The sequence below is a fragment of the Nelumbo nucifera genome, chromosome 5 (genome assembly GCF_055504915.1).
Source record: "Nelumbo nucifera cultivar China Antique chromosome 5, China Antique-T2T, whole genome shotgun sequence".
Taxonomy (NCBI): domain Eukaryota; kingdom Viridiplantae; phylum Streptophyta; class Magnoliopsida; order Proteales; family Nelumbonaceae; genus Nelumbo; species Nelumbo nucifera.
This window is the reverse complement of record NC_142653.1, coordinates 34,668,490-34,724,965: the sequence shown is the minus strand read 5'-3', so window position 1 is coordinate 34,724,965 and position 56,476 is coordinate 34,668,490. Positions and strand designations below refer to the sequence as shown.

The 56,476-nt window shown below is 34.3% G+C and overlaps 2 protein-coding genes and 2 pseudogenes across 2 annotated transcripts; 3 read left to right on the top strand and 1 right to left on the bottom strand.

Moving 5' to 3' along the window:
• Positions 1 to 21,695: 21,695 nt before the first annotated feature.
• Positions 21,696 to 24,001, bottom strand: LOC148791401 (G-type lectin S-receptor-like serine/threonine-protein kinase LECRK3; annotated as a pseudogene).
• A 249-nt stretch (positions 24,002 to 24,250) lies between these two features.
• Positions 24,251 to 34,008, top strand: LOC148791400 (G-type lectin S-receptor-like serine/threonine-protein kinase LECRK3; annotated as a pseudogene).
• A 1,656-nt stretch (positions 34,009 to 35,664) lies between these two features.
• Positions 35,665 to 38,390, top strand: LOC148791399 (G-type lectin S-receptor-like serine/threonine-protein kinase LECRK1). The gene has a single exon (XM_088887201.1). The coding sequence runs from the start codon at positions 35,943 to 35,945 to the stop codon at positions 38,319 to 38,321; it is 2,379 nt and encodes a 792-aa protein (XP_088743327.1). The 5' UTR covers positions 35,665 to 35,942; the 3' UTR covers positions 38,322 to 38,390.
• Positions 38,391 to 41,770: 3,380 nt separating this feature from the next.
• LOC148791398 (G-type lectin S-receptor-like serine/threonine-protein kinase LECRK4) lies at positions 41,771 to 44,588 on the top strand. Its single transcript, XM_088887314.1, has one exon. The coding sequence runs from the start codon at positions 41,944 to 41,946 to the stop codon at positions 44,344 to 44,346; it is 2,403 nt and encodes an 800-aa protein (XP_088743440.1). The 5' UTR covers positions 41,771 to 41,943; the 3' UTR covers positions 44,347 to 44,588.
• The last annotated feature ends 11,888 nt before the right edge of the window (positions 44,589 to 56,476 follow it).

The following is a 56,476-nucleotide window of genomic DNA, read 5'->3' as shown; positions in this document are numbered from 1 at the left end:
TGATGATCTTCATTAGCCTCCATTCTCCAAATCCAAGATCTTCATCTAGGCACATCATATAAGACCCCCAAAACCTACAAAAACCTCCATTAATCATCTGTCCAACTTTAAGCCTCAAAATGTCCATTTTTACCTTTATCCAAAAAGATTCAAACCGACAATCCTCATTGGTTACGGCTCTCTAAATCAAAGATCTTCATGAGACATACCATCCAAGACCACAAAAACCATCCAAAACCTCCATTGAACCCCTGATCGACCATCCACCAAATTTCATACCTTAAAACGACTATTTTGCCCTTCATTTAAAAAGATTCCAAATCAATGATCCTTATTCATCGTCACTCCTCGAATCCAGGATTTACATCACGACACAATAACAGAGACCTTCAAACTATACCGAAACCCTCAGTAACCTTCTGATCGACCATCTGTCAAATTTCAGATTTCAAAATGACTATTTTACCCTTCGCTTAAAAATATTCAACATAGACCATCTAAATTGCCCAATATGCTCCATATTCAAGTTGATTGTCACCTTGCATCATCCAACACCTCCAAACCCCATCAAAACCTCCCGATCGATGATCCATCACATTTCAAACCTTAAAATGACCATTTCGCCCTTCATCCAAAAAGATTCCAAATCGACGATCTTCGTTGACCGCCACTCTCCAAATCAAAGATATCCATCATTACACATCATCCAAACATCTCCAAATCCCATCAAAACGTCTCGATCGACGATCCATCAAATTTCAAACCTTAAAATGACCATTTCGCCCTTGATCTAAAAAGATTCTAAATCGACGATCTTTATTGACTGCCACTCTCCAAATCAAAGATATCCATCATTACACATCATCCAAACATCTCCAAATCCCATCAAAACCTTCCGATCAACGATCCATCACATTTCACACCTTGAATTTACCATTTTACCCTTTGCTTAAAAAGATTCCAAATGGATTATCTTCATTACCCTATATGCCCCAAATTTAAGATATCCACAGTTATGCATCATCCACCACCTCCAAACCCCATCAAAACCTCCCGATTGACGATCCATCACATTTCAAACCTTAAAATGACCATTTTACCCTTTATAAAAAAGATTCCAAATCGTTGGTCCTCGTTGACCGCCACTCTCCAAATCAAAGATATCCATCATTACACATCATCCAAACATCTCCAAATCCCATCAAAATCTCCGGATCGACAATCCATCACATTTCATACCCTAAAATTATCATTTTACCCTTCGCTTAAAAAGATTTGGAATGAACCATCCTCATTGGCCAATATGCCCCAAATTCAAGATCCATCATCACACATCATCTGATACCTCCAACCCCCATCAAAACCTCTTGATTATTGATCCATTAAACCTCGAGCCTTAAAATTACAATTTCACCCCTCATCTATAAAGATTCCAAATCGAGGGCTTTCATTAGTCGCTACTCTCCTATTTCAATATTTGCATTGTGGTACACCCTCTGATACACCTAGACCACGCCATCACCTTCCTAGACACCCGGATAAACCCTCCTCAATTTTTAGACCCAAAATTACCATTTTACCCTTCTATCAAGAAAAATCCTGATTCGATAACCCACATTGCTCAACACACTCTGAATCATGATTTCTCACTCTAGCACACCCCTCGAGGCCATCATTCCTCTTTTTAGACACCTTAAAACCTCCTTGGAAAATTTTATTACAAAATTCCCCATTTTACCCCTCCATCAATGAAGATTCCAATTTATGTGACATCATTGGTTGAGAAAAACCCTAATATCTGGAATTTTAATCTCAGCCCTTGAATCTTGCACATTACACCCCTTGACATGCCGAACTTTCCAAGCCACCTTAAAGGGGGCAGTGCACCACTGGTTCTCCAACCTCCCCTCGAGGTCAATCAGTTCGTGGGAGTAGTTCGCCAATATGTTCCTCACCTGCTTCATCAGCAGTAAGTGGTGTCAGAAGAGCGTCGTCTCGCTCATGTCCATTAAACAGAAGCCAGTCGAGAGCTTGCGGTCTTACATTGACCGCTTTAAAAAAGAAGAGCTCGAGGTTAGGGACCTCGACCCCATGGTCTCAATGCATGCCGCCATCAACGGACTCTGAGCTGGCTCTGCCCTCAAGTGTTTGGTCGCCAAGACCCTGCCGAAGACGAAGCTATAATTCCTCAAAAAGGCCCAAAAGTACATTACGACCAAGGAGGCTTCGACCAGGGACCACCAGGAGGAGACTGAACGCAACGACGAGCCCTTCAGAAAGAAAAGAAAGAATGAAGATTGCCACAGTGATGGCGACAAAGATAACAGGAAGTCGTCGGCCTTGACCATGACTTACAGCCAGTATACGCCCCTCAACTCCTCCTAGACCCAAATCCCAATGCATATAGGCGAGAAGTTCATGAAGTGGCCAGAAAAGATGAAGAGGAACCCTAAGAGGGGGAACCCCAAAAAGTAGAAGAGCTCGAGGTTAGGGACCTCGACCCCATGGTCTCAATGCATGCTGCCATCAGCGGACTCTGAGCTGGCTCCGCCCTCAAGTGTTTGGTCGCCAAAACCCAGTCGAAGACGAAGCTATAATTCCTCAAAAAGGCACAAAACTACATTGCGGCCAAGGAGGCTTTGGCCGGGGACCACCAGGAGGAGACCGAACGCAACAACGAGCCCTTCGGAAAGAAAAGAAAGAAAGAAGATTGCCGCAGTGATGGCGGCAAAGATAACAGGAAGCCGTCGGCCTTGACCATGACTTACAGCCAATATACGCCATTCAACTCCTCCCGGACCCAGATCTTGATGCATATAGGCGAGGAGAAGTTCGTGAAGTGGCCAAAAAAGATGAAGAGGAATCCCAAGAGAGAAATGTGAAGGACTTTGTGGTAGAGGGGATTACCGTTGCTGTTGTTTCGCTGCTGTTCGTGTATCGTGGGGTCGAGGAAGATGAACAGTGTTTTTCTCGTTCGAATAGTTATTATAAGGGTAGTATAGGGATTAAAAAATATTGTAATGGCCTTTTTGGATGCAAGGCTAATGGAAGGGGGTCTTTGTTTCACGGTCATAGTACAGGGGGTCTTTGTCACAGACCCCATAATACAGGGGTCTTTGTAATTTACCCTTAAATTTATTACATAATTTCGTTATTTTAACAATTTAAAATTTAGTCATGTTAAATAATCCGTTATTGAAGTATTTAAAAAGTATGTAAAATATTTAAAAATTTTCATTATTTGAATTTTATTTATTTTAATGTTATTATGTAATATGAAGTATTTTTTATATTATTATTTAGATTTTCTTAATGTTTTGTTATTTAAGATTTTTAGCTATTGACATATTTAAATAATGTTTTATTTTTTAATGTTAAACTTTTATTATTTGAATAACATTTAAATTGAATAATTTGTAAAATTATAATTTATATTGTTACTACATAATTTTATGATGAGTTTTTTAAAAATATAGAACTATTAATAATGTGAATTTTATTAAATCTTTTATAATTAATTTTTGTCTTTTGAATAAATATTTTAAAGTTATTATATAATTTTGTTATAATATTTAAATAATTCTTCAATTTCTTTTTAATTGAAAATTTCTTTAGATAGATTTAGATAAAAAGTGGGGGAGAGGATAAATAGGGATTAGAGATAGTTTAGGAGGGAATGTCTCTACTAAATTAGAGATAATTTAAGAGATAAATAAGAGTTAGAGCTAATTTAAGAGACAAATATGAATTAGAGACAATTTTGGAGAAAGTGGGGGAAGTGGTGCCACTTAGCTAAACTTTAGAAAAGCAAATTCCTCCTTCTTTATGGTTGTTAGAAACAGTTAAGCCTATGTTATTTCCTTATTGGTTTAATGGGTAATTATGTGGAATTAAAAAAATAAAAAATAAAAAAAGGAAATTAGGAAGGGGGTTTGGAGAGAGAGAGAGAGATTAATAATCATTTATATTTTATATACTACTTTTAATAATTTTTGTAATACAAAAATAACAATAATTAATTTTAGATAGGGTTGTTTATCACACTTTGGGATGGCAATTTTCCCCTTTTCCCTGATCCCCATGGGGATCCACCTCGAATTAGGCGGGGATGGGGATGATTTTCTCCCTACAGGGATGGAGATGGGGAAATTTTCATCCCCATTGGCAGGGACGAGGAGAGCACTTCCTGCCTCGTGGGGACCCCGACCTCTGCTAATATATATGTATATATACGCATATGCTTATATATGTATATATGTACACATACGTCTATATGTTAATATTTTTAAAAATATGGTTGAATATGTTTGAATCTTTTCTAATAGGATTATAAATTTCAATTACTTTATTTTTATGTTTTTAAATAAAATAAAAAACAAAAAAAAATAATTGTTGACATTATAAAGAATCACGGGGAGTGGGGATCCTTGTGGAGATGGAGATGGGGATAACTTTGTCCCTTTAGTGGGGATGGGGACAGGTACGAGGATGGGGAGAGAATTCTTATCCTTGCCCCGCCCTCTTACCATTCCTAATCAAATTAATGAAACTGACTAACCTGATTTCTAGTATTTTCAATCAGCTTTGGTTCAACAATTTCCTAACCCAACTGGGTTGGATCAATTTTACTTTAGCCATTTGTAAACTGACCAAAATTAAAAGACCCGACCATAGATATATATTAATATTTTATATTTTAAATATATTTTAATATGAGAAAGTGGGAAATTTTGAATATTTCTTAGGCTAAAATATTTTATATCATAAATTTAATTTTCTGATAATGCCATTGTAATTTTTTTAAATTTAAACTTAATTTTTAAATTTAATTTTTTAAGTTCAAATGTTTTGATTTGATCAACCAAACCAAAAATTTTCCTAAACTAGTATAACCCGAGTGACCAACTCCCCAACCTGACCAGGTCAATTTGGTTGGCCAAACAACCTACAACAAAACCGAACCAATCTGTGAACAATAGTTTAATCTCCAATAATCATTAAAAATTTATAGCGAAAATACACAATAAATTAAATTTAAAAAGCTAAATAATAGTACTTTAAAGTCCAATAATTATTGAAAATTTTCTATTAAATAACAAAACAAAAGTAAATTTGTACATAATTATTGAAAATATATTTATCACAAGAAATAATAAATAATTACTGAAATAGAATAAATATTAATTTTAGTATATATAAATATACAATAAATATAAATTATGTTTTTAAAATTATTAATAATAAACATTAATTTTTTTGAAAGTTATTTTTTAGAACCAGTAATTGGTATAAATGCAATTGGTTATTTACAATATTAATTACTTGTTGAATTTAATAATCCATAAAATTATAGTACTATTAATACATAATTGTGTTATTTTAACCATTTAAAATCTAGTTATGTTAAATATTTCATTAATTAAAATATTTAGTTATTTAACTTAATTTTTAAAATCATAATATATTTATTATAATTGAAAGTTATTTAGTAACTATTTAAAATATATTATTAATTGATTTAAAATATTAATTTGAATGGTTTGTTATTTAAGATATTTAGTTATTGAAATATTTAAATAATCTTTCATTTTTAATGTTAGATTTTTATTATTTGTATATCATTTCAATTCAATAATCCAGAAAATCATAACTTGTATTGTTTTTACATTATTTTGTAATGAACTTTGAAAATATAAAATTATTGATAATATGAAAATTATTGAATCAATTATAATTATTTTTTGTCTTTTTGATAAATATTTTAAAGTTCTTATATAATTTTGTTAGAATATTTAAATAATTCTTAAATTTTTTTATTTAAACTTTCCTTAGATAGATGTAGATAAAAAGTGGGGAAGAAGAATATAAGAATTAAAGATAATTTAAGAGAGAAACTCTCAGCGAAGGAGAGAATTTTGGAAGATTATTTTGGGGAAAGTAGAGTTTCTAATTAGTAGTTTCAAAAATGACATTAATTAAAAAAATAAAAATTCAAAAAAAGGAAAAAATTTCTAGACTTCCTTTTTTTAATATATACTAGCGGGGACCCGTGCAATGCATGTTAAGCGAAAGCTAAATAATAGAAAAGGTCATTTAATAAAACACCCCTATAGTTTTATCGATTTACTAAAATATATCCTATAGTTTGTATTTTACTAAAGCACCACTTATGATTTGCGATGCATGTCAGTCGGTTTCAGTTGACCAACTCCCCAACCTGACCAGGTCAATTTGATTGGCCAAACAACTTATGACCGAACTGAACCAACTCATGAACACTCATAATTTCAACTAAATTAATAGTATCATCTTTGATAATTAAAAATACAATAATTACAAATAATATTTTAATAGTTTAATCTTCAATAATAGTTTAAAAATACAATAATTACAAACACTCATAATAGTTTAATCTTCAATAATTATTGAAAATATATTGATAATTAAAAATACAATAATTACAAAAATACAATAAGTACTAAAAATATATTAAATTAGTCAATAAATATTATAATCTCAAATAATATTTTAATCTCTAATAAATATTAATCAATAGGCTATAACAAAAATACAATAAATACAATAACTATAATAAACAAAATTTAAAAATTTCAATAATAGTAGTTTAATCGCCAATAATTATCAGAAGTTTTCTATTAAATAACAAAACAAAAATAAATTTATACATAATTATTGAAAATACATCTATCACATAAAACAATAAATAGTTACTGAAATACAATAAATATTAATATTAGTATATACAATTATATAATAAATATATACTAAGAGTTTAAAATGATTATTAATAAATATTAACTTTTACGAAAGTTATTTTCTCGAATTATTAATTTATATAAGTCAAATTAGTTATTTACAATATTATGTAAAAAATATTAAATTATTATGAAAGTTATCTCATTATTATTTTTGTAAAATATTATATTATTATTAATTTCTATACTATATTATAATTATTTTTCTACTTTTCATTTTTTAAATTTATTACATAACTTCTTTATTTTAACTAATTTAAAATCTAGTCATGTTAAATATTTTGTTATTTAAAATATTTAGATATTTAAATACTTAAATAATATGTTAAATATTTAAATTTAAAATATTAATTAATTGTTGAATTTAATAATCCATAAAATTATAATTTATACTGTTATTACATAATTTCATTATTAATTTTGTAAGATATTAAATTATCAAAATGATGATTATGTTTTTCAAAATTTCCTTCCCTAAAAGTTTTTCTAGTGCTAGGAATAATGATAAAACAAAATATCTGTCGTTGAATTGAAGTGTAGAAATTGGCAAGTTGCAATATAAATCAAGTTTTGTGAGGTTCTTCGTTCAAGGCTAAGTATTTCTCCAAAAATTGAAATCCATCGACAATAAATATTTGTAGCTAGGGGTGATCATTTCAGCTTGGCCTGTCCAAGCCGGGCTTGGGCGTAGGTTTTTTTGTTAAGGCCTGGCCCGGATATTTATAAATAATATATATGTATATATTATTTAAAAATACTTGATAATTGATATTTTACATATTAAATTGAGATTAATAGAGATTTGTAGGAGATTTGATAATTGATGTTTTTGTGGATATTACATGACAATGGATGGTTATTTTTTGATAGATATTATAGGTCCTAGGTTGATTTTTTGTTGATAGAACAATTAGTTTGTTAAAATTATCATTTTTAGCATACTAATTACCAATTGAAACTTATAAATTACAAGGTATAATTATTTAATTTCTTTTATGTTATAGTAGACCTGTTCATGGGATGGGTAGCCCGACAGGCCAACCTGATCTAAGTCGGGCTTGGATAAGATTTCAGGTCCACGGGCTCGGGCTCGGGCCTAAAATATCGGGCCCGACTTTTTTCGGGGCAGGCTCGGGCTTTCTCGAAAAAGATTGGCCCAAGCCCGAACTCGACTTGATAATGTATTATATTAATAAAAATATATTTTATATAATAAAAAGCATATATATATATAATATTTTTCTTCTCTTTTTTCAAGTAATAATGAGACCTTTCATTATTTTTTTTTTGGTTTTGAGGTCTTTTAGTATAAATAAAACAACTTTTAATTGAATTAAAAAGGAAAAATCTTTTGTTTTTTCCAAATTTCTAGTCAGGCTTGGGCTTGGGCCCGGGCTTCGGGCTTTATAGTCGGGCCGGGCTTGGGCTCAAGAACTAGGCCCAATGGTCGAGCTGGGCTTGGGCTCGGGCCTGAACATTTTCTGTTAATGTAAAGGCAAAGCTCGGCCCTTGAACAGGTCTAGTTAGAAGGTTTTATCTTGATATTAAGTTTAAAGTTCAGGTTACTATAGTCTACACGACAATAAGTGAAAAAAAATATAATTGTTTAATTTTGGAACTGAAATACAATAATTAGGCCCATAATCTTGGCCTGGCCTGGTCCGGGCCCGAACTTATATTTTTAGGCCCATAATGCGGGGCGGGCCGGGCCCGGGCCTAGCCAATGGCCATTGTTAGGCAAAGCCCAGCCTGGCCTATGATCACCCCTATTTGTAGCCCACGAAAGGATCTCGCATCGTTTGTCCCCTCCAACAGCAATTTGGCACGTCATTGGTACCACTTCCAATTTCAAACAAGTCTATCTTCTCTATTAGAAACATGAAATCCACTAGAGTTTGTTCGATTAATAACTTCCACCGTAAGAAATTCCTTCACCCTACTAAGGTCTCAACCACTGCCCTCATTAAGCAAATCACAAATTTGAAGAGATAGATCAATAGTAGAGGGGTCTTCAACCTCATCAATCAACCAACCATTGGGGAGCCACTGGTCAAGGCAAAACTTGATATTCCCTAGACCAATATACTACATCGTCTGGTTAAGGCAAAAAAATTTGCCACCTCTTCCAACCGCATTATATGGAGGCCACCCTCCAAAAAAGGACGATAGATCTCGCTCCATCTGACCTAATGATGTTTATCTTCCAAAATGGAGTCTGACCACAGAAATTTTTCCATAATGGCTTCAAGCCATTTGATCACACCCTTGGAACATTGATAGCAACAAGAAGATGAATAGGTAAGCTGGATAGGACATGTCGTAGAAGCACCAACTTCCCCCACTTGATAACAATTTACCTTTCCATCCAACTAATTTGATTGATAGGATTTAGCAGAAACTAATGCATTTCATTGCTTCAACAATCAGCCAAACGTTCTTAGAGCTTTGTATGTTGTATGTAAAAGGATGGGACATAAATACTTTAATCACTTGGTGGGAGAATGAATTACATTTTTGAGTCTTTATTTTCTTGATATTTTGTCTAATTAACTTCGAAAATAGACCACAACTTGTAGTTAAGAAATATATGAATGTTGTAAGATGCAAATTAAGTTTATCAACCTATATTCAAATGATTTATGTAAAAGATGAGAAGGAATACACATTCATAATTTGCCTATCTGGCCCTATGACATTACTAATTTGTTAATTAACAAAAATAAGTAGCTTAAATTTTAATTTATAATTAAATTAAGTTTAAATTATAAATTTCTTATAATTTTTTTTTTGGATAAAAAAGGAATAAACTAAGACAAGATGAATTAGCAATTCTAAAAGATTTCCCTCATTCTTGGTTCTCTTATTTTCTTTAGAAAAACACTAATTCTTTATCCTAAGAGTGATCATTTCCATCCCAATCTAAAAAAAAGCATGGCCCTATAAAATTTCAAGCTAGGCTTGGGTCTAATACTTCGAGCCAAACCCATACATATTTATGTTTATATTGTTTATAAATATGTATGTGCTCTTTTATATTTATATATAAACTAGTATTTTTGTACATGTTTTGTACGTGAAAAATTTTGTGATGATAATAGTATATAATATATTTTCAATTTTTTTGCAATTTTTTATATTTCTACTTCTATAAAAATTAATCTTATTTATCACATTTACTATGGTTCAATAATATAAAGATATGTCCAAATAAAATTCTTGCAAAGGTAACGAGAATTAATAAAATATTTATTATAGTTCATTAATAAAATTAATAATTTTTATCAGTTACCTTCATCAGAATTTTATTTGAATTCTTGTTAGCTTTGTAAGAATTAACTTCTATATGATAAATCCAACTTCAACTCTTTCAATAGCTAAAAGCCTTTTAATGAATTGCTATAATAATATCACTTACTCTTGCAAGTTGGAAATTTAGAACATAAGATGTAATTTAAGTTGGAAATTTCTTAAAAATATTTAGAAATTTTTAATGAATAGCTAAAAGCCTTTGTAAGATGTACTTTAATGAATTGCTTAAAAATATTTAGAAAACAAGAAAATAGTTTAAAGACTAAATTGTTCATCCATTTGCCAATTGGAAATTTCTTCATGGTGGTTAATGTGACCCAACATTGGCTATTGAGAACATAAGATGTACTTTAAGTTTTTTTTTTTTTTTAATTTAGATAAATGTAAGAGTAAATTGCTTAAACCTCCTGTAAATTTTTGATCATTGCTAAATCCCATCTAAAGTTTGGTAAATGCAATAACCTCCCATAAACTTTTTGACACAATTGCAAGTAAGCCCTCTATTAGAATCTTCTAACAAAAATTACAAAAATGTCCAAAATACCCATGTAGTTACTTTTGAGCAAAATGTTTATTTTCCAAAATTTTCTTCGTATCAATCTCTACCCCAATCCATATCTAATCTATTTTTTGAAATTGATGTATTTTCCAAATTTACCCTTCATATCAATTGCTCAAAGGTAAAATTGCAACTTCAAACTCTATTTTTCTCTTGTTCATAACATTTATATTGTTTTTATGTATAAGCCAACCTCAATAACATTTATATGGGTGCTTTGGACATTTTCATGCATCTTGTTAGAGGATTTTGCAAAGGGGGTCTATTTGCAACTATGTCAAAAAGTTTAGGGGAGTTGGTTGTAATTACCAAACTTTAGGGGAGGTTTGGGCAATAGTAAAAAACTTCAAGGGAAGTTTGAGCAATTACCATAACATTTTTTTGCCATTGACTTGTTTTAGAAATATGAACAAAAGGAATGGAGTTTGTATCTTTTTTGTAATATGAATTAAATGAGAAAACAAAATTACATATTTAGCATTGCTCGTTCTCTGATTCAAGCTTTATAGATGGGGTATTTTAGTCTAATAAAAATTCTAGAAGCCAACCACATCTATTTGTACTTTTATAAATAGTATAAATATTGTAATATGTCACCTACAATACATATTGTATATAATATTTTATGTTATAATATGTACAAAATAAGTTTTATATACATACTAGTCTTTTAAAATGCATATATAAAACTTTTTTCAAAAACATGAATACTCTGTTTTTGTTTGAAGGACAACCAAGCTTAGTGAATTCAAAAATAATACAAGGCTATTTTTTAAATGGGTTTAAGGCATCTTCTATGTATAGGATTACAAACTACACTGAAACATTGGCAAGACTACGACTAAGCTAATGTAGTGAATACGAGAAATAAATAATTGATTGACGACTTAAAAAACAGGTAAGCATACTATTGTTCACACTATAATTGTTTTTCTTTTCTCACCTCTCATGTTCTATATATGAGAAAATCTCATAGTCCAAACTATAAGACTGGCACATCCCTCTCTCTTCATCTTAACTTGACATCCCTTCTCTATAATGGTTGAACTCAATCTTCCCCTTGAGTAATTTGACATCTTAGGCAAGCGTTTCCATTATGAATTCTTCAGAATGGGTTAAAGTTTTTCGAGTACAATGATACATCTTCTATTTTTGTTTAAAGGACAATCAAATTGAATATCATGCACTTTTCATTTTTGTTTTGAGGGCGATCAAGATATCTAAGATGAATACAACACTAATCTTTTAAAAGGTATAGATAAAAGTCTTTTGAATACAATTACACTTCTTTTTTTTAAGGCAATTAAGCTTGATAAATCCAAAAAGAATACAATAATGTTTTGTTCAAAGGGTTCATAGGGGAGTTCACAGGTCGGGTTGGGTCAGTTTGAGTCATTTTCTTCAATCGACCCCGACCTAGTCGGTTTACCCATTGACTAAACCGAAACCAGGTGACCCTAAAGCAAAACCAACCCAAACATGAAGGGTTGGTTTATCGGTTTAATCGGTTTTTATATATATATATGTATATATATTGAACTAAAATATATATTTCTAAATATCTATTTATATTTAAGTTTATTTTTTTAGTTTTTATGCAAAATCAAAATTTATATTTAATTTGATTAGTTTTTTATGCAAAACTGATTTTTTTGTCAATATATATTTAAATTTATACAAAACTGAATTGAATGTTGTACCATTGTGTTATATTTGTATTGGTTTTATGTTTTAGTTTTTATCATAAATAACCAATTTTTTTCAAAGTTCAAACAAAACACAATTAAATATATCAACATTTAACATATAGGGTAGGGACTAATTAATAATTACTTAAACATATAGGTTTGGTTTTGATTTTCATGTATGAAAACCAAAACTGAACCGAGTTATCGGTTTATTTCCTTATACAAATCAAAACAGACCAATGGTTTTGAAAAATTGACCAACTTAGGTTGGATTAGGTGGGTTTAGTTAGTTTGACATTTAATGTGTGTAAGTAGGAGGTGGTCAGGCTAGGTGGGTATGGTCTCCTTGAAGGACAGAGGAAATCCGGAAGTGGGGAATCAATTGAGAAGCCTAGGGCGAGAGAGGAGAGTGACGAGACGGTTGAACAGGGAATCCAATGATAGAGTGAATCAATGGTCGAATGAATGATCTTCGTTATGAGGAGGATCTTTATTTATAGGGAAGGATCCCGAGGTCCTGAAAGAAAGGAGCCAAAAGTGTGTTTTTTTCTCAGGAATGAGAATATTAGATTTGTTATCGGTTATTAAGAAACATTGCTAGGATTTTGCCTCATGTGTTTATGAGATCTCTCAAGGGTTGACTTTTCTTTCACCCGATGATTTTTATAATCCACATGTGCTACCACCTTTCGCACCTTATTTAACCAACTTGACGCTAGTGACGTCATTGCGTGGCGGGCAGCCCTACATGGCACCTTATCACACATGCAACTTAAAATTACATGTGTGGTCAATACTTAAGTCCGGTTCTCAACGAATCGCAGATTTGTAATGGTCTAGGGTTTATTGTGATACCGCATGTGTCTAAGATTTATCGTAGAGTCACGTGCATCCAAAGTTCATCACAAAACCACATGCATATAAAGTTCATCGTGGGTTTAATTAAAACTTGTTTTGGACTCCTGTCAAGCATAAGTTCATGAAAGTGCGATGAGCCTTGTGTTTATTGTAAACATGTGATACATTACAAGTTCATCGTAGGTGGATGATGATCTAAAGGCTGATTGCAAGCATCCATATGGTATTGATTTAGTGTCTTCTAGACTCTAAAAGATTGAGCGAGCACTATGTATTTACAATGTGAACACCCCTAGGGGTTCATGACATCTTTTATGAATAAGATCATAAGTTGTAATGGATCATTAGCAAAAATATTTGAAAATACGACCAAGCTGCTACAACGAATCTTAAGAACAAGAACTAAATGTTAATTTAAAATATAAGTAAATGTACTATCATTTATATTAAAATTGTTTTTCTTCTCTTGCTTTTCACATTCTATATGTAGATTTATTAATGGATTAGGCTTTGGCTTAAATTTGGCTTTTGCTAAAATTTGAATAGGCTCAACTTAAAGCTCGAATTTGACATAGTGTAATGTTAGGCTCGAAGCCCGATCCATGAATAAGTTTATTTGTATATGAGAAACTCTCACATTTCAAAGTATAAAACTAGCATAATGCTTTTTTCTTTGTTCATCATTCAGCCCCAACCTTATTTCCAATGTTCGAACTCTTATATTCTTTATTGTAACTTGACATCTCTAACATTTTTATTTAACGTTCGAATTTTATTTATTCCTTAGGATCCGTTTGCTTTTTAGTTACTTACCTAGGTAAAGTAAGTAATTCCCAAGAAAAACTTACTTAGAGAAGTGCACATATGGATGTTGTTTTATTTCCCATGTAAATAAGGCAGTGGCCATTTTAGCCATGAAAATCTATTATTAAAAGGGTATTTTTGTCCCATTTAAGTGGTTGAAACTTTCCATTCAGGTGGAAAAGTTATTTATCCACGTAGGAAATGGGTACCACTTATTCGAGTAAGTGATACCTAAGAAAATAAACTTTCCCTAGTTCCCACATAAATCTGATAAAAGAACTTGGGTTTCTTGGTCAATCCCATTGACCGACTTCCCCCCCTTTAGTTACTTGACACTATGGGCAAATATTTCGACTATTAATGCTCGTAAATCAAGATAAGACTTGTAAGTAAATGGAGTTAAATGTTAAAGAACTCACAATAGAGGATATGCTCATTTCCAAAACATAGGTGCAATCTCGTGTTTAAAATCTATAATCATAAATCTACATACCTCTTGAAGCTTAGAGTACAAAAACCTTAAAAACTATGATGTGCATAGAAATACTAAAGTCTATAGAGTACAAAATAAATATTTCTATAAAGAGAGATCACATTATACAATAATAAGCAAATTTTTAAAAAGGAATTATAGTTATAGATGTGCTCATATGGAGACTTGAAAGATAGGGGTTTCTGATCCTAAAGGGATTCTCATGGACACAGGGAAAAACCCTAAATATCTTACTTGAATCCTAGTTTTTTCTATATTATTAGTTAATGTTCAAAGTCCTTTGAAGAGAGATATAAATCTCCTTCCATGTAAATTACCATTTTACAGTCATAACCCTAAGGTTTTTCTACAACCATTCATCTTCTTCATTTCATTCTCTTACCCTACCATTTTTTTTGAACTATCGAAAACTACTCTGTGGCGACCATGGAGTCTATCTTACTTACAAGATTTTCTAGATTGTTTAAATCATTTCTTTTAAATAAGAAATATGTATCAGTGACTCTAGTTTCATTAATCTATAAGTTAAAAAGTTTTATCAACAAATGAAACTAGTATTCTTAATATGTTTTTCTTATCTAAGAAACATATTGGTTTAAACAATCTTGACAATAAATTTATTTTAATTCACAAAATCTATGATTATAAAGAAACACTTTCAAAATGTTAAGTTATGAATTATTAAAAATTGTTATATAGTAAAAACTAAAAGTTAATTAGAAACTTCACGTAAAAAATTTAAGAAATCATGAAAATAGTCTCTAAATAAGTTTTTAAAAAGAGATTATAGAAAATAATAGTTATTTAAAAGAATGATAGTGAATCAATAGACTTATGAGATAACATATTAGCTTCTATTTATAATGAAGGACGTGGAGAAATACGCATATTTCATTTTTGTTTTAAAGATGATCAAATTCAATATCACCCATATTTTTGAAAATATTAATGTTTTAATAAATATATATTTTTTTGGATATAATCACACATCTTTTATTTTTATTTTAAGGATGATCAAATTTAATGAATAAAATAAGAATATAAAACTATTTTTTAAAAATGTTCAAGTTATTTTCTTTGATATCACACATTACAATAAATCATTGGTAAGATTAGTAGATATTATGAAAATATTAATTTATTGTAACGAATCATAGAAACAAAATATTTAAGTTATCAATAGAACATTTAGTGTCTGTTGTTTTTATAAGAAATATCAAAATTGGTGTTTCTACTATAAATGCCAACACTCAATCCAATGCTTATATTTTTTTAGTGAAAGTAATTATCTGAAGTGGTGTAACAAACCACAACATCAATCTTTTAAAAGGTATTGACAAAACATTTTCAAAATAATTTAAGACATCTTTTGTGTATAAGATTATAAATTGCAATGAATTATTGATAAGCCAGTTTAAAAATATAATTAAGTTGTGGTTAATCTTAAAAATATTAAACCAAATAGTGACCCAAAATACAATTAAATGCACTTTTTTATATTCGAATTGTTTTGTTCTAACACATTTCCTCATCTTCCTTATCACTCAGTTTCAAACTTTATATATAATGGTTGGATTCCTATTTCCATTTTTTGTAACTTAAAATCTCAATCATTACTTGCAATAGTTGTACTATATCTTTCTTTTAAAAGATTGATATCTTTGTTTTGTGTTTTTATTATAGATTCTTAAGAATGCCAAAGTTTTTTAAGTATAATAATATATCTTATATTTTTATTTTGAAGATGATCATGTTGACTATTGCACATCTTATAATTTATTTGAATGACGATTATATTTTAATGATTCAAAAAAAATATAATATTGATAATTCAAAATACACACACATCTTATATATATATATATATATATAAAGGTGTTGAAGACATCTTATATATAAATATCTTATATTCTTTTAAAGGTGTTGAAGACATGTTTCGCGATTAATACTACAAACTATAATGAATTGCTATAAAGATTAATCAGGATGTTGGACTGGCACAAAGGATAATGTAATCTGTATGTATAAAGAAAGAAACAAAACAGATAACAAGAAAGTGAAAAAAAGAAAGAAAGAAGAAAACACCAAATTTAATGTAGTTCAACCAAAATGCCTATGTCCACGGGTGTAAGCGTCGAAAAACTGGCTCACTTGCCACTTGGCTAGAAATGGAGTCGCCACTCATTAGATTAGGAAATGGAGGTGATGGGACCCCCAAGAATGGTGTCAAAATTGTTTTGGTTAAATAGTGATTCCCGTAGCATAAGGCATCAGTTAAACCAGTGCAAGTAAGTCTCAGATGGGATAGGGAAGGGGTTAGGCACCCATCTCTCGAGTCCAATAGGTGGGACCCACATGAGAACCCAAAACCCTCTAAGAGAAGTAAAACTACTTAAAACAAATATCTAATTAATTGAAAAAAGCCATTAATAACTAAAAGAAGGTTCAGCAAACCAAGTTGTTTGAAATGGTGAACACATACATATTTTCTTTTTGCATGAATTTAAAGATGTTATTATTAGCAATTCTTTCCTAAATAAGCTTTAAACAATATTGAGAAAAACTCGAAAACATAACATAGATGAGAGCAAAATAGAGCGGGGGTATACTATTGTATTGTCGTCTTATTAAACCTGAATCAAGGAAGCTATATCTCTTGGTAAACTTCTAGAGATTGCTACTCCAACTGATTCAATCAAATGGTAATAAGAGGAAACAACATGACCACACCATGTGGTAGATTAACTATGAATTTAATAGTGAAACACAAGCTTCTAGGAATCTTACTCTTGGTAAACATAAGCTTTACGGAATGAATCTTACTCTGAAAACATATGACTAAGAAAAAAACAAAAATAACATAAGAAAAATAGATGACTCAATGAGCACCTTAAAGAGATCGATCTAAATACAATTTTAACCTCAGATAATAGGATGAGGAATCTAATATTGAAACAACTATTAGCATTAAATCTGAATAATTATCAGTATTAACTTTACATTCATAATACTATTTGAGACATATACATATTAAACCTGAATAACTATCAAGATTAAATTTGAAAGAGTAAAATAAAAGAAAAAATAAATTATAATAAAAGAACAACAAAAATAAAACAAAGAACAACTAAACAATCGACACAGCATATCGCAGAACGTATAGATTTAACCACACATGATAACAAATAATAAATTAAACTCTAGGTCAGGTTCAACCAGGAACTGACTTACGCGAACGAGTCTAGTGGAATCTGCTCCATCGGTTTGATCCCCAACCTTGGACCCTCTCTACCCAAATGAAAGAGGCTGGCGTGAGTTACTTGAGGAATGTCCTGACCAGAGGTCCAATGCTGCGAACAAGAGTTTGGATAAGCTTGGTGTGTTCTACAGGAGACAATCAAAACCACGACGGTCATACGGATCCTCCTAGCCTCTGAAATTGTTATTAATATATATTTTATGATTTATTTGAGTTTAATAATTTATCCATGCATATCTTGATTTTCCGTCCATATCTATGTGTATCCAAAGCGTATCTTAATAGATTATTTAAGATACTATTACTCTTAAATAGATTATTTAATAAACTCATGGATATATATTATAAACTCTTTGGAAGTACTGCTATTAAACTCAAATAGATTATTTATGGTTATATATACGTTATTCTTATTGTTATTAATATATATTTTATGATTTATTTGAGTTTAATAATGTATCCATGCGTATCTTAATTTTCCGTCCATATCTATGTGTATCCAAAGCGTATCTTAATACGTTTCTTATAATTGTGTTGCCAATACACTTTATGTTTCTGATATTTTAAACCTTGCCATCGATTCATCAAGAAGATTAGGAGAGAGATAGCACTACTTCCAAAGAAAATACTAGCACAGTTGATTCCTCAACATCTTAGTTGTAGATGTACCTTTGTTTTGATGAACTATTCTCTCTCTCTATCTCCCCCCCTCTCTCTATCTCTCTTTCTCAACCTCTTAATTTTTTTATTCTCACTTTTTTAGGTATTTGTTTAAGATTAGGTTCATCTTCGTTTTCTAAGGTTTTATTTAATATTGTTTGTATTTGCAAAAACAATAGCAAGGGGCATCATTTCCCATCATGCCGTTACCACTATTCTTTTTTGTGTTATTTGTAGAGAATATGATCTGTACGTGTCAGGTTTTATAGTTTAGAATTTATATAATAGTTGAGATTGATTTTTGTTTTTTGAGTTTTTGTAAAGAAAGAAAGAAAAACAATCCTTTAGAGGCCCTAGATGCCTTTCAAATGGGATACTTTTGTGAAGGTCCTGGTTATTGATCTGTGGTCTTGATTGCGCCTTTTTCCTTTACCTAATTTGTTTCATAGGTTATTTAGGATTTAGGTTCTTCATCTCTATTTTTTTTTTATTTTTTTAATGTCTATCTTGATTTTTAACACTTGACTTGATGTGGTTGGCAGGTTATTTAGGATCTGGATTCTTCATGCCTTTCTCTTCTTTTTTTGTAATCGCTATGGTTGTGTTTTTAATTGTTGGTTATTTAGGTTATGGGCTCTTTGTTTTTTTTGTTTTTCTGATTTACAATGTGTTCTCATTCAGTTCGTTTGTTTCTTATTCAATTGGCCTAATGGTCTTCTCCACTACTCCATGTAGAAATCATATTTTTCTATTGCTATTGCAATTAATTATTGCTGGGGTGACAACCCATGAGGAAGAAGGGTTTCAATAATCCATAAGTGGAGGAATTTTTTGAAAGATTTTAAGAAGGCAGGGCACCAAGGGCAGGCTTGGGTAAGACGTCTTACTACAAGGAACTAGGGGAGTTGCTTAGAGAGAGCAGCAAAATTGACCTTGCAATAGTTCCATAACTTCTAAGGTCAATTCTTAGATAAAGTTACAAATTCTATTTTGAGTATCCTTTTGACATGCTTATAACTAGCTTTAGGAGGACTTTTGGCTAAAAGAATGTTTCTCATTGTAATGTATTATTTAATAATATTATTTTCTATTATTTAATAATAATAGGTATTGTAGAGAGTAGTGTTGCACAGTATCATGTTAATATGATCATTGCAGGTGGACATGTTTGAAATTGTTCTCCATTAAGCTTCTTTATTTCATAGTGCTATTAGACGACTTTCTTCATCAACTTTTTTTTTTTTGTTAGTGGTTAGAGTTTTTATATATGCAGTTGGTAGTTAGGTTTAAGCTTTTAGGCTTATTTTGGTTTCACTAGATTCTGATTCTAAATGTTTTGTTGAGTTACCTTATTAAGCTATCTTTATTAAGTTGGCTTATATGTTTCTGTTTCAGGAAGTTTTTCTTTGGGAATTTTGCTATTTATTCCTGTTTAAATGTAATTACAATAACTACAAATTCTATTTTTCCCTATTGAGTTGGGTTAAGTTCAAAAAATGCATGTTATTGAGTTGGCTCAAGTTTGATTTATGTAGGGACATTAGAGAGAGTCAGGTTAGGGTAGGGTTGTCAATGGGTCAGATGTACCCAACAAACTTAAACCGACCAAATAGATTATAGCGGTTCTGGTTCCATGATTTTTTCATGATAAATAATTGGGACAATTTCAGTTCTTTCTTGTCCCGAATTGATTCATATTTTATGTTATAAATGGTAGATTTGATAGATAATAAATAAGACAATATTAATTGGTTTAAAATTTTAGTTTATTAATTTATAAACAATTTAGTAAATTTTATTGTTTTTATTAAGGTTATATTATCAAAATTTAAATTTTATATTATTATTTAAATAAACAAATATAGTTTTTAGTATATTCAGATCTATCAAGTTCAAACCCAATAGCCCTAACTGTCAATTGGAACGATTATGGGTCTATGATTTTTCCTAATTAACAATTTGTTTGGGATTGCTTCTACGTAGATCAAACTTGTTGACAACCTTAGGTTAGTTTGAGGCAAACCCATGCTAAACCCAACCTATTATTGACATTCCTAGGTGCAAGCCATCCTTCAAGGTTAATTAATTAGTTAACTAATTTTGAATAGTAATCAACTATCTAGTTAATTAATTGATAATTACTAATAAAATATAAAATATATATTATATTTTTATGTAAGTTATTATTTTTATTTAATATATATACGCATTCCTAGTATTTATATATTTATTTATAATATATATTATAAATATCAATAAAACTAAAAAATCAAAGAACTCAAATAATATATGCAATATACAAGTGTTTATATATGCAATAATAAAATAAAATTCAAAGTTAAATTTTATATATTAATATATTATTTAATTATTATATAATATCATATATGGGTAATGCTAGGCCGTACCAAAGGTTGCGGGCGATACGACCCGCTCAGTCGTAGCATGCTATACCGGCCCATGGACCTAAATCCCCAGGCCTAGCACAACCCATACAATCAAGTCATGCTTGACATGGCCCGTAGTCCATCATGCCAGGCTGCATCAGGCCGACTCAAAATCATGCATATATTTTTTGCGGACATTTCGAAAATAAATGTCACCAAAGATTCATTTTTAGCGTTATTTAGTTTTCCCTTTTTGTGACATTTAGTTCAATTGTCACAAAAACATTTTGTGACATTTAAGTCAAACGTTGCAATAAAGTTTATTTGTTGTGACATTTGTAAAATAAACATCACCAAAAGTTCTTTTTTGGCGACATTTATTTTCACTTTTTGTGACATTTAACTCAATTGTCACAAAAATATTTGGCGGAAAAATTTGGTGGTGGCGGGAAAGATGTTTTAGTGACGTTTAAGTCAAATGTCGCAATAAAATTTAATAAATGTCACAAAAAAAGCAAGGTATAATGACATTTAAGATAATCGTGAGACGAAAATGTTGAATTTTGGCGACGTTTGTTTTAAACGACACAAAACAAACGTCACAAAAAGCGGTTATTTTTGTAGTGCAATGACAAAAAGTACAAATTTCACATCCAGCAGGAGTATAAATCATATTCACAGTACAAACGGACACAGCAAGCTTAGCACCTCTTATTATTATTATTATACAAAGTTGTAGAATGGATAAAAAATGTAAAATAAGAAGGTTTTTAATTTGTTAGACATATTCATAAGTACTAATTATAGACGAAGTAATATAAACTACAAATTAACCATCTCAAGATAACAAATTAACAAGCAATCAGATCACAGATGAAGCAGGAAGAAGATCCTAGAAAGTGCTAGCCATTAATGGAAGAAGTTGAGGGAGGAGGGGGTGTGATCAGAGTCCCTTCCAGCATCAACACCACCTGCTTCATTGAGGGACGTAAAGCTGGTTCCATCTGGACACACCACAAACCCACCTTCACCATCCTCTCCAACTCATCTGCATTCACCTCTTCAATGCCCACTAACTTGTCTAACTCTGAGTTGTCATAACACCTATGCACTCACTCCAATAGAATTATCTCTTCCTCTGCAACTGATAATTCAAGTTTCCTCCTGCAACAAATGATTTCAAGTAACAAGGTTCCAAAGCTGTAAACATCTGCTTTTACTGTTACCGGTTCATTCTTGTGCGACTCTGGGGCTTGGTACCCTCTTGTTCCTCTCGGGGTGGTGAATGTCCTTGTTTGGTCCGGCATCAGCAGCTTCGCCAGTCCAAAATCTGAAATCTTTGCAGTCCATACATCATCCATGAGAATGTTATGAGGCTTTAGGTCGCAATGGATGATATGGGTTTGGCATTCCTCATGTAGATAGAGGATTCCTCTTGCTATTTCTATAGAGATTCTGACTCTCTCTTTCCATTCAGGAAGCATTTGGGCCTTGAAGAGGAGGTCTGCAAGAGAGCCATTTTTCATATATGTATTCACAAACTAGAAGACTATTCAAACCTTCACTGCAGAATCCAAGCAATTGTACCAAGTTCCTGTGGTGGGTCCTCCCAATTACCTTCATCTCTGTCTGGAACTCGGTTTCTCCTTCTTCAGCCACCCTCTCTAGCTTCTTCACTGCAATTTCTCTCCTTCCTCTTGGTAAGGAACCCTTGTAAACCCTTCCAAAAGCGCCCCTACCGAGCTCTTCCTTGAAATTATTAGTTGCTTGTGCAAGCTCATTATATGTGAACGATTTCAAATTGATTTCTTCAACAAAATCTGACTGAAGATTTGCATTCTTTGAGATCACCTGGTAGCTCCATATCCTGTTTCTGTAAATCAAGAAGCCACAAGAAACAAAAGTTATCAAAGATAAGGCCATAAGAACAAGACCCACTATGAGAAACTCTTTGCCGAGTCTATTGGTAATGATTTTATTGACAACAATTGTTTTGGAATGGGTATCTCTACTTGAGCTTCCAATTCTCGACTTAATGAAAGCTCTTATGGATTGACTCGCAGTTCTCTTCCCATATCTCAATGGTAGTTTCAGCTCCCTGCAATATTGATCTTTATACAGAGCCACCACACAATTACAGTCATCCAAACAACCACGTTCACAATCTCCTTCACTAGATAGCCATGAAAGTGCATATTCATCACTTCCCATGCCGTGTTTTCCCAGGGTGAGATGGTGTAGTTCGTGTTATTACTTCCTAAACAACCCTCTTCTAGATTGACACTCAGTTTGCACCCCACGTATCTCCTATTGGGATCAATGAAATCAAAACCAAGAGGACAAAGGCAATCGTGGGTTGCACCATTCATGGTGCAATAGCTGTTTAACCCACAAATACCTTTCACAGTACAGAGATCTTGTTTATTAATGGCAGACCACATGATCGTGAAATTCAAACTACTATTAGTTCCAATTTGATGCAAATAAAGACGCAAGACACCATCACTGTCAAATGTAGCTCGATACAAAACCTTTCCTCTGGTGGGAAATCCACCTTCAGTTATATTCTTTATAATGAATTCATCATATAAACTACTGATCCCAAAAAAATTACTGTGAAGAAATAATACCCCATCTTCATTTTGATCCAGTGACACGTTCGTTGAGCTTACTTCTTTGGTGTCACTTGACCACTAAGCATATCTTCCATCAAGAAAACCTGTTAATGGATAAGCGACGAGATTCCCATCGCTTTGCATCAAAAGCCGAAACCTTCCAGTAGAACGGTCAGTTTCTGAGATGCTGGAATAGAGAAACTTGGATGGTGCGAGACTCAGTCCTACCAAAAGTGTATCGGTTGGATGATCAAAACTGGTCCATAAAGCTTCTAGATTGGAATCATAGAGCCCAAAATTACCTTAGTTGACATGGAAGCTGTGAAACCACTGGCTGGTTTAATCTTTTCTGTCTATTATTCATTGAGAATTCAAGTATATATATACATGAATACAACCACAGAACTCCTAAGCTTATGGCAACTAGAACTCCTATGTTTACAGGGACTCAATCTTTCCTACCCTATCTGAACTATTCATGATAAGAAAAGAAGATATATATATAAAGAGGATATATACGTGAACGGACTCCTAATCCTAACAGAAGCTTGAGAAGCTGGCTTAGTAGCATTCGTAACTGGATCAATCACCATTTATGAATACTAAGACCACTTAGTTATAGAACCAATTGCGAGTAAAAATATAATGCCGTACGTATACATGGAATGAGGCCTCTCCAAGTTGCAGAGTTGAAAACTTAGTCAAAAGTTGCATATTTGAATGGTATAAATTGTGACTGTGTGCTTTTGATGACGTTTCAACACGCTTTATTGAGCTTGAGGCCTTACAAAAGCTATTCCTATTAAGATGAAATCATAATAACACAGAACTACGTCTTGATCATGGCTGCTCATTTTCTGTTTCTTATCTTCTCTTCTATCGTTCGTGTAGTAATAGCTCAACAGCGACCATCCAACATAAGCATAGGTTCTTCTCTCTCCCCCACCTCCAACCCATCATGGCTCTCAAGCTCTGGACGATTTGCCTCTGGATTTTATCCACAGGGCAATGGCTTCGCCATTGGAATATGGTTTGCCGGAATATGCGAAAAGACAATCGTGTGGACAACAAACCGAGATGATCCACAAGATGCAGGTACTCTATAAGCACCCCATAAGTCGCAATGAATCAATGCAAAACAATCAGTCACTTTATTGCCGCTTTGAATAAAAATATCTCTAGTTTGCTTTGCCTTCAAACAAACATCACAGGTTTTGTTCTTATTATTACTGATATTAAGAAGCAAGCTAACCGTTTGATGAGAAGGGTGTTTCAATCTCCGATGCCACAAATTGCTTGACCCAATTCAATCTGTCTTGTAAGCACGAATCGGCACCACACCCTTGAAGACATAGACCCCATCAAGCTGTTCACCCGCACCAATCAGAGTCATCGAGATGCGGTCTTGTATCACACACAACTTATTAGTAAATGTCACAATACAATCTATGTCACGAAGTAACCAACCTACTGACAATAAATTACAATTGAGTTTTGGGACATATAATACGTGCAGCAATTTAAAATTATTTCCAAGTTGAGCAGTGTCTTCTTTCACGGCCTCGGTGTGTGCACTGTTGGGTAACCTAACAGGACAATGTGCAACATCATAGGTGTCGACGAGCACATTTAAATTCCCTGTCATGTGATGTGACGCCCCAGAGTCAATAATCCATTCAGTGGAGTAATTCCTACTAGAAAGTTTTTCATTAGTCCCGGTTTTGTAAGCATTAAGCATGCTTACAAGAGTCTGCCATTACTCGTCATTAAGCTCGCTCAGTCCGGTTCGGTCTCCGTCAGTCACAGCTGCATTAGCAGCCACCTCATGCCCCGCTGATGACTGAGCAGCATGAGCTTTTGCCGATTCGTCGTAGTTATCTCCTCTCAAGACCATCGGACTGATAATAATTCCAGGATTATCTGATGGATGCAAATAGAAAGGAGAAGACGATCCAACAGACTTACTCGAGCTCTCACCGTTCCTGTCGTTGTTGGCAGCTGATGTAGCACAATCTAGTCACTCCTAGTTGGCCCTCGCGTGGCTGATCATTGTATGTTTCTAGCCACAACGTAGGTACTTCAATCTCTGCGGGGATCACTGTTTCGGTGTCGTAGGTGATGTTGAAGGGTGTTTCTCCCGTGGTAGTCTTCTTCGTGGTCCAGTAGGCCCATAGGACACTGGGTAGTTCATCTGCCCACAATCCTTTAGCTCGGTCCAGCCGTGCCTTTAGTCTGCGGAGGATGGCTCTGTTGGTGGCTTTATCCCCACCTAACATGGAAACAAGTCCCATCATAGCGGGAATCCAGGAATTGCTCCACCAAACCCGCGAGGACTCCAGTATATAAAGACCTCACCCCCCAGGGGCAAAGTTAGGCAAAAAGGGGGAAAATGATGCTTCTTGCAGGCAACCAGTTCCTGCTGTCTACAATGATGAGAAGATCATCTTCTGCAGGGAGCAGCCAGGTTGCACTACACCAGGGAGCTCCACTTCAGCCCCTGAGTCATCGGCTACCTGGGAGCAGACCAAATGACGAGGTACTTAGCCAAATGAAAATGATACGTGACCAGAAACGATTACATCAATTGGCGCCGTCTGTGAGAATACGCTACAAAAAGCTAAGTTCTCATTCTACAAAAGCTAAGTTCTCATCCTACAAAAAGCTAAGTCCTCTTCTCCCAGAAAATAAAACCTCATCAGTCCTCTTCGCGAGGTCCCCTCTACAAAGATGAGCTCTTCATGGTTTCCGCGGAAGTTGGTGGCCAACAGACTACATGGGCGCCCTTGCTGGTCGAGCCTTCCAAGGCTCTCGTGTGAGTTGGCGACCTAAAGTCAGTAGTGCTGCCCCCGTTGGTCGAGCTCCTAGCAGCTTCTTGTAGGAGTGGGTGACCGGCACCACGAGGCTGATGCAGTGCAATCATAGCTCTAAGGCGCCCACTCGATGACCTGTGTGCGGCCTAACACAGGCACCGACCTGGCAATCTGGCCTAAGCGCGACCTGGCAGCCTGGCACTGGCGCGACCTGGCGATTTGCAAGACGTGCTCGCCGATGAATTCGGCGTGCATATCCAAACACTCCCATGATCCTTGGAAGTTGGCCCACGTGCCAAGCGATCTAGAGGGTGGTCAACGTGCATGGCAGTTACCTCCAGGAATCTCGAACCACTTAGATGACCTCGCAGAGATCTCAGATATGGTGTGTGAAGCCCATGCCAGACAATGCTTGTATAAAGGCACCAACCCCAGAAGCAAGTAAGCAAGTTCTAACTCTCAGACTGTGATTTTTAGCTTGCAGTCTACTATGAGAGTACTGACTTAAGCATCGGAGCATTCCTGCCGGGAAACCCCCCGGGAGTTCTTCCTCTTTCCTCTCATTTCAGGTACCTCTCAGGAGCGACGCGAGCGCCAGATAGGAGTGACCGGATTGTGCTACATCAGTAGCCATGGTGATCAATCAGCAAGACTCATCTGAGACGATCAAGCAAATGGTCGAAGATGGCTTTGGTGTCGATGTGATTCCGTTGCTCAACGTCAGAAGTAATATCTAACCCAAGGTGATTGATTATTGCAAGAAATATGTCGAGTTTGATTCCAAGAAGAAGATGGACGATCCTAATGAGGCTCACGAAGAAATCAGGAACTGGGACTCAGAGTACATCAACGTCGGTGTCGATGAGCTTTACCATCTTATAATGGCTGCCAACTACCTTCATATCAAAGGGTTGCTGGATTTGACTTGCCAGAAGCCCGCTCTGATACCATGAAAAAATTTTGAAAGCCAAAGGTTGTTGTTTCGATTGTTATCTCATGATATATATACAAACTCGATGGAGTTTCTTGCTCCAAAACGTTCTAACAACCCGACGTCCTAAATGCAATGCAACTTCTATCTCCAAAAGACTTCCTAATCCAAAAAGAATATCTTCCTACAAACACGGCTGCTAAAAACAAAGCTTCCTAACTGTACAGAAATATACAGATCCAGGATCTCGTAGGACTCTCGCGTATTCTCATCCAATAGAGGGTAACATTACGATCAAATCAAGGCCAAGAAAAGACCATTGCTGAAGCTCCGCAATCCGCTTCTTCTGCTTCCATGCTTGATTTGGGCAACTTCATTCTCTATGGTTCTAATGGGAATATCAAATGGCAGAGTTTCGATTCCCCAACTACGACCATTCTACCAACCCAGCGCTTGATGACAGGTAAAAGAGCTGTTCTCTAGTGCTTCGGCAACCAACGACTCAATGGGAAGGTTTCGCCTCAAAATGTAGTAAGATGGAAACCTCGTGCAATACCCTATTCAAACTTCTGATACTGCGCAGCACGCTTATTGGAGTATAGGTACGGCTGATGAAGGAGCCGGCGTTACATTAAATTTTAACGAAGATGGCCACCTGTACTTGCACAACGGCACCGGATTCCAAATAAAAACCCTGTATGCCAGAGAGAATTCTACAAATGAAACAATCTTTTACCGCCTGACAATCGATGTGGATGGCATCATACGGTTGTATGCCAACAGTTTGGATCAGAAAAGTGATTGGTCAGTCAAGTGGTTCTCACTGACTAATCGTTGTGACCCCAAGGGTCTATGTGGCCTAAATGCGTACTGAAGACTCATGGATGAAGAAGCTATTTGCTCCTGTCTTGATGGTTTTGATTTCATAGATCCAAGTCAACACTGGTTGGGCTGCAGAGAAGTTCCAGTGGAGAAACTTGTGGTAAAAAGGACCAAAATCTCATATTGTCTTTGTATAGATCGGATAATATACAATGGGAAAGTAACCCGTATTCTATCATAAATCTCTCGGAGGTAGAAGATTGCAACGATAACTGCTTGAGTGATTGTTACTGTGAAGTTGCATTTTTTAAAGATAAAGAATGCAGGAAGCAGAAGCTACTGTTGAGATATGGGAGAAGAAACATGGATGATACTACCATTGTTTTAGTCAAGGTGGGCAGAAGGTCAGAGAGCAGAAACGATCCTTTAACTACAGCTGAAGCAGAAACCAGAGGAAGCAAAGCGCAAAGCAGGAATGCTATTTTATTCGTTGGTGTTGCATTTATTATTAGGCCAATTATTCTCCTAGCAATTTCGGTTGTTCTCATTAGGAAAATGAAGAATTTACAGAGGAGCCACAAAAATCGTCTTTGTGGCTCTGTCTTTAGAGGAACCATAGCAAAGGGATGAAACCAAAGGGTGGTCACAGTTAAGAAATTACACCAAGTGGTGGAACAGGGAGAACGGGAGTTTTAGACTGAGATGAGAGTTATTGGCAAAACTCATCATAGAAACTTAGTACAGTTACTGGGTTACTGCAATGAAGGCCCTAACAGGCTACTAGTGTATGAGTACATGAGCAATGGATTTGATGGTTGTGGATGATAGTAACAGTAAATACTGTAAAAAATATGACAGAAAACACAGAATAGGACTTAGTTGAACGAGAGAAAAGTTTTGTAAATGTATTATGGTATTTCTCTCTAATAATTCGAATCAGTACAGAAGAGGGGTTTTTATAGTAGATGGAGTCGGTTGAAGGTGAACCGACTTACAATGAACAAAGACTCACATTAACTCACCTAGGGAGCTGAACCGACTAACTTTGGAACTGCCTACCTTTGGAAGATGCAATCGACGCACATAGGAATGAAGCGAACATTGGAAGAGAGCTTTACTGTATTTTCGAGAGGACTGATTCAATGATTCTTGGAAATGTGTAGCAACATTTAATACTCCTCCTTGGTGCACATTTCAACAACTCCAATCATGTCTCGTAACAATTCGAACTTGCCTTTTGGTAGAGCCTTTGTGATATGTCAGCTAACTGTTTTTCAGTTTTGCAATGTCTGAGTTCTATTTCTTTGTTTCCTTCAGCTTCTCTGATAAAGTGATACTTGATGCCAATATGTTTGGTTCTGCTGTGAAATATGGGATTCTTTGCCATTGCAATAGCTGATTTGCTATCGCAGTAGATTTCAGTAGCACCAACTTGTGGTTCTCCCATGTCATCAAGTATCCTTTTGAGCCATATAGCTTGGCTCGTTGTTATTGCTGCTGCAATATATTCTGCTTCAGCTGATGATTGGGCAACAGTTGCTTGCTTCTTTGAAGCCCAAGAAAATATCCTTGATCCAAGTGTGAAAGCATAATCAGATGTACTTTTCATGTCATCTACTAAACCTGCCCAGTCACTGTCTGTGTAGCCAATGAGCTTAGAGTCATGTGTGACTGTACCGAATTCCATAGCTTTTTGTACCTTGCAAATACCTTAGTATTCTTTTAGCTGCTCCATGGTGGACTTGACTTGGATTCTGCATGAATCTTGATAGTAGACTAACTGCATATATGATGTCTGGTCTTGTACCAGTTAAATAGAGAAGACTTCTAATCATATTTTGAAATTGTGATTCATTTTCCTTTGGTGAGCCATCTTCCTTTTTGAATGCTTAAGTGTTGTCTAATGGAGTGGAGATTGTTTTGCACCCCTCCATTTTGAATTGTTCAAAAGAGTTTTTGTATACTTCTTTTGTGAGATGAATGTCTCTTCTTCTTCTTGCGTTATTTCAATTCCAAGAAAGTAGTGCATTAAGCCTAAATCAGTCATCTCAAAAGTCTTCATCATGTCTTCTTTAAACTTCTTGACCATCTTCTCATTATCTCCAGTATAAATAAGATCATTTGTACCTTGAGTTTTGATGTAGAGTGTTGGCTCACTATAGCTCCTCCTGAATCCTTGCTCCGAGAAATAATTGTCGATTCTGTTGTACCAAGCTCGTGGAGCTTTTTTTAAGCCATATAATGCCTTCTTTAATCTGAGAACTTTGTCTTCTTGTCCTTGCACCACGAACCCTTGACGCTGCTTCACATAGATTTCCTCCTTAAGATAGTCATTGAGGAATGCAGATTTTACATCAAGTTGAAAAGTTTTCAATTTCTTCTGTGCAGCTAGTGCTATCAATGCCCTGATTGTGTCAAGGCGAGCAACTGGAGCAAATATCTCATTGTAGTCGATACCGTATTGTTGTGAGTATCCTTTAGCAACTAGCCTTGCTTTAAGCTTCTAGATTGAGCCATCTGAGTTAAGCTTTGTCTTGTAGACCCACTTAATTCCAATAGTGTCTTTGTCTTGTGGACGATCCACAAGCTCCCAAGTCTCATTTTTTTTATCATTTTTATCTCTTCATTCATAGCTTTTCTCCATTTTTCTTCCTTAAAAGCTTCTTCAAAACTTTTTGGTTCTATAATCATCAAGTTGCATGTTTCATATATTTCCGTTAAGGATTTAGTTTGCCTTGGTGGTGAGTTCGGAGTAGACTGTGAAGCTTGTTCCGGTTCCGATTGTGTTGGCGAACTGATTTGATCACAAATTTCTTCAATTCTTTGACTTGGTAATAGAGGCAAGTTGATAGTCTTTCTTTCAACTTCTTTTGTCTCCCAATTGTATGCAGCATCCTCGCCGAAGCTTATGTCTCGACTAATTATGAGTTTTTCTTTCCTTAAGCTATAGACTCGATAGCCTTTTGATTGAGTGCTATAGCCTAAGAAAATTCATTTCTCAGTCTTCTCATCCAGTTTGCCTCTTTTCTCTTGTGGGACATGTGTGTAGCATATGCATCCGAAAATTCTGAGATGCTTTGCTGATGGCTTTTGCCCACTCCAAACTTCAATTGGTGTCCTATTTTGCACAGCTTTAGTTAGACATCTATTGAGCAGATAGACAGTAGTGTTTACTGCCTCTGCCCAAAAAATTTTGGGAAGACCCTTTTCCATGAGCATGGCTTTTGCAGTCTCCATAATTGTTATGTTTTTTCTTTCGGATACTCCATTCTGTTCTGGAGTGTACCCAACTGTAAGTTGATGCTCCATGCCTTCATCTTCACAGAACTTGTTGAAATCATTGGAAGTATATTCTTTGCCTCTGTCACTTATGGTCTTATTGTTGTGACCACTTTGCTTCTCAACACGGGCTTTGAATTTTTTAAAAATATCAAAAACCTGCGATTTTTCTCGCAAGAAATAAACCCATGTCATTCTAGTATAATCATCAACGAAGATGATGAAATACCTGTTTTGATTATTTGATGGAGTACGCATAGGACCACAAACATCTGTATGAATTAACTCCAATGGCTCTTTGGTTCTCCAAGCTTTGCCGGATGGGAAGGGATGTCAATATTGTTTTCCAAGCATACACCCTTCACAGACATTGTTGAACTCCTTGATAGCTGGTAGGTCATGCATCATGTTCTTCTACTGAAGAATCCTTAATCCATGGAAATTAAAGTGTCTGAATCTTCTGTGCCATAGCCACGACTCGTCCACTTGTGCTTGCATTGCTATATAACTTGCATCTCTCCATTGAATGGGGAAGCATCTATTTTCTGTCATTTTTGTTTTTGCAATTTCAAGGGACTTGTCTTGCTTATCATAGATTGTGCAAGAGTTTCCCTCAAAATGTAAAGAGTAACCTCTTTCTATCATTTGGCCCACATTGAGTAGATTTTGATCAATATTGGGGACCAAAAGTACATCATTTATGTATTTTTTGCCTTGTTTGGTGTCAACAACAATGGTGCCTTTGCCGGTTGCTTCCATGAAGTCGCCGTTACCAATTTTGACTTTGGTCGTGATTTTATCAAGACTATGGAAGATGCTTTCATTTTTAGTCACGTGGTTACTACACCCACTATCAAGATACCAAGTATTCTTTTTTTCTTCTATTGCAGAATGGCAAGCATAAAAAAGATTATTTTCCTCATTTTTCTTTTATGAAAAATTAACTTGATGGGTTTTCTTGAATCTACAAACTTTTTCAACATGGCCAAATTTTTTACAGTTTTGGCACTGTGGTTTCTCCAAGTGGTTTCTCTTCTTGCAAATACCACATGAAGAATACTTGTCATTATTTTCTTTTGGTTTTTCTTGTGACTTTCTTCCATCAACTTTTGGTTTATGAGACCGCAGATTAACTTTAGACTGAAAGGCAGCTTCAACTGAATTTTCATTCTGCCTGTCACGCCTATTTTCATATGTCTCGAGAGAGCCCATCAATTTAGTTGGTGATAGTGTTTCTAGATCCTTTATTTCTTCTATCACCGAAATTATTGGATCATATCTCTCTGTACAAGAGATCAAAATTTTCTCGACTATTTTCTTGTCAGAAATAGTCTCCCCATAGGCTCTCATTTGATTTACTATTTCTTTTATTCTAGAATAGTAATCTTTTGCAGTCTCATTATCCTTCATCTTAAGATTTTCAAAATCCCTTCTAAACTTCTGCAATTTAACAGTGCGTACCTTGATAGATCCTTGAAACTCCTCTTGTAGTGTATCCCATGCTTCTTTTGCAGTTGATGCGCCCATGATTCGAGGAAATATCTCCTCAGCCATTGCTTGCTGCAAGCAGAAAGAGTAGAGGTGTCTTTAGCAATGCAGAATCCTTCCTCAACGATTCTCCATAAACTTTGTGACCGAAAATAGGTCTTCATTTTGATGGACCAGAAGTCATAGTTTTCTCCATTGAAGATTGGAAGAGAAAGGGTGGAACGATTGGTTTCTGCACACATTATGTTTAGAAGAAATCACGCCCAAGAGATTGATCGAATGAGCTCTGATACCACTGATGGTTGCGGATGATAGTAACAATAAATACTGTAAAAAAATATGATAGAAAACACAGAATAGAACTTAGTTGAACAAGAGAAAAGTTTTGTAAATGTATTCTGGTATTTTTCTCTGATAATTCGAATCAGTATAGAAGAGGGGTTTTTATAGTAGATGGAGTCGGTTGAAGGTGAACCGACTTACATTGAACAAAGACTCACATTAACTCACCTAGGGAGCCGAACCGACTAACTTTGGAACTGCCTACCTTTGGAAGATGCAACCGACGCACATAGGAATGAAGGGAACATTGGAAGAGAGCTTTACTGTATCTTCAAGAGGACTGATTCAATGATTCTTGGAAATGTGTAGCAACATTTAATGGGATCACTAGCAGAGTTCCTCTTCAAAGCTGAAAGAGTACTAAGTTGGGATCAAAGAGTGGGAATCGGTGTGAATATAGCAAGGGGTATCTTCTATTTGCATGAAGAGTGTAAGACCCAAATCATCCACTGCGATATAAAGCCCCAAAACATACTCATAGATGAGAATATGTGCCCCAAGATTGCAGACTTCGGATTGGCAAAACTATTGAAGCTCGACCAAACTGGGACGTACACAGGCGTTAGGGGGACAAGGGGGTATGTGGCATCGGAACATGCCCATAACAGTGAAAGCAGATGTCTACAGCTTTGGAATTGTGTTGCTGGAGATGGTATGTTGTCGTCGTAGTGTGGATATCAGTCTTCCTGAGGATGAAATAGTTCTTACAGATAGGGTCTACGACTGTTACATGGCTGGTGAGCTAAACAAGCTACTGGGTGATGAAGAGGTGGAGAAGAGAGGATTGGAGAGGATGGTTACTGTGGGTCTTTGGTGCATCCAGGATGAGCCATCCCTCCGTCCCTCGATGAAGGTGGTCTTAATGTTGGAAGGGACTGTAGAAATTCCAATTCCTCCTGATCCCTCATCTTTCCTAAGTACCTCTTGAGTTGAGCCATGTTAAACGTTGTCGCTATCATGCCCTAGCTATACGCCTCTGCTAACAACTTAAAGGGATCGGTCTTCAACAGTTTTTGATGGTTCTGAAGAAAGTAGAGACAGCAAATGCATGAAAAACTTGATGTTGCAGAGGCTACCTTTCTTTCGCGGTTGTACTATCCTTTATATGTCATCCAATCTCACCTCAATCCTGCGAGAAGGCAACAATAGTGTTGTTTTTCGTTCTCTGCAACTGTGAAGTTGAATTTCTTTGTCCTTAAACTGATGTTGCTGTTATTTTTTATGCGGTATCGTTTCCTCATTTCCTGGTGCGACTGTGCTGTTCGCTTACCGTTTTCATCTTCTCATATATAGTCTCCATTATCTATCACAACAAAAGCAGAAAATACCAAGATATCGTTTCCTTATTTCCTGGTGCTCGTTTACCTTTGTCAAGAGACTCAGGACTCTGTTTCTTCTTCATGGTTAAATTTCATTCTTAATTTAACGTGGTTCATATAAAGAATGGCCGATAAAGGCAACGAACTGGTGTGATTATAGAGAATAACATATTTTCATGGCAAACTAATAATGTGGATTCCAGAGCTGCTATGGTCATTTTCAAGTTCGATGTCGAACCAATTTCAGTGACATTTGCAAAGGATCACTGAAAATTCCCATAAACTTCACCTAAACTTTTCCAGACTTTTATAGGCGCGACATTTGCGTAAAATGTCGTGAGAAACTTTCCGCGACGTTTGTATTTTTTGTAGTTTTAGCGAAGGGCAGCTGAATTGAACGGTTTGCCCTCAAATTTGCCAATTGGAGAGAGTGGTACTGTGGCCTGTGTTGAGCAGAGAGACTTTATATTTCTTGGCTGTCTGGGGCCTCCCGTATCCCGGACCTAATCAGCGGGGCACACCTCTGACGCTGGCTGGCCTCACCTCTTAGGGCTTTAAAAACCATGAAAAAAAATACCTTGTTTAAGAAGTGGGGGTCGCTGGTAGTGGCAAAAAGTTGATCCAACCCGGGAATCCGATCCAACCAACCCCGAAAAAATAGTGTTAAGATCTCACATTTAGCTTTCTAAATTTGAGGACGACTCAACCCGACCCAACCTGGAAAAATTGGGTTCCATTGTTAGATTTAATTGGGATTATTTATATATTATTTTAGTAAATGACCAATTTTTATTATTTGTTGATAATTAATAGCAAATATTGTAAATGACCATTTTTATTATTTGTTGATAATCAATAGCAAATAAATTTATAACTGATTTTTGAAAAATCGGCTGATACCAAATAAGCAATTTCTCTGATTTCTCTTCTGAGAGAAATCATTGATCATCAAAAGAGTCAGCATGGATCCCAAACATCTCTGAAGTCAATGATGATTGATGTTGCAAAAAGTAGAACCTACTAAAGCCACTACTTTATGAGAATCGGATTTATTGTAAACAACAAAAGGAAAAAGAAAACAAATGCCAAAGTGAAATTGTGTGCGTGTGTCTGTGTGTGTGTGTGTGAGAGAGAGAGAGGCGGAGGGAGGGTCGCTTCTGGCAGCACCTTGTTCACTATAGAAATGAAGTTTCTGTGAATGGGGGTGGTTTAATTTAATGGGGTTAATCTCAACTTTGGCCTTCAGAGAAAGGGTGTTTTTGCACATTTGTTTGAAAGAATGCGACCGGACAAGTCAATTACTCAATTTATTTTAGTCTTCAGAAATGACCACCCCATTGTAGAATTTGGTCGAGATCAACGTTGACTTACAAATCACTCTCGAGAAAGAAATTTTAGCATACCTGGGAGCACTCTGCACTCTTTGACTGACGTGTTGTAACCGTTTTGTAACATATCACGAAACTTCTTCTTTGTAGCAGATTTGGACCCTCCCCACTCCCTTAAAGCTGCAGCGTTCTGTCTTGCACCCTCTCCATCTCTAATGGCGTCTAAGCTGCCTGTATTCTTTGTGTTTGTGTTTCTCTCCGTACTTTGTTTAGTTGTTGGGGCTCAACAAAATCTTTCAAATTTGATCAATTTGGGCTCTTCGCTCTCCCCATCCACTCAACCCAACTCATGGCTCTCATCCTCCGGCCGATTCGAATTTGGCTTCTACCCAGAAGGCAAAGGCTTCTCCGTCGGAATTAGGTTGGTTGGAAACCCCGAAAAGACAGTTGTCTGGACTGCAAGACGCGACGACCCACCGGTCTCCTCGAATGCTACCCTAGCTTTGACCAAGGAGGGTTGGCTTGTTCTGCGGACAGAAAAAGGTGAAGAGATAAACATCACCGGCGCGTCTGATCCCGCTTCCTTTGCTTCATTGCTCGACTCTGGCAATTTTGTGCTCTACGACAATGTTTCAAATGTGATCTGGAAGAGCTTCGATTCTCCCACTGACACCATATTGGGTGGTCAGAATCTAACCAACGGCAATTTGTTGGTTTCCAGTGTATCAAACACTGACCACTCAAGTGGACGATTTATTCTCTATATGCAGTCAGATGGTAACCTTGTTGCTTACCCGATAAACACCACAGCCGAATCCCTCAACGCGTATGATTGGACGAGCACATATACCGGAGGAGACAGCATCAACTTAAATCTCGATTACAACGGCAACCTATTCCTCAGCCAACAGGGTTCTTTGCTACTCCTTCTAGTCAACCTGTCGTCGTCCAGCTCCAGCGGACACGGGGCGGTTGTTTACCGTGCAACACTTGACCCCAATGGTAATTTCCTGCTGTATTCTCATAGCTTTAGCAGCGGTGGTAGCGCCACCATGAAGCTTGAGTGGTCGGCGTTGCAAGACCAGTGTGAAGTCAAGGGTTTCTGCGGCTTCAACAGCTATTGCGCTCTCATGGGTAGTGAACATGATTGCCTTTGTTTTCCTGGTTTCAACTTTATCGATCCCAATCAAAAGTTCCTCGGCTGCCAGGGTGACTTTGGTCCAGAAGGTTGCAGAGACTGGAAAGAGGCAGTGAAACAGTACACGGTTATTCAAATGAAGGATCTGGTTTTTCCCGTACCGCCTTACTCCGTAGTGCCAATGACGGAAGCAGATTGCAGCAAATCGTGTTTAGAAGACTGTAATTGCGGAGCGGCGCTGTTTGATAGTAATGGGAATTGTAATAAACTAGATCTTCCACTGCGATATGTAAGAATGGGTCAGAACGAGTCTACCACAACTTTCTTAAAGGTGAGTTCTGGATTCCCAGGTAACAGAAGCTCAACCGGTTCTGTGAAGCCACATGATCCGAAAGATAGAAAGAAAAGAGAGGCCCTAGTGCTTTTGGTCAGTTTTGCTTCCGTCACATGTTCCTTTATCGCCATTGCAATATATAGCTTCTGTATCCACCGACGACAAGCACGGAATTATATAAGGTTGTCAAGAAATTGTAATTCGGTACTCACCGAGGAGTTTTCTCTGCGACAGTTCACTTACAATGAACTCGACAAGGCAACAGGCGGTTTCAAAGAGGAGTTGGGTAGGGGTTCTGTTGGAGCAGTTTATAAAGGAGTCTTATCACCGGGTGACAGAATTGTAGCTGTTAAAAGACTAGAGACTGTGACAGAAGGAGAAAGAGAATTCAAAGCAGAGATGAGCGCCATTGGGAGAACTTATCACAGGAACTTGGTTCGGTTGCTGGGCTTCTGCGTTGAGGGCTCTAAGAGGCTTCTGGTTTATGAATACATGAGTAATGGCTCACTATCTCAGCTTCTCTTCAAGGTTGAAGAACACCTCATTTGGAAAGAAAGATTAAGAATAGCACTGGACATAGCAAGAGGCATTCTCTACCTACACGAGGAGTGTGAGACCCACATCATCCATTGTGACATAAAGCCCCAAAATATACTGATGGATGAATTTTGGACGGCTAAGATCTCGGATTTTGGGTTGGCAAAGCTATTGATGCCGAATCAGACGAGAAGCTTCACCCGAGTCAGAGGGACTGGAGGATACTTGGCACCAGAATGGCAAAACAATATCCTCATAACGGTAAAGGCTGATGTTTATAGCTTTGGGGTTGTGCTGTTAGAGATTATATGTCGCAGAAGCAATATGGAGGTGAACGTCTCAACAACAGATGAGATAATTCTTTCTAGTTGGGTTTATAAGTGCTTTGTAGCTAAGGAGTTGGATAAGCTTGTGGACGATGATGATGAAGAGGTAGACATGAACAAACTTGAGAAAATGGTTAAGGTTGCACTGTGGTGTATTCAAGATGAACCGGCTCTTCGTCCTTCAATGAAGAATGTGATCTTGATGTTAGAAGGAACCGTGGATACACCCACTCCTCCTCCAAGCCTTTCCTTTTCTTAATGTTGCAATTTCTCCTTTAATGTAGTGTTTTATGATCCATATATATAATATATAATATGTTATGCTGAATCAAGATAGCATATATTCTGTTTGAAATAATGTTGAAAATTCTTCATATCATCTAGAAATTACAGAATTTACGTGCATTAAGTCCGAAATTTCAAAATCTACATAAAGATCCTCAAATTAATCAACCCATGTTACCCATCAAAAGAGCAACTCAGGGACCATTTCGTTCACAACCGGAAAGGTCTAGCCCCCTCACCTGTGTGGTTCAGATTGAAATCCGAATTGAAATCTGAATTAGCTGGAATGAATTCTCATTGGCTATTCCCTCAAATAAGGGAATGTTATTCCACCAGGAATAGAGATCAAAATCAGCCCCCACAAGATTGCTCCCATAATATAATTACTCCCATAATTATATTTTATAATTAAAATATAAAAGAAAATATTATTTTTTAACTTTTACATATATAAATATAGTCTGATTGCTAAACAGATACTGTTATTAACATCCATAGTAGAGTAATTGTGTATATATTTGGCATCGGAGCTACAGATTCTGCTGCTGACTGATTGGAAGCTGAGAAAAAAAATGGTGTCTTTTTTTTTTTTTTGTTTGGAATCATTTCTGCTATGTATAGTAGGACGTTTCTTAGAGCAACAATAATTTTTTTTGTTTGATACCAATGCTTCACGCACTGTTATCCACTATCCAGTGCCACATGCATCACTGCCATCTCGCATCCCTGTTGGCAGTAAGGAGCTGCAGCTGCAGCTCCAGGAAACGCCAAATTTGACATTTCTCCAAGCGATGCCTTCCCGATTTTCAAGGCATGGCTTGGAGCACCATTTTTATGGAAAAACGGTTTCAAACAAACGTCTGTTTCCTAGAGCACCGTTTTTTTCTGACATAGCGCTGATGTGACACTGTTTTCTAAGCAATGGCAACGATGCCAAACAAACGTTGTATCTAATGTTGATTGGGTATCGGATTTTCAGAGTCCATTGACAGCCGTAAACCTCTCCACTTCTCCTCTCCAAGTCAACACTAGGAAGAGAAAAGTCTTATTCTTGTTAGCAAAGTCTTTAATTAATTTGACTATATGAAAAGATGCTTCCTCTCCTTCACTCCCTCTAATCTTTTCTAAGGTATAAAAAAAAAAAAAAAAAAATCATATTGGTGGATGCCCCCTAGAGCTGTTTTCTTTAAAATGGACATTTTTTTTTAAGGTTTTGAGATTTTACAACCCATATATAGATATGGTATGAGTAAAGTATAATATTAGGCTAAACGTGACCTTTCCATTCAATAATATATCAGAGTATATCAGGCTAAAATACCCTAGAACTTACAAGTAAATTACCAATATATATATATATATATTATACATGCATTTTAAATTGAAAATCTTATGTTTTGTTTCATCATTCAATAATTCTCTCTTCACTCAAATATATGTACATATACACATACGTTTTTACATGTTTTAATCAAATAATTGAAAATTTTGAACTTTATTCATGTTATTTTACTTGTTTATTATTTATGTATAATAAAAAATTAAATTTTGGTGTGTGAGGAAAGATTGAGTTCTAAAAGCCCAATCTAATGCAAGTTTTGGAAAAGATAGTGATGGGAAGTTTGAGAGACACAAAGGGTCCAAAATTTACAAAACCCTCCCTTAAACCACTGATTGGATATCCCTAAACACCTCCTTAGAATAGGGTTATAAATAAATTGAATTCGGATCAGAGTAAAATCCAAATCCGATCCAATTATTGAAAACCTGCATTTGAATCCTATCGGATTTGAAGACCTTGGATTCAAATTTGAATCCTAGATCTGGATCGGATTTGGATTTAAACCAATTCCTCTTTAATTTTTTAAAATACAGAAAAATAAAATGTTAATTACATTTCATCTTTTATATATAATAAATTAATATAAATATAACATATTGAATTTATTATTTATATAACATATAATATATGAAAATATATTTTTTATAATTTTAAATAATAATTATATAAAATTTATATATTAAAATCAATAAGCACTAAAATATAATTAGATTAGATGGAATCAAAGTCAAATCTGATTCAATTATTAATCAGGTAAAGATTATAAAATTCAAATCTAATCCAATTATCTAAACACGTCATCTCTGAAATAATTGCAACTAATACCTTGAATTGACAGGGCTACCTTAGTGTAGTCATTTCTTTCTATTTTTATGATCCACTAATTTGGTAGTCATTTAGTGTTATTAAAGTTTTTGGTTTGAACATGAAGAAATGCCGTGAGATTGGGGGTATGAATCAGTACCCACAGCCACCTGTTATCTGAAACATTAATTAGTACGGATACTTGGACTCTTCTTCTGAGTCAACGTTCGGGCGTCATGGTTTGATGTATTTTACACAAAGACCTGATAAAAAGACTGTAATTCACTTCAAAAATTTAAAATCACAGCCACCTCCTAATCTATTAATAGCCGTTTTTATAGTTCAGTCCACACTAGACTTAAGATTTTTATGGGTGGACTGAATCCTGCCCGTGAATTGATGTTAAATTTACGGGTAAGATGCAGTATATAGGGAGCTACTAGTAGATTAGGAGACATTCTCCCTGTACTAGTAGATTATTACAATTAGCCCTCTTCCCCCTATAAATTACATCCTGCCCGTGAATTTGGCATCAATTCACGGTCAGGCAGTACTTTGGGCCTAGTAAATTCTGATCATAAAAACATCATATAAAGTTTCATTTTAGTAAAAACCTTCCTTATAGTTTTGAAAAGTTCTGCAATTACCATCCTTTCATCATTTTCTCAATTTATTATCAAGAAAAACTATTATTGTCTTTTAAGTTATAACATTATCCTTATCATTTGTTAAGAAATCTTTTAATATAACCAAAATGCCAGATTTATGCTTTTAGGCTTCACTCAATCATAATGAATTTACAAAATTAAATTAGATATATATATATATATATATATATATATATATATATACAAGGGTAAAGTGAGTATAACATTATCCTTACTATTTATGCTTTTATGCCAGATTTATGAAATATTTTTGTAAATTTCCATTTGAATTATATATATATGTACAAGGGTAAAGTGAGTATTTCCAAAAAAAATAAATGCATTAGGCAAAAAAAAATTGAATGCATTAGGCCAATGTTTTCTGACTGAGATAATGATGGCAGGGAGGTATTTTTCAAAACTGTAGAGAAGGTTTTTGTTAAAATAAAACTTCGGGACAAAGAGCGTTGTACCCAAAAAGGAAAAACAAAGAATTTTTTCCACGCGCTTGTGAAAATCATAAAATGAAAGAGCGTGTAGAACGGGTTATAAAACCGATTAATGGGCCAGTTTTCGTGGGCCTTTGTAGGGAACAGTGGAGTGTCCAACCCGTAGCCCATTATTGAACACGCGTTGATGTGTTACTGTGTGTGAGCTCATCCCGTTCGGATGTTAAATCCTCTCTCTCTTAAGTCTTGACGGGGTCATCGCATCGGTGAGCAGTGGGAAGGGTCCGTCCTACATATCCAAAACTCTCCACATAAACGCACAAACAATTCACTCAGCCTGATATTTTCTGTAGAATGGCGTCTGTATTTTCAGCACTCTTTCTATTTCTCTGTGTCATCACTCCAATTGCAGTAGAAGCTCAACCCAAAATAATAAGCTTGGGCTCTTTGCTTTCCCCCGCTACTCAGCCTTCTTCATGGTCATCACCTTCTGGCCGATTTGCATTTGGATTCTATCCTTTAGGTGATAATCGCTTTGTCATTGGAGTTTGGTTGGTGGGCAAACCAGCAAATACACTTGTCTGGATGGCGAATAGAGATGACCCACCGGTCTCGTCAAATGCTACTTTGCGCCTAACCATGAACGGTAGAGTAATTCTCTCTCCTGGAACTGAGCCAGGTGAAGGAAAAAGCATTACCTCTACATCAGTCACCAGTTCCTATGCATCCATGCTGGACTCCGGTAATTTTGTGCTTTACAGTATTTATTCCGGGGTTTTGTGGGAGAGTTTCAGTCATCCGACCAGCACCTTATTAGGAGGTCAGTTTCTATCCACGGGGAATCAATTGATTTCCAGTGTATCCGAAACAGATTGCTCATCTGGACGGTTTCGTCTCAAGCTGCAGAACCCATACGCTGTTCTTTACCCCATAAATACCCCTGACTTAGTATTTGTGGAAGGTTATTGGAACGTCATTGGACATGGATCCAACTTGTATCTACATCTAGATAATTCTACTGGTATTCTATCTATCCGCAACGGCACCGATCACGAGTTTTGGAGATCGAAGCCCGACTTAAGCTCTCTTTCCGGTGTCAATGAGACCACCATTTTCCGCGCAACACTTGACAATGATGGAATTTTCCGGGGGTATGCTCATGGACCCAACTCGGTGTCGACTGTGTGGGAGGCACTGAGCATGGACAAACGGTGTGAAGTCAAAGGTATTTGCGGTTTTAACAGCTACTGCAGGATGATGAACAATAAAACCGATTGCCTATGTCTTCCTGGGTTCGATTTTGTTGACCCCAACCAGAAGTCTCTGGGCTGCCAAAGGAGCTTCACTGGTCCTGTATGCAAACATGGAGAAGGGAACATTACGACGTCGTATAACGTTGCTTCTCTGCAAAATATATCTTGGGGATCATCCCCTTACTTTTCTGCATATATTACAGAGGAGGAATGCCGCAAGTCCTGTTCAGAAGACTGCGTCTGTGGTGCTTCAGTGTTCAAAAATGGGTGGTGCGATAAACACCAGCTTCCTCTGAGATACGCGAGATTGAACATAGGCAGCACTGAATTGTCCACTGCTTTCTTTAAGATTGGTACTACGAAGAGTCAAATGGAAAACAGTACCCAGCGAAGCCCAGTAAAGCCAGTGATTGTGACCGAGAACAAAATCAGTTCATTGGTCCTTGTTGCTTTGGGTTTCTTTGGGTGCAGCTCATGTTTTGCTGTTGCCATCTCTGTTTTCTTTGTTTATAGCCACCAAGTTCTAAAGAATAGATTGATGGCAGAAATGGGGAGTCTGGGTCAGAGGGATGAGTTTACGCTACGGTTGTTTTCATACAATGAGCTCCAGAAAGCAACAGAGGGGTTCAAGGAGGAATTGGGTAGGGGATCCTTTGGCGCAGTTTACAGGGGGACTCTTTCTAAAGGTAAGAAAGTGGTTGCTGTAAAGAGACTAGAGAAAGTAGTCGAAGAAGGAGAACGAGAATTTCGGGCTGAGATGAGAGCAATAGGGAAAACCCATCACCGAAACTTGCTTCGGTTGCTGGGTTACTGTGCGGAGGGTTCAAATCGACTTCTGGTATACGAGTATATGAGCAACGGATCACTTGCTAACCTTCTCTTCAAGTCCGAGAAACGCCCCTGTTGGGATGACAGACTGAGGATTGCATTGGATGTAGCAAAAGGGATTCTCTACCTCCATGAAGAGTGCGAGGCCCCTATCATCCATTGCGATATAAAGCCTCAGAACATACTGATGGATGATTTTTGGACTGCTAAGATATCCGATTTTGGCCTAGCCAAGCTGCTGATGCCGGATCAGACTAGAACTTTTACCCAGGTCAGAGGGACCAGAGGGTACTTGGCTCCAGAATGGCAAAGGAACACACCCATATCAGTGAAGACTGATGTTTACAGCTATGGAGTGGTGCTGTTGGAGATTGTTTGCTGCAGAAGGAACATGGATGTTACTGCATCTACACCAGACGAGATTGTTCTTTCTACTTGGGTCTATTATTGCTTTGTGACCAGACAACTGAAAATGCTTATACGTGATGAAGATGTTGATATGAGGACGTTGGAGACGATGGTTAAGGTGGGATTGTGGTGTATTCAAGATGAACCGGTTCTTCGCCCTTCAATGAAGGCTGTGGTTCTCATGTTGGAAGGCATCATCGAAGTACCTGTTCCTCCAACTCCTAATCCTTCGTTCGTGTCATCTGAGGACCCGTTTGGGTCGCAGTAATAGGAGTTTCCTATGAGATCAACCGAACTGCTGCAGCACGAGAAAGCCCGGCGGTAAGTAAGTACCAAATGTTTGCAGGCCGTCGTTGAGCTGGCCGATTAGACCGTTTAACGCCAGAGAGAACTGGTCAGACCGGCAATTCTCCAAACAGTTGTACGGATTTAAGTTTCAAAATCACTAAATGAGTTATATTGTAATTATTAATTTATTATAATAAACGTTAGAAAATTATACATTAAAAATTAAAACAGAGAGTGGTAAGGATGTCAATGGCCCCGGTTTGATATGGGCGTGAATCAACCGATGAAACCAAATACAAAGCAAACCACCATGAAATCTGTTCACGGGCTGGGTTGGGTTTTGCATCTTTATAAACAAATAAACAAAAAATGATCACGTCAGTCCAATTTTATAATATATTAATTATATATTCTTAATAATATTATATATATATATATATATATTATAATATTCCATATATTACAAACAAGGTTTAAAATATTGGTATGTATCAGTTTTCCCGATATGCCTTTACAGGGGATGTTTTGAATCGACAAGTGGTTCAGGGGGTAAACCATCCTTAAATCAGCTCTTCTGAACCAGATTCAAAATAAATAAAATAAAAAATACCGATACAGGCCAATACGCCATACCAGCATATCACTCAGTATCAATATTTTGAACCCTGATTATAATATATAAAATATCATATAATACTTTTTTTTGTTACTAATTGCATTGTTACATAATGTACAATATATATTATTTATTATTAAACAATGAAATGTGAGCACACTAGTGTATTATTTCAAACAGCACTTGTGAACTTGTGATTTTGTTTTCTCCGTTAAAAACATTGGAGTGTTTACATTTTATTGAGGGGTCTGTGGATTGTTTTATAACCAAGGTCGCAAGAAATGTGATATCTTCCGAGCTCCGAGAGGCCTAGACAAAAAGCGAGGCTACTCTGAAGTCTGTTTAGTGTAAGAGAGAGATTGCCAAAAAGTTTAAAATGTATATGAAAGGGAATCTGGAGAAAGAGGGGGAGACCGGAGAGAGAGATGACAGAAATAACACTGTAACAAAGAACAAAAGATGTGCTCGAACTGTTTGGTTTACCCTTATCTTTTAGTTGTTAGGATTGAAATTTGAGAGTTAAAATTGAACCATCAGATTGGAATATGGATAACAGTAGATTATAATATATTAATAATTAATATACAATAGCCTAATATTCTAATATATGTGGCACTCCTCCATTAAGACACGTCATTTTAAAGATTTAAATAAAATGGACATATGTCAAATTTTGATTAGTGGTAGTTCAAGAAAAGAACCCACTAACATGCAGAGTGGAGCCCACCACAATGCAGAGTTATGAGAAGTGGGAAGCTCCCACTTTTGATCATTTCCTAAAAAAAAGGAATCTATTTTATAAATTACTGTTAATTATTAAACTAATTACTTAATTTTAGCTATTGATTATTAATAATAATCTACTTCTAATTACTTAAGTACAGCTATTAATGACAAATAATATTTATTGTTAATTATTAATTAATTAGAGTTAACTACTGCTAATTAATTAATTCCAGATATTAATTACTAATAATAATTACTCACCGATAATAATTAATTACTTAAAATAATTTCTGCTATTACTTAATTGCTGATAATAATTAATTAGTGATTATATTGCTCATTATTAATTCGGAAAAATAATTTCTTATAATAATTACTGATAATACTTAATTACAGATAATTTATTACTGACAATATTGCTAATTATTAATCAATTAATGATAATTAATTAATATTTTCATAATGATAATTAATAATTCAAAAATAATCATTTTATACTTATATTAACTAATATTAATTATTTTGAAAATAAATATTTAATGTTAATTATTTATATTATAATTATTATCAGAAATTATAATTCATACATTTATATCAATATTTAATTATTTTATTACTATAAGTAATTATAATTAATGATATTATATTAATTAACAAATTTATATTATTATTATTATAAATAATTATAGTTAATTATTACTAATATTAATGATGATAATTAATACTTCGGAATGTTAATTAATTAATGATAATTAATAAGTATTTTAATAATTCTAATTATTAATTGGGATATAATAATTTTTTTATTAATATTAAATTCATATTAATTATTTTATAAATATATAATTAGTGTTACTTATTTATAATTAATACTATTATTATTCTCCAATAAATACTTCATTTAGTGAAAATTAAATTATAAAACTTTCAATTGTTCAATATTGTTAAACTTAAAGAATCATAAAAACAAGTATTATTTTATGGATTAACTAAAAATCATAATTATAACAAGTTAATTACTTAATAAAAATAAAAAATAAAATAATAATAATAATACTTTGATATTACTGATTTCAAAATCAATACACACATAATAAGAATATATTGTTAGTTAATAATAATAATATACTTATTATTATTACCGATTTCATAATTATTAATATATTATTAATCTATTAATAATGCTGATTATTATTAAAAATGTTAATAGCAAAATTTAATTATTTAAAATTAATTTGGGCAGATAATTAATTATTAATTTTAATTTCGTGAAGTTATTATTTATTGAATAATTTTAATTACTTTTTGATTAACGACCTTATTTTTGAAGAATTGGTTTTTTATGTTCAAATTTTTTTTGCAAAAATCCAAATAATTTTTCTTTTGCAATGCTAACCATTTTATTTTTCTCTTATTGAGTTTTCCAAAAGATAAAAAAATAAACTAGTGATATGTACCTATGTTTATTAAATTATGTATTTATCAAGTTGTTGTCATTGATGATGATGATGATGATAAGTTAACTTTTTGGAAGAGAGGGCATACTAATAATAATTAATGACTTCAAATTAATTAATTTCAGATATTAATTACTAATAATAATTAATTACTGATAATAATTTCTTATAATCATTATTGCAACTACTTAATTACTGATATTAACTAATTACTGATAATATTTTTGATTATTAATTCAGGATGATAATTAATTAATGATAATTAATAATGATTTTCATAATGGTAATTAATAATTCAGAAATAATCCTTTTATATTTATATTAACTCAAATTAATTATTGTGAAAATAAATATTTGATGTTAACTATTTATATAAGAATTATTATAAAAAATTATAATTCATACATTTATATGAAATAATTAATTACATTATTATTATTATCATTAATTACAATTAATACTTATATTAATTAATATAACTATATTATTATTATCAAAAATTATAATTAGTTATTACTAATAATAATGATTTTTGTTAAAAATTAATTACTGATAATTAATTACTTAATTATAATAATGATAATTATTACTTTAGAATGCTAATTAATTTATGATAAATAATAAGTATTTTAATAATGTTTGTTATTAATTGGGATATAGTCATTTTATATTTATATTTAATTCATAGTAATTACTTTATAAATATAATTAGTGTTACTTATTTACGTTATTACTATATTTAATTATAACTAATACTATTATTAATCTCCAAAAAATATTTCATTTAGTAGAAGTTAAATTATAAACTTTCAATTATTCATTATTGTTGAACTAAAGAATTATAAAAACAATTATTATTTCCGAAATTAACTAAAAATTGTAATTATAACAAATTAATTACTTCATAATAATAATAATAATAATATTAATAATAATAATAATAATAATAATAATAGTAGTAGTAGTAGTAGTAGTAGTAGTTGTAGTAGTTGTAGTGGTAGTAGTAGTAATAATAATAATAGCGATTTCAAAATCGATACACACGTAATAAGAATATATTATTAGTAAATAATAGTAATAATAATATACTTATTATTATTACTGATTTCATAATTATTAATATATTATTAATCTATATTAGTCAATAAAGACATGAAATAAAAAATGTTCAAATTACCACTAAATGAATGAACTAAAAATCTATGAATATTTTAATTGACTTGAATTTGACACATCAACATACCCAAAATTATAATTTCAACCTACATTTCCTATTTCTATCTCTCAATTCCTATAATTCAAACATACCATTAAGTTATGTACAGGTTTCCCTACCTTTTTCCTAATAGTTTCGCTTTAATATATGAACGTATCTTCCATTTGTCTTTTTTTTTTCTCGACAACTAAACTGAAATTGCAAATTAAGAGGGCTAGTTCAACCTAGGACCGTGTTAACAATACTTGACGAGGACATGGTAATAAATGTCCTTGTGTTTGGTTGCAACGCAAATAAGTTTTTATTGATGCAAAATTATGGTAGTGCAAATGATTTGAATGTAAATTCTGATCAGTTTTTGTTTTAAATTTTAGGCTCAGTTTGGAAGGAGTACAAATACAATGTGCAATACAAATACATACAAAATAATACAAAAGACAAGGTTTTGTGCTCTACATATTTGTTTTTGTACTTCTTCCAAATGGAGCCTTAGGCTATGTTTGTTTGGGGTGGAAAATTGAACCGGGGTAAACTTTATACATTGGTTCAATTTTATTGGTGTTTGGTAAACATCTAATTTTACACCAAAATGAATCTTATTTACATCGATAATCGATGTAATAAATACATCAAAATTATTGATGTAAAAGGTAATCGCTCGCTCGCTCACTCTCTCTTCTCCTTCTTGCTCGCTTGCTTGCTCTCTCTCTCTCTCTCTCTTCTTCTTCTCCCCCCCTTTCTTTTCTCTTTTCGTTGCCGCCACTACAACCAGTTGAGTGGTAGATCTGAACCCCTATAGCCTGTTGGGTTGTTGTAGAAGTTGTGAGCTTTGCCGTTCATGGTGGATATTGTGTTTTAGGGCTTGTTTCATGGCTTTTACTTTCAGGGGTTTGGTTTGGTGGCGAGATGTGACACAATGGAGAGGTCAAGAGAACATGTCTGGTATGAAATGGTAGATCTGTCTCTCTTCCAGTATGAAATGATAGATCTCTAGAGAGGTGAGACACAATGGCAGATCTGTCTCTCTTCGTTCTCTCTTCTCCTCCTCCTTTTCCTTCTTTTTCTTCCCCTTCTTTTTCAGACCTCAAAATGTCCATTTTGCCCTTTATCTAAAAAGATTTCAAATCGACGATCATCATTAGCCACCACTCTCATAATCCAAGATCTTCATCGAGATACTCCATCCAAGACCCTGAAACCTCCATCAACTTCCTGATCAACCATCCACCCAACTTCAGACCTCAAAATACCCATTTTGCCCTTTATCCCAAAAGATTCTAAATTGATGATCTTCATTAGCCTCCATTCTCCAAATCCAAGATCTTCATCTAGGCACATCATCTAAGACCCCCAAAACCTACAAAAACCTCCATTAATCATCTGTCCAACTTTAAGCCTCAAATGTCCATTTTTACCTTTATCCAAAAAGATTCAAACCGACAATCCTCATTGGTTACGGCTCTCTAAATCAAAGATCTTCATGAGACATACCATCCAAGACCACAAAAACCATCCAAAACCTCCATTGAACCCCTGATCGACCATCCACCAAATTTCATACCTTAAAACGACTATTTTGCCCTTCATTTAAAAAGATTCCAAATCAATGATCCTTATTCATCGTCACTCCTCGAATCCAGGATTTACATCACGACACAATAACAGAGACCTTCAAACTATACCGAAACCCTCAGTAACCTTCTGATCAACCATCTGTCAAATTTCAGATTTCAAAATGACTATTTTACCCTTCGCTTAAAAATATTCAACATAGACCATCTAAATTGCCCAATATGCTCCATATTCAAGTTGATTGTCACCTTGCATCATCCAACACCTCCAAACCCCATCAAAACCTCCCGATCGATGATCCATCACATTTCAAACCTTAAAATGACCATTTTGCCCTTCATCCAAAAAGATTCCAAATCGACGATCTTCGTTGACCGCCACTCTCCAAATCAAAGATATCCATCATTACACATCATCCAAACATCTCCAAATCCCATCAAAACGTCTCGATCGACGATCCATCAAATTTCAAACCTTAAAATGACCATTTCGCCCTTGATCTAAAAAGATTCTAAATCGACGATCTTTATTGACTGCCACTCTCCAAATCAAAGATATCCATCATTACACATCATCCAAACATCTCCAAATCCCATCAAAACCTTCCGATCAACGATCCATCACATTTCACACCTTGAATTTACCATTTTACCCTTTGCTTAAAAAGATTCCAAATGGATTATCTTCATTACCCTATATGCCCCAAATTTAAGATATCCACAGTTATGCATCATCCACCACCTCCAAACCCCATCAAAACCTCCTGATTGACGATCCATCACATTTCAAACCTTAAAATGACCATTTTACCCTTTATAAAAAAGATTCCAAATCGTTGGTCCTCGTTGACCGCCACTCTCCAAATCAAAGATATCCATCATTACACATCATCCAAACATCTCCAAATCCCATCAAAATCTCCGGATCGACAATCCATCACATTTCATACCCTAAAATTATCATTTTACCCTTCGCTTAAAAAGATTTGGAATGGACCATCCTCATTGGCCAATATGCCCCAAATTCAAGATCCATCATCACACATCATCTGATACCTCCAACCCCCATCAAAACCTCTTGATTATTGATCCATTAAACCTCGAGCCTTAAAATTACAATTTCACCCCTCATCTATAAAGATTCCAAATCGAGGGCTTTCATTAGTCGCTACTCTCCTATTTCAATATTTGCATTGTGGTACACCCTCTGATACACCTAGACCACGCCATCACCTTCCTAGACACCCGGATAAACCCTCCTCAATTTTTAGACCCAAAATTACCATTTTACCCTTCTATCAAGAAAAATCCTGATTCGATAACCCACATTGCTCAACACACTCTGAATCATGATTTCTCACTCTAGCACACCCCTCGAGGCCATCATTCCTCTTTTTAGACACCTTAAAACCTCCTTGGAAAATTTTATTACAAAATTCCCCATTTTACCCCTCCATCAATGAAGATTCCAATTTATGTGACATCATTGGTTGAGAAAAACCCTAATATCTGGAATTTTAATCTCAGCCCTTGAATCTTGCACATTACACCCCTTGACATGCCGAACTTTCCAAGCCACCTTAAAGGGGGCAGTGCACCACTGGTTCTCCAACCTCCCCTCGAGGTCAATCAGTTCGTGGGAGTAGTTCGCCAATATGTTCCTCACCTGCTTCATCAGCAGCAAGTGGTGTCAGAAGAGCGTCGTCTCGCTCATGTCCATTAAACAGAAGCCAGTCGAGAGCTTGCGGTCTTACATTGACCGCTTTAAAAAAGAAGAGCTCGAGGTTAGGGACCTCGACCCCTTGGTCTCAATGCATGCCGCCATCAACGGACTCTGAGCTGGCTCTGCCCTCAAGTGTTTGGTCGCCAAGACCCTGCCGAAGACGAAGCTATAATTCCTCAAAAAGGCCCAAAAGTACATTACGACCAAGGAGGCTTCGACCAGGGACCACCAGGAGGAGACTGAACGCAACGACGAGCCCTTCAGAAAGAAAAGAAAGAATGAAGATTGCCACAGTGATGGCGACAAAGATAACAGGAAGTCGTCGGCCTTGACCATGACTTACAGCCAGTATACGCCCCTCAACTCCTCCTAGACCCAAATCCCAATGCATATAGGCGAGAAGTTCATGAAGTGGCCAGAAAAGATGAAGAGGAACCCTAAGAGGGGGAACCCCAAAAAGTAGAAGAGCTCGAGGTTAGGGACCTCGACCCCATGGTCTCAATGCATGCTGCCATCAGCGGACTCTGAGCTGGCTCCGCCCTCAAGTGTTTGGTCGCCAAAACCCAGTCGAAGACGAAGCTATAATTCCTCAAAAAGGCACAAAACTACATTGCGGCCAAGGAGGCTTTGGCCGGGGACCACCAGGAGGAGACCGAACGCAACAACGAGCCCTTCGGAAAGAAAAGAAAGAAAGAAGATTGCCGCAGTGATGGCGGCAAAGATAACAGGAAGCCGTCGGCCTTGACCATGACTTACAGCCAATATACGCCATTCAACTCCTCCCGGACCCAGATCTTGATGCATATAGGCGAGGAGAAGTTCGTGAAGTGGCCAAAAAAGATGAAGAGGAATCCCAAGAGAGAAATGTGAAGGACTTTGTGGTAGAGGGGATTACCGTTGCTGTTGTTTCGCTGCTGTTCGTGTATCGTGGGGTCGAGGAAGATGAACAGTGTTTTTCTCGTTCGAATAGTTATTATAAGGGTAGTATAGGGATTAAAAAATATTGTAATGGCCTTTTTGGATGCAAGGCTAATGGAAGGGGGTCTTTGTTTCACGGTCATAGTACAGGGGGTCTTTGTCACAGACCCCATAATACAGGGGTCTTTGTAATTTACCCTTAAATTTATTACATAATTTCGTTATTTTAACAATTTAAAATTTAGTCATGTTAAATAATCCGTTATTGAAGTATTTAAAAAGTATGTAAAATATTTAAAAATTTTCATTATTTGAATTTTATTTATTTTAATGTTATTATGTAATATGAAGTATTTTTTATATTATTATTTAGATTTTCTTAATGTTTTGTTATTTAAGATTTTTAGCTATTGACATATTTAAATAATGTTTTATTTTTTAATGTTAAACTTTTATTATTTGAATAACATTTAAATTGAATAATTTGTAAAATTATAATTTATATTGTTACTACATAATTTTATGATGAGTTTTTTAAAAATATAGAACTATTAATAATGTGAATTTTATTAAATCTTTTATAATTAATTTTTGTCTTTTGAATAAATATTTTAAAGTTATTATATAATTTTGTTATAATATTTAAATAATTCTTCAATTTCTTTTTAATTGAAAATTTCTTTAGATAGATTTAGATAAAAAGTGGGGGAGAGGATAAATAGGGATTAGAGATAGTTTAGGAGGGAATGTCTCTACTAAATTAGAGATAATTTAAGAGATAAATAAGAGTTAGAGCTAATTTAAGAGACAAATATGAATTAGAGACAATTTTGGAGAAAGTGGGGGAAGTGGTGCCACTTAGCTAAACTTTAGAAAAGCAAATTCCTCCTTCTTTATGGTTGTTAGAAACAGTTAAGCCTATGTTATTTCCTTATTGGTTTAATGGGTAATTATGTGGAATTAAAAAAATAAAAAATAAAAAAAGGAAATTAGGAAGGGGGTTTGGAGAGAGAGAGAGAGATTAATAATCATTTATATTTTATATACTACTTTTAATAATTTTTGTAATACAAAAATAACAATAATTAATTTTAGATAGGGTTGTTTATCACACTTTGGGATGGCAATTTTCCCCTTTTCCCTGATCCCCATGGGGATCCACCTCGAATTAGGCGGGGATGGGGATGATTTTCTCCCTACAGGGATGGAGATGGGGAAATTTTCATCCCCATTGGCAGGGACGAGGAGAGCACTTCCTGCCTCGTGGGGACCCCGACCTCTGCTAATATATATGTATATATACGCATATGCTTATATATGTATATATGTACACATACGTCTATATGTTAATATTTTTAAAAATATGGTTGAATATGTTTGAATCTTTTCTAATAGGATTATAAATTTCAATTACTTTATTTTTATGTTTTTAAATAAAATAAAAAACAAAAAAAAATAATTGTTGACATTATAAAGAATCACGGGGAGTGGGGATCCTTGTGGAGATGGAGATGGGGATAACTTTGTCCCTTTAGTGGGGATGGGGACAGGTACGAGGATGGGGAGAGAATTCTTATCCTTGCCCCGCCCTCTTACCATTCCTAATCAAATTAATGAAACTGACTAACCTGATTTCTAGTATTTTCAATCAGCTTTGGTTCAACAATTTCCTAACCCAACTGGGTTGGATCAATTTTACTTTAGCCATTTGTAAACTGACCAAAATTAAAAGACCCGACCATAGATATATATTAATATTTTATATTTTAAATATATTTTAATATGAGAAAGTGGGAAATTTTGAATATTTCTTAGGCTAAAATATTTTATATCATAAATTTAATTTTCTGATAATGCCATTGTAATTTTTTTAAATTTAAACTTAATTTTTAAATTTAATTTTTTAAGTTCAAATGTTTTGATTTGATCAACCAAACCAAAAATTTTCCTAAACTAGTATAACCCGAGTGACCAACTCCCCAACCTGACCAGGTCAATTTGGTTGGCCAAACAACCTACAACAAAACCGAACCAATCTGTGAACAATAGTTTAATCTCCAATAATCATTAAAAATTTATAGCGAAAATACACAATAAATTAAATTTAAAAAGCTAAATAATAGTACTTTAAAGTCCAATAATTATTGAAAATTTTCTATTAAATAACAAAACAAAAGTAAATTTGTACATAATTATTGAAAATATATTTATCACAAGAAATAATAAATAATTACTGAAATAGAATAAATATTAATTTTAGTATATATAAATATACAATAAATATAAATTATGTTTTTAAAATTATTAATAATAAACATTAATTTTTTTGAAAGTTATTTTTTAGAACCAGTAATTGGTATAAATGCAATTGGTTATTTACAATATTAATTACTTGTTGAATTTAATAATCCATAAAATTATAGTACTATTAATACATAATTGTGTTATTTTAACCATTTAAAATCTAGTTATGTTAAATATTTCATTAATTAAAATATTTAGTTATTTAACTTAATTTTTAAAATCATAATATATTTATTATAATTGAAAGTTATTTAGTAACTATTTAAAATATATTATTAATTGATTTAAAATATTAATTTGAATGGTTTGTTATTTAAGATATTTAGTTATTGAAATATTTAAATAATCTTTCATTTTTAATGTTAGATTTTTATTATTTGTATAGCATTTCAATTCAATAATCCAGAAAATCATAACTTGTATTGTTTTTACATTATTTTGTAATGAACTTTGAAAATATAAAATTATTGATAATATGAAAATTATTGAATCAATTATAATTATTTTTTGTCTTTTTGATAAATATTTTAAAGTTCTTATATAATTTTGTTAGAATATTTAAATAATTCTTAAATTTTTTTATTTAAACTTTCCTTAGATAGATGTAGATAAAAAGTGGGGAAGAAGAATATAAGAATTAAAGATAATTTAAGAGAGAAACTCTCAGCGAGAGAGAGAATTTTGGAAGATTATTTTGGGGAAAGTAGAGTTTCTAATTAGTAGTTTCAAAAATGACATTAATTAAAAAAATAAAAATTCAAAAAAAGGAAAAAATTTCTAGACTTCCTTTTTTTAATATATACTAGCGGGGACCCGTGCAATGCATGTTAAGCGAAAGCTAAATAATAGAAAAGGTCATTTAATAAAACACCCCTATAGTTTTATCGATTTACTAAAATATATCCTATAGTTTGTATTTTACTAAAGCACCACTTATGATTTGCGATGCATGTCAGTCGGTTTCAGTTGACCAACTCCCCAACCTGACCAGGTCAATTTGATTGGCCAAACAACTTATGACCGAACTGAACCAACTCATGAACACTCATAATTTCAACTAAATTAATAGTATCATCTTTGATAATTAAAAATACAATAATTACAAATAATATTTTAATAGTTTAATCTTCAATAATAGTTTAAAAATACAATAATTACAAACACTCATAATAGTTTAATCTTCAATAATTATTGAAAATATATTGATAATTAAAAATACAATAATTACAAAAATACAATAAGTACTAAAAATATATTAAATTAGTCAATAAATATTATAATCTCAAATAATATTTTAATCTCTAATAAATATTAATCAATAGACTATAACAAAAATACAATAAATACAATAAGTATAATAAACAAAATTTAAAAATTTCAATAATAGTAGTTTAATCGCCAATAATTATCAGAAGTTTTCTATTAAATAACAAAACAAAAATAAATTTATACATAATTATTGAAAATACATCTATCACATAAAACAATAAATAGTTACTGAAATACAATAAATATTAATATTAGTATATACAATTATATAATAAATATATACTAAGAGTTTAAAATGATTATTAATAAA

Excerpts from the sequence above, each read along its gene's own strand:
- LOC148791399 (XM_088887201.1), top strand. The coding sequence starts at position 35,943 with ATGGCGTCTAAGCTGCCTGTATTCTTTGTGTTTGTGTTTCTCTCCGTA.
- LOC148791398 (XM_088887314.1), top strand. The coding sequence starts at position 41,944 with ATGGCGTCTGTATTTTCAGCACTCTTTCTATTTCTCTGTGTCATCACT.